The sequence below is a fragment of the Dromiciops gliroides genome, chromosome 1, assembly GCF_019393635.1.
Source record: "Dromiciops gliroides isolate mDroGli1 chromosome 1, mDroGli1.pri, whole genome shotgun sequence".
NCBI classification, from domain to species: Eukaryota; Metazoa; Chordata; class Mammalia; order Microbiotheria; family Microbiotheriidae; genus Dromiciops; species Dromiciops gliroides.
The window spans coordinates 763,878,864-763,943,224 of record NC_057861.1 but is presented as its reverse complement, the minus strand read 5'-3'; the positions used below and the strand labels follow the sequence as shown (position 1 = coordinate 763,943,224).

The window sequence follows — 64,361 nt, the reverse complement described above, 5'->3', positions numbered from 1 at the left end:
TATAGGAGTAATTCCCTCAATGGCTTCTCTAGATAAGGGATATTGTGGAATAGATGGTAGTGGGACACTTTTGGTCTTAATGGTAACAGGCACAGCAGATTTCAAGAGACCTACATCAGAAGAGGAAGAAGCCCACAGAGACTCGGGAATATCAGAAAGGATTTCAAATGTATCCCCCACTGTTTCCTGGGTGTCTTAGATAAAAATTGGCAATAAGTGGACAGTATCCTCTGGCAATTCCAGGGAAATGCCACCATCTGGAGAACAAGATATGGTTGCTCTAAATTTACAAAGGAGGTCACAACCTAATAGGTTTGCAGGAGAGTCCGGCATGAGTAAAAATGAATGTTCTACTCTTAATGAGCTCAGATTCACTATGCCAGGGGCTAATTTTGCAACTGATTTTTTCCTGAAATGCCAACTACATTTAGAGATCCAATAGATGTACATTCAGGGTCAGGTTTGCTCACTAGGACGGATTTTTTTTTAAGTGAGGCAATTGGGGTTAAGTGACTTGCCCAGGGTCACACAGCTAGTAAGTGTTAAGTGTGTGAGGCCGAATTTGAACTCAGGTACTCTTGACTCCAGGGCCAGTGCTCTATCCACTGTGCCACCTAGCTGCCCCAACTAGGACTGATCTTGAGGCTCCTGTATCTAATAAACAATCATAATAAGTATCTCCAATCCTAAGGGTTACATGGGGTTCATTACTTTGGGGAGGTAAATGGACTGGCACAGGAGGGCTAAAAATTTCAGGGTCTGGAAATATAAAGTCTTCAGATTCTACTGGCCTTTCCCCTCCCCTGCACCATCAGTCCTCTATATCTCTTTGATCTGTACCCCTTTGAGAGGGTCCATAACTGTTCTCATTTTGCTCCTCTATATCTCTCTGAAAAGGCCTATAACTGTTTTGACTCCACTTCTCTGTATCCCCCTGAAAAGACCTATGTCTATTTTGATTCTGCCTCTCTGTATTTCTCTGAGAGAAGCTATGTCTATTTAGATTCAGTTCCCTTTGCACAGTACTACAGTACCACAATATGTGCCCCTGTCTATTTCAGTAATAGTAAAATCTAGGGGGTTGATAGTGATACTGGGGTTGATAGTGATTCTCAACTGCCCTGCCTCACTACCTTGTTGTTTCCTGTACTGGAGCTAAAATGCCCTGTCTGTTCCTTTCTTCACTCTCATTTCCTTCATAAATGTATCATGCTATTTCTTTAAGTCTGTCAGGACTTAAGGTATTCCAACATGGACACTCACTGCCTTTCAAAATATTTCCATATTTCTGGTAAGGACTGGTGTATAAAATGAGGATAACATGAGTCTCTCTAGAGTCTAATAGGTCTAAGTCTAGCATATTGCCTGGCATGCTCACACAGTCTGTCATAGAATCTATTAGGTCTTTCATTAGGTTCCTGAACTGTATCTATACATTTTTGCCAGCTATCAGTCTTCCTAACACAGGATTCCATTGCCTTCAACAATGTTTCTCTTGTTTCCTTCAACATGTCAAAATGCTTGGCGATATTGGGGTCCCAGTTAGGGTCTCCTAAAGGCTATTGGATAGCAACTTTTCCTGATGTTTCTAAGGAGTTCGCTGTGGCTATTCTATGAGCTCTTTCCCCTGGGGATAATATCATTTCCATGAGATCAGTAATATCATTCCAAGTGGACTGATATCCTCTGAAAATTGCCCTAAATTGGCTGATAACTGCTGTGGGATCCTCATCAAATTTAGGAATTTCTCATTTCCATAAACTTTAATCTTTGGGGCCAAAAGGTATATAACTCCTGAGCTTCACAACAATGCCCTTTTTATACATGTTGAAATTAATAGTATGAGTTTATTTTCAGAGATTTTTATTCTTTTTAAATTGTGTTTTAAGCCTGTTTGGATTTCATTGTTTTTTATTCTTCCATGTATATTTTGTTCTATCCATCTATCTCTCTACTTTTGAACCAATGAAAGATGGTCTTGATTTCATAATACAATATCAAGTCTGGAAGTATTATTCTCCCATATTCTAAACTGTTGTTTCCAACTGATTATTTGATCAAGTTATATAAAGTATTTCCTTGGTAAATTGATTACCATGACAAGTGTAAATTAATTCTAGAAGTACTATTTTTACTAAACTTCAAAAAGGTTACTATTTGGAATTATTGCATATTGTATCTTATATTCTGAGTCAATGCAAATTCACATTTTTTGTGGTCATCATTATCCTCAATTAAATCCATATGACATTTGGATTTTAGGAATTTGCCATTTAAGACATTGCCTTCATTCTGAGTTACCAGATGCCAGTTGGCCAAGATGTCCCCCAATCACAAGAGGAATACATACAGGAGCAGACATTGAACTGTCACAAAAGGGGAGACACGCATGAAGTCTAGGTAGTGCACTGCCTTGGGAAAGGCTGAGAGAATGGCCATTGGCAAGAGTCAAGGTTGGATTCTCTTGGTTTAATTCCCCGCCCCGCCCCCCCCTACACACACACACACACACACACACACACACACACACACGTAGCACTGGACAGCCGGGCTTTATCATCTCATTCTATGCCTGACTTCAATTCCCTCTCCTATATGCCTGATGTCATGGACATCTCAATCCTATGCATCTGATTAAGCCTGACTCAGTTTCCTCTCAGCATACTGTATCGGCTGTCTGTAGAGCCATGAAGTTTGTCAATGCTCATTTCTCTTATTTTTCTGTTCTTTTATGGTAACCCCCATAATTATCTCAGGTCTCATGATAATTACAATGTTGGATTTGGCCTTGACATCTGCTGCCAGTTATATTAGATCCTTTAATTTCTCATAATGGAATGGGATAATATCACAATTGGCTTCTCAATTTATTCTCCATTTTAAGTTTTAGAGAATGTTTCAATTTTTATTTTTATTATATTTTTCATGTGTAACAACTGGACAATAATTGTAAAATCTCTAAAAGATTCTGAATTTCCTTAGACATATTTTAGAGAAGTCTCGTTGTTTGATTTGGTTATTGGCAAAGCAATTTAAAGTTGTGTTAAGAACAGTTTTGAGGCGGCTAGGTGGCACAGTGGATAGAGCACCAGCCCTGGAGTCAAGAGGACCTGAGTTCAAATCTAGCCTCAGACACTTACTAGCTGTGTGACCCTGGGCAAGTCACTTAACCCCAATTGCCTCACCAAAAAACAAAAGAAAACAAACAAAAAGGAACAATTTTGTAGGAAACTTTCCAGCTGATTACCAGTACCTGAGTACTGGTAATCAAACACCTGAGACTTCATAATCACACTCAAAAATCTATAGCTGAGACTTCTGAGTTGATCATCAGCATCCACACCTGAAAGACATTCCACAACTACACCCAGAGGACATCCCAAGAATCATCTGAGAAAAGAGTTCCAAAGACTTAAATGGACATTTTCCTGTTTTCCTTTTCCCCCATTGCATACACTATTTATTATGTCCACTTACTAAAGGGGAGTGCCCCCTTTAGACTCTGTTAATGCATTGCTCTCTTTTCATTCTCTTTACTTTGTTAGTCATAAGTATCTGTAATGTTATTGCTTCATGTAAGGAAACAATGTTTCTTCATGAAGCACAGGGGGCAGTGTGAGAACCAGGGTGCCACGCCCTGATGACTAGCATCCAGGAAGTTTCCTCTATTCATAGAACTGCCTGTAAGTCATGTCAATCAATGCCACCAGCCATTTAGCTTGGAGCTGTGTGTGAGGACCGCTCCTCTACCAGTCTCACAGGAAGCTTCCACTCGAAAAATGGGGAAACTATCTCTTTGGTTCAGAAAGGAGCTCATGGTGGCAGAAGGAAGGAAGGTAGCCAGGTTTCCTAACTTCCAGAAATTCACTCTCTTGGATAGCTAGGTGAAGGTGGCTTTCTTTCTCTCTCTTTGCAAACCCGTAATATGCTTTAATGAATGCTTAAAAGCCTAAACTGTTGCTGAATTTATAAGAAAACCTTAGCTAATTTTCCCCCCACACTGGGGGGGGCGGGGGTGACGACAGATTTCTAAACATCATAGATTGAAGAATGGTTTCTGCTGTTTCTGCCCCTCTAGAATTTGATTTGAGTAACTATTTAAAATTGTTTGAAGAGGAATTTGGGAGAGTTCAGGTGAGTTTCTGCCTTTACTTTGCCATCTTGACCCCACTTTCTTCCTAACATCATAAATTTAGTCTTTAGTTTATGAAACCATACATTTTGGCAGACTTGGAAATGAGATTTATACCCCTCTCTCATGTCTTGTCTGCCTGCCTAGCTTGACCAGAGTTAGAAAAAAAGGAAGGCTCTTTTTTAAAAAATTATAAGTATTTTATTATTTTCCAGTTACATGTAAACAGTTTTCATAAGAATTTTAGTTCCAATTTTTTTCTCCCTCCCTCCCTCCCTTCCCTCCCTGCGCCCAAGACAGAAAGCAATCTGATATAGGTTATATATGTACAATCACATTAAACATATTTCTGCATTGAGACTATTATCTTTTTAAAGACTTTTAAAGGTCCACAGAAAAGTTTTCATTCTCTTTACACTCTTTTCCCTTTGGCTGATAAGGCTAAAGGTAAAGTTCACTTTGGATTTACCAAAACACAAAATTATCTCCCCTAGGAGTCCCTGAAGGTCTCTTTGACTGTGACAATCAGTCCAGATGCACCTTATATGGAATTTAGTTTTTTTAGGTTCCCCTTCCAGGCTGGAGGAGCAGGAGCAAACATGGGAGGCTGTTTAGATAGAAATCACAGGGCCTCTTACCTGCCTACTAGTGGCTGCTTTTTTCTACAATGGTTCTGCTCTACCCAAGGCCATCATGGGAATCCATTCCTCATCACTGTGATTGGTGAGTCACAAAAATCAAGAGGCAGAAATTTAATGAGAAGTTTCTTGATTGTCACACGCACATAACCTTAATGTAGGCTGATACACATAGGTGACCTGTAGGAGACCACAAAATTCCCCCAAATTCCCCCAATTTTTATACCCTTGGTCAAATAATGCTTATGTCTTCCCTTCACCAAACATTGTTCCCCAGTCAACATGATACTGACAAAAATCCTTTTTCTCATTCTGAAGATATTCTATTTCTGAGAACATCCAGATGCGTTCTTTTCACACAATCCAGCAGTCCATGACTCGATTGCCTCCTTTTTTTTGTTTGTTTCTTTTGCAAACTGGAAGACTGACATGCATTATTTCCTTTTATTTCACCATTCTGTTACGATCAGACAAAAAAACTTAACCTTTACCAACAACCTCAATGTTCCAGGAAAAAGCTTGTCCCCAATGAGCAGATTCATAAGGTTTCTTTCCAGCATGAATCCTCTGATGAGAAGATAAGAGAGGATCTCTGGCTGAAGGCCTTCTCACAGAGTCCATAGATGGCTTATACCCAGAGTGAATTTTCTGCTGTGAAAGAAGCTCTGTACTCCATTGCAAGGCCTTTTCTCATTCATACAAGTTATAATATTCCCATTTCCTATGAATTCTCTGATGAGAAACAAGGGCTGACTTTATATTGAAGGCTTTAGCACAGTTACTACATTCATAAGGTTTTTCTCCAGTGTGGATTCTCTGATGTTTAATAAGATGGAACCTCCATTGGAAAGTCTTTCCACATTGATTACATTTAAAAGATTCTCTCCAGTGTGGATTGTCTTATGCTTAACAAAAAGGGACCTCCATCTGAAAGTCTTTCCACATTGATTACATTCAAAAGGTTTCTCTCCAGTGTGGATTCTTTGATGGTTAACAAGATGGGACCTTGATGTAAAAGCCTTTCCACATTGCTTACATTCAAAAGGTTTCTCTCCAGTGTGGATTCTCTGATGTTTAACGAGGTGGTCCCTTGATGTGAAAGTCTTTCCACATTGATTACATTCAAAAGGTTTCTCTCCAGTGTGGGTTCTCTGATGGTTAACAAGATGGTACTTTGCTGTGAAAGTCTTTCCACATTGCTTACATTCAAAAGGTTTCTCTCCAGTGTGGATTCTCTGATGGTTAACAAGATGGGACCTCCATGTGAAAGTCTTTCCACATTGATTACATTCAAAAGGTTTCTCACCAGTGTGGATTCTCTGATGGTTAACAAGATAAGACTTCCATGTGAAAGTCTTTCCACATTGCTTACATTCAAAAGGTTTATCTCCAGTGTGGATATTCTGATGGTTAACAAGATGGGACCTTGATGTGAAAGTCTTTCCACATTGATTACATTCAAAAGGTTTCTCTCCAGTGTGCATTCTCTGATGTTTACCAAGATGAGACCTCCATCTCAAAGTCTTTCCACATTGTTTACACTCAAAAGGTTTCTCTCCAGTGTGGATTCTCTGATGGTGAACAAGATGGGATCTCCATCTGAAAATCTTTCCACACTGATTACATTTAAAAGGTTTCTCTCCACTGTGGATTCTCTGATGGTTAACAAGATAAGACCTCCATCTGAAAGTCTTTCCACATTGATTACATTCAAAAGGTTTCTCTCCAGTGTGGATTCTCTGATGTTTAACAAGATAAGACCTCCATCTGAAAGTCTTTCCACACTGATTACATTCATAAGGTTTCTCCCCAATGTGGATTCTCTGATGTGTTACAGCACAAATTTCTCTCCTAGCAAAGTCAGAGGGATCATTATTCATGCATCTTTGCTGGTGAGTTTCTTCCACAGAAAGACTTATCTCTGCACAAGTCTCTTTTATTTCAAGTCTGATGTGTCCTAAAAGAAAGAAATATACATAGTTGTGTATATACACATATATAATTATATCCCCTTCCCTCTACTAGCAGAATATAAAATGATTTCCCCCAGGCAAAGAGAAAAGTCTTCAAAATTAAATGGGTAGAATCAACCATTTTAAAATGTCATTAGCTCACATTTGAAGGATGACTTTATTTCATAGTATTTTTTTCTTATTATATATACAGATAGTTTTCAACATTCATTTTTATAATATTTTGAGTTCCAAATTTTTCTCCCTCCCTCTCTTCCCCCCTCCATTAAAGAGCAAGCAATATGGTATAGGTTATACATGAACAATCATGCTAAACAAATTTCCACATTAGTCATGTTGCAAAAGGAGAATCAGAGCAAAAGAGGAAAACTACAGGAAAGAAAAATAAAACAAAAAACAAAAGAAGTGAATAGTATGTTTGGATCTGCAGTCAGATTTCGCAGTTGTTTTTTCTGGATCTGGATAGCATGTTCCATCATGAGTCTTTTGGAACTGTCTTTGATCACTGTATTGCTGGGAATAGAGGACTATTTTATTTACAAAGAGCTTCATATAATTTTTTTTTTTAAAGAGCTTCAAACACAATCACACTGGGTCCTCACAAGAAACCTGTAACACAGGTAGCACTGGCATTCTCATTACATTCACACCTCAGGCCATGAGTTGAAAGTGGTTCAGAATGTCTTGACCCAAATACCAGCAGCTGAGACTAGAACTCAAACCTTATGAATGGGCATGCTCTGTCCATAGTACTAGATAAACTGTCTCCACGTTGAACAATCTTCATAAACGTCATGCCATTTGGTACACTTATCTGTAAGTATAATGTAATTTCCCTGGTGACCAATTTCAATCTTATTTTTTCTGCTGCAGTATCTGAAATCACATGATGAATGCCAATATGGTTTTTTGCATTTACCTGAGGCATGAAAGATTTTGTTCTGGCTGATTACTTTTTTGGGGTTAGCCATTATTTATTTCTTTTTTAATAATTTATCTTTAAATGTCTCTGCTCACTAAAACAAAAATTAATTCCTTATAATAAACACAAATGTATAAAAATATGTATCCTATATATGAATTTGATTCCACCAACCTTTTATAAGGAAATGGACAGAATACTTCACTATTGGTCATGTTGCATCCCTTCTTCACATTTAGTAGTTCACAAACCTCTTGGAGGTTCTAGACAGTGGTCCAACGGATTGCACCAAAAATTTGTAAATGGCACCTGAAGCAGTAAATAATGGCCCAATTTTTGTTGCAAGATGTTTTTCCAGGGAAGCTAGGTGGCACAATGGATAAAGCACTGGCCCTGGATCCAGGAGGACCTGAGTTCAATTCTGACCTCAGATACTTGACACTTACTAGCTGCATGACCGTGGTCAAGTCACTTGACCCTCATTGTCCTGTTTAAAAAAAAAAAGATATTTTTCCTCTGGGACAACAAACATGCACATGTTAACCATAATAGCATTCTTTCTGCAATGATTCCAAACTGTCATGATAAAGCATATAATGCTTTTGGTGATCATTCAGTGATTACATCATACTCTGACTGATTCAAACTAAGTGTAACATACTCTTTCAGTTTCTCAACTTAACATCCAATTGTTTCCAAACTTCCAGGAAGATTGGTTATTCATGTGCAAATTGTCACAAACATGCACAGACTAGACTGTCAATACACCTTAGTAGTTCCCTCATTCCTAGGGTACTTGTAATTGTGTCTCATCAAAGCTCTTACCACCAGATTCAGATATTACACAAGTCTGCATACTTGCTGCAGAGATAACAACCTCTGAAAACCATGATTGCTAGGCATGCACAGTAGAAGCCATAAGGAAACCCTATCCTCCACTTATGTTACTATTTGTCTCCCTGGCAGTTTCTCAAAGGAATTGGTTGGTAAGACAGGTTAATTATTCAATTCAGTTTCAGTAAGAGTGTTGCTGGTTTGCCTTTGGTAGAAAACACAAATTAAGCCCGAAGAAATTTTATCCTTATAAAGGAGGCTATAAAGATAAACATTGTTAAAAACGAAAAACAACAATAACAAAGTAATATGTGCAATTGACCTTCAAATCCATTTATCATTTAATATACTACTTTTCATGAGCCAATAGAAAAACAAATCTTTTATATAGTAACTAGCAATTCATTTTATTGACTGGTTAAGAAGCTAAAAACAAAAAAATGCATTTCCATCCCTCAACAAGAGAGCTTGGCTAACTCTCCCATTTTCCACCCCATGCATATTCGACCTTTTGACAGTATTCTATTTAAAAGTCAAAATACAAGGGGCAGCTAGGTGGAGCAGTGGATAAAGAGCCAGTCCTGGATTCAGGAGGACCTGAGTTCAAATCCAGCCTAAGACACTTGACACTTACTAGCTGTGTGACCCTGAGTAAGTCACTTAACCCTCATTGCCCCTACAAAAAAAAAAAGTCAAAAAACAGCTGGTGGCCCAGTGGATAGAATGCTGGGCCTCAAGTCAGGAAGACAGGAGTTCCAGTCTCACTTCAGAAAATTGTTAGTACTGTGACCCTGGTCTGAGACCTCTCTGTGCCTCAGTTTCTTCATCTGTAAAATGGGTGTAATAATAGCACTAACTCCTAGAGTTATGAGGATCAAATGAGATAATATTTGTATATTGCATGGCATATAGTAGGTGCTTTGTCAAAGCTATCTACTTGCTAGAGAGGGGGACAGAATTTCAGGCCTGAAGTCAGAAAGACTCATCTTCCTGAGGTCAACTCTGCCCTCAGACACCTACTGGCTGTGTGACCACAGGCAAGTCGCTTAACTATTTGCCTCAGTTTATTCATGTGTGAAATGAGGGGGAGAAGGAAAAGGTAGCCACTCCAGGATCTCTGCTAAGAACACCCTAGATGGGGTCACAAAGAGACTGGAAAATGACTGAAGAATAAGTGTGTGATATTATTTTGAACACTATTACTTTGCTTTCTACTCTTTCCTCATTCTGCACTCCTTAAACTGCTATAACACTCACTCTTTGTATTCCCTCATTTCTCAGATGAAATAAATATGTCTATTCCAACACACTCTCTCTTCAAGTAGATCAATCAGCTAAGAGTGAGATGCATGAGCTGGTGCTTCTTCTCAAACCATCTCCATGTGTGCATAGTAGACTGTGAGCTCTGTGATAGCAGGGACTGTCTTTTACCTTCCTTTGTATGCCCAGGGCTTAGCACAGCACCAAAGACAGAAGGTGCTTAACCACCCTTTACTGGTTGCTTGACTGGGCCCAGGGCTGACCCCAGGCTACAGTGCCCACATTCTGGTCTCTCTCCCAGTTGACTTGTCAGATGCATATTCTGGCCTTGTCATATATCATCTCTTTCACACTCATCACCTTTAAGTGTCACCTCTGTCAGGTTCTAATCCTGATGGAATCTGACCAGACCTAAAAGTGAGGATCACAGAGGCTTCTTTCTGGGCTCCTGAAGGGCCTCATACCATGGCACACCTGGGAGTCTCTATCTCCCGGCTCCCCAACCTGAGGGGGTGGTCACCTTCATGAGCCTGACCAAGGATTCTCCAAGAATGGGACAGAGATGGAGCCAGAAAGGGACTTGGGCTGATGATTTAGGCAAAGCTTAGCCTTGGATGACTTCCAAGTAGGGCAGTAACCTTCTCTCATGTTTTGTTGGAGAGAGAGAGAGAGAGAGAGAGAGAAAGAGAATATGAATCTTGAAACCAGGCTTCCTGGGTCTACTACAAATTTAGGGACATCATCTTAGCTGGGCCCCCACCACTGTGGCAAGGCAATGCTTTGCCATCTCCCTAACTGACTCCCTATGCCACTCAACACAGCAGCTTTTCCAAATCTTTTCAATTCTCCCCAAGCCTCCCTTATAGGCTTGCTTTCACCCCTTCCCCCATGTTCTCACCTGAGAATTTAGCCTCATTTCACTGAAAAAACTGGACCTTTATCAAGAGCTATCTCATCCTCCTCATCTCACAGAAATCAGAGGCCTTCTTTTCCTCTTTGACCTCAGTATCAGACAAGAAGATCATCTTTCTGTTCCCTAAAGCCAAGCCCTTTAAATGGTGCAAATGATCTCATTCCATCCTGTCATCCACCTCTTACCATGTCCAAAAGGAAACTCACCCTCTTTCCCCAAACCCTCCTCTCTTCCAACATCCCTAATACTCTCTGAGGCATCTTCCCCAGAGCCCAGGCTCACAAATGAAGTGCCATGCATGCCAGGACTCCCACAGTCACACTCCCTAACCCCACGTTCAATCTCTTCCAAAGTCCTGTGATTCCAGCTGTGTAACATCTCTCCAAGACAGTCCCTTCTCTCCCCAAACTGTCACTGTCTTGGTTCAAGTGCCACTCACCTCACACCTGAGTTATATAAGGGCCTGCTGGTTAGTCAGGCTGCCTCATCTCCCCCCAATCCAGTCATTCCTCCTCCCAGTGGTCAAGCTCATCTTCCTAAAGCTCTCACCTGACCAGGTCACCACCTACTTAACAACCTCCAGTGGCTGCCCAGCAAAAGGATCAAATATAAAACCCACTCTGGGGCTGCTGAAGTACTTCCCCTATCCTTCTGCTACTCCTCCAGGCTTCTTTCACCCTATTTCCCCCAGATATGCTTTATATACTCCAGTGACACAGGCCTCCTATCTGTTCTGTGAACAGGACACTCTACTTCCTGACACCATGGGTTTTCCTCCCTTTCCCTGTTGCCTAGAATGCTCACCCTGGCTTTCCTGAAGCCCTAGCTGGAGCCCCCCTTCCACACTCAGCCTTTCCAAGCCCTCCTTCACTTTAGGGCCTTCCCTCTCTTGACCAGCTCCAATTTATCTGTCCATAGGGGGCTTCTACATTACTGTTGGTATGTTGTTTGCTAAACCAGACTGTGAGTTCCATGGGAGATGGGGATGGCCCTTGCATCTGTTTATGTCCACAGTGCTTAGGGCCTGGCATGTTGACTTGAAGGTCTAAGAAAGAGCTCACATTGAATAGCCTTAGCCCCTTTACACTTTCAGGAGCATTTCATGCCCCCACTTTACAACAGTGACTTCTTATAGGATCATAGATTGATCCCTGGAAAGGAGTTGAAAGGCCATGAAGTCCAGTCCCCTTCCTTGTACAGATGGGAAAACTGAGGCTCAGGGGGGTCAAGGGACTGGCCCTGGAAGCCACTGCCAAAAATTTCTGGCAAAGAATTCCAAGGCAGGTCTCCAAAATCTAGCCCTTGCTTCACCACAACACATAGAAGCCTCTTGTATTCACAAATCTCATATATCTGCTCTCACCTCACTCACCTGGACAGCAGTGCCTCAGGCCTTCTTGCTCCAGCATCCATGGTGTTTCCCCTTGCTCAAAATAAGAGATCACATCTTCTCTGGGAACAGGAAACCCTGGGCAGGGAAAACCAGTTAAGGATGAGCATGGAGAGAAGCTTGGAATTTACTTCTTTTTAGGGAAAGGGGGGTGGATATACAGCTGCTCCATTTTGAGAATGGCTCCATTATATTCAGACATGTGTCTGTACTCACCCCTCAGTGCTTATAAAGCAAGTAACCCAGAACAGGATGTGCCATGTTATCCTCTTGTACAACCTGTTTTGAGAATCAGCCAAACCCTCTGCCCACATTCTCTCATGCTCCATTCTGACAGAAAAGCCTAACCCCAAAACCGGGTAAAAGGCTTATTATTGTGCCAGATCTGCCTTGAGCCCCAGCTACAGGGACCTTGATGAGTCAGCTTTCCCTGTACCCTGCTCCTCACTCCCTGAAACCCATGTAAACTTTGTATGCTATTCATTCAAGGAGCGTTTGCCTCTCCAGGGAAGAGTCTCCTGCTGGCAAATTCCAGAAACCCTACTTGGTCCAAATTCTATTTCTTCTGCAGTCTCTTCTTCCTGCCAATGACAGTGGCATGCAAGAAAGGACCACAGGGTGGTTCCCAGAACGCCTGAAGGATCGTTTCCATAGCATTTATTTTAGGGAGCTTTGGGGAGAGGCTGTGTGCAGGGGAGATCATGGATTTAGTACACCTTCTTCATAGAAGGATGGACTCATTGCAGGGTTTCCCCTCTCTAGAAATTAGAGGCAGCTCATAGAGAAGCAGTGGAGAGAGCCCGGGGCCTGGAGTCAGGAATGTCTGGATTTAAAGCTGCCCTCTGACAGTTCCTACCTTTGTGTCCCTGGTCAAGTCACTTAACCTGTTTGCTTCAATTTCCTCAACTGTCAAATGGGGATAATAAAAATATCACTGAACTTGGAAGATTATTGTGAGGATGAAGTAATTTAATATTGGAAAGAAAGCACCTGGCAAGTAGCAGGTGCATAGAAATGCTTATTCTTTCTTTCCTACCATGTCTACACTGGTCACAAACCAGAGCTGTGAGTGACCAATGTATGGCTGCTGAAGAGAAGAATGCTCCAAAAACTAGACCCTTCCCAAACGGAAGGGGTTTCAAGGAAAAGCGGCCTGAGCAGTTTGCAGAGATTTGGCAGACAAAATTCATGTCCAGGTAGAGGTTAGACTAAATAACCCCTGAGATTAATTCCATGTCTAAAAATCTTCAACACAGAGTAGATCTTTGACTTGAAGCTACCTAGGATTGGTAAGAGCAGCTTCAATAGCAAAGGAAGCCCTCAGGTTCCTATCACACAATGCAAAGACTTTCTATAGGAGAACAAGAAAGCAGAAGGAACCTCTCTTGGACACAGGAGACCAGCACTCTTCTCTCTCTAATAATTCACAGATGTTCTAAAGCCTGCACAGGAGAGAAGAAAGATATGCCCTTTGATTGCAGGGAAAGCATCCTTACCCAGGGAGAGCAGGTTTTGGACATTCTCCAGCAAGACGTCCTTGTACAGTTCCTTCTGAGGAGGGTCCAAGAGGCCCCACTCCTCCTGGGTGAAGTCCACAGCCACATCCTTGAATGTCACTGTCTCCTAAATCATCAGAAGTCAAAGAACAAAGAGCTGAAAGACACTTCAGAACTAGACAGAGGAAACTGAAGCACAGAGAAGGGATTTGCCCAAAGGTCATACCCTTTATGAGAGTCATAATCAATCTTTGAAAGAGCCTGATGCAACTTTAAGGAAAACATTTTATATTATCAGTTGGAATAAAGCTGAGGAACATTTTACTATGAAATATGTCTCCCTTTGGAATCAAGGAGAAAGTTTGTGTACTATCTGTGAGGAAGGTAGACCTGTAGAGGAGAAAGAGGGTGATGTGAAATTTCTTCCTTATCAAAAACTGATAAAAATGATATATCCTAAAGAAAAGTCTGTGAGAAGCGGGCAGGTACAGTGCATTCTGGGAGAAAAACATTTAATATGATCACTAAGAAGAGAATAAAGTTAAAGAAAAGATCTTCCTTAATGGCTTAAATAAAGTCTTATATGGTTAAATGGAGGAATAAAATTCTAAAGAGATATTCATCAAAATTTAGACTGTGTTGAGTGGTATGAGATGGTCTCCAGCAAAGTGAAGAAGATTTATCTGTTATTACATTGAGGACTTGAGGTCACTCTGGATATGCCATGGTCTAGGCAAAACAGTTCACTTAACCCTCACTGCCCCCCCCCCCCGAAAAGGCAGCAAAATTTAATTAACTTGGGTTTTGTTTGAGCTAATCCAGCAGAAAAATGTTGCCAGTTTCTTTGAGAAATACATGATCTAAACACACACCTAGAATTTCGTGTGCTTCCCTTCAAGCAGTGGTCTAAGGGCCTCTGGATAAATGAGTGTGGCTGCCTGGCAACCTAAAGGCATAAAAATCTACCCAGGGGAAATCAGGGTGCTTCAGACAGCACAGATTTCCCAGAATGGCCCACTGCCACACCTTGCTTGGCTAACCAGATGAGCGCCTACATGGAAGTAGGGGAGCTAGAGAACTCTAGTATCCTCACTGAATGTCCTTTTTATGCTACACTTAGATAAACCTCCTTTTGGAATGCCTGATTTTCGCTTAACATCTAAAATGAATATTGGCTTGAGTCGGTCGGTTCCATCCATTATACCCTGCTCAGGTCATCCCAGGACTTACTCTAGCCTATAGCAGCACCAGGATTTACAAAAAACTTTCTGAAGCTCCTTGACACACTAACTGGTCTCTCAATCCTTCCTCTTCTCCTTGTTACTCTTATGGTCTCTGCAGTGCATGGCATTCTGCCCAGGGTAGAACAAATTATACCACCAGGAAGCTGAATTTGTATAGCATTGTGGCATGTGGTTAAGCTAGTCCTGGTGCCTAGGAACAACAGAGGCAGGGATGAGACTACCTGTGGCCTCTTTTGAGGAGTAGAGATGCCTTCCGTCATTCAATCATTGTACCTGGGTAGATCTCAGAAACACAAGAGCAGGGAGATGGTCCCAGAGCTCTCTGTACTAGAAATTTGGGACTTGTATGGCTAGGGCCCTTCTAAAATGCTTACTGACTTGATCCAAGAACTGGTAAAGGAGAAGGAATCAGAGAAACTTTAGAAGGCTTGTGTGACCTGAGGCAGAAGGACATGAGCAGCACCAACACCAAAGGACAAGAGTTGAGAAAGGGGCAGGGGGAGAGCCAAGATGGCAAAGAGAAGCCAGAAAGCTGGTTGAGCTCTCCCCAGTTTCACTCAGAGACAACATTAAATCAAGCCTCTAAACAGATCCTGGAGCTAGAGAACCTACAAAACCACGGAGTGAAACAATCTTCCAACTGAAGGCAACTTAGAAGGACTTCAGGAAAGGTCTGTCTCACTTGGGTAAAAAGGGGAGTGTAGAAGGTTTCTTGCACAGAAGGTTTCTTGGAAAGACAGCAGAAGGCTCTTAGCCACAGCACAGATCAGACGCTGAGGCCCCTCAGTACTGGCTCAGAGGACTAGTGGCACAGCAGGTCAGTTGTGAGGCCTCCAGCCCTAACACAGAAGGCAAACTGATAGCTGGAATATCTCCTATACAACAGGCATGACTAGGCCAGGCCATGTCTGTTTAGTGAGCAAGCCACAAGCCCCTGAGGTCCCAGTGCAGAAAGCCAATGATCAGGCCCCTGGCACCTAGTATAAGAAGCTTGGGACATAGGGGACAGCTAGGTAGCACAGTGAATAAAGCACTGGTGCTGGATTCAGGAGGACCTGAGTTCAAATCCGACCTCAGACACTTGACACTTACTAGCTGTTTAACCCTGGGCAAGTCACTTAACCCTCATTGCCCCGCCAAAAAATGAAGAAGAAGAAGAAGAAGAAGCAGCAGCAGCTTGGGACAGTGCCTCCTGTGCCCCAGGAGTAGAGCTCAAGTTTAAAAGTATGAGAAAATAATTATTAATAGTGGGTTTTTGGGGGGACCCAGGAACCTTCCCCCACTCAGGAACTCTGGCTGGTTTCTCAAAGCCTGCCCAAAGGTGCTTTAGAGACCAGACTAACTTAGTAAAGATTAAAACCACACCCTTTTGAAAGGGCTTTTGTCCTCAGGGGGTCTGTCTTTCACTGGACCCAGACCTCAGCACTGTACATTGTCCCTTCAGTCAATGGAATTGAATGATTCTAGCCAATTAGCTTTGAGCTGTGTGTAAGACCCACCATTAGGGAAGGAGGAACTGGGGTGGACCACAGGAAGCTTTCATTCTCTCCATCTCTTGTGTCTAGAGACTAGAGCTAGGTACATTTCCTCTTTTCTTTTTCCTGGGACTCCATGCTGGGTATGTAATTGATTAGGCCTATAACTAATGGGGAAGTTAATCAGACACGTGGTCAAATTCATAATAAATGCTTACTACCTTAACTGGTGCAATAGCCTTTAATTAATTAATTAATTAATTTTTTTTTTTTTAGTGAGGCAATTGGAGTTAAGTGACTTGCCCAGGGTCACACAGCTAGTTAAGTGTTAAGTGTCTGAGGCCGGATTTGAACTCAGGTACTCCTGACTCCAGGGCCGGTGCTCTATCCACTGCGCCACCTAGCTGCCCCAATAGCCTTTATTTTATAAGTAGCATTATCTCAGAAACTCCAGAATAGCTTCTCAATAGTTTGGGGCAGAAAAGGGCTACTCTGCCCAATATTTCAAATGAAACAAAAGTAACAAAACAGGCTAAAATATGAGTAAGAAACAGAAAAGAACCCTCATCATGCAAATCTACTATGGCAACAGAGAAACCAAAACACAAACTCAGAAGAGGACAACAATGTAAAAATGCCTACATGCAAAGCCTCAAACGGGAAGATGAATTGGTCTTAAGACCAAAAAGCCTTCTTGGAAGAGCTCAAAAAGGATTTTAAAAATCAGAGAGTGGGGGCAGCTAGATGGCGCAGTGGTAAAGCACCGGCCCTGGATTCAGGAGTACCTGAGTTCAAATCCGGCCTCATACACTTGACACTTTACTAGCTATGTGACCCTGGGCAAGTCACTTAACCCTCATTGCCCTGAAAAAAAAAAAATCAGAGAGGTAGAAGAAAAAATTAGAAAAGAGTTATGCAAAAAGAATCGATAGTTTGGAAAGGGAAGCACAAAAATTGACTGAAGAAAACAATTCCTTAAAAAATACTATTGTCCAAATAGGAAAAGAGGTATAAAAGCTGGCTGAAAAAAATAATTCCTTAAAAATTAGAATTGGGGGGCAGCTAGGTGGCAGAGTGGATAAAGCACTGGCCCTGGATTCAGGAGGACCTGAGTTCAAAGCTAGCCTCAGACACATGACACTTACTAGCTGTGTGACCCTGGGCAAGTCACTTAACCCCCATTGCCCCGCCAAAAAAAATTTAGAATTGGGCAGGATGAAGCTAATGACTCCATGAAACATCAGGAATCAAACAGAATCAAAAGAATGAAAAAATAGGAAAAAAAAAAAAAAAGGAAAATGCCTCATCAGAAAAACCACTGACCTGTAAAATAGATAACAGAGAGATAATTCAAGAATTACTGGCATAGGTGTCCTTGGATTGTCAGAGCTGGACAGGACATGCACAGGACACACTGTGAGGGGTTTGTTGGTGTCCCCCTCCTGGACCCTGATCTGAACCTTCAGCTTCAGTAGCAGAAATTCTGCGAATAAAGTAGCAGAAAAACAAAAACTATTCCAGGAAAACAATGACCTCCCAATCTACCTGAAGGGTGGAGGCATAGACAACCTCCTATACAAATTAACAATGGTAGCATGCTTGGGAGGCACTTGTTACTGCTTCTACTGCCTCGGCTGGGCCTCCTTCCCCCACAAGAAGTAAGACTGGACACCAGGAGCGAACAGAGGGGTAAAGGCCTGGCAGAGCCTGGGGCAAGGGTTAGGGCTAGGAGAAAGCTTAAAAAAAATTACTAGCATAAAGGAAAACCATATTTTTTGTTAAAAGAGCTTGGATAGCATATTTCAGGAAATTATCAAGGAGAACTACACCCTGATATCCTAGAACCAGAGGGTAAAATAATCATTAAAAGAATCCACTGATCACCTCCTGAAAGAGATCCCAAAATGAAAACTCCAAGGAATATTGTAGCCAAATTCCAGGATTATCAGTTAAAGGAGAAAATACTACAAGCAGCCAAAAAGAAACAATTTAAATATCATGGAGTCACAATCAGCATTACACAGAACCTGGCAGCTTCAACATTAAAGGATTGGAGGGTTTAGAATATGATATTCTGAAAGGCAAAGGAGCTCAGATTGCAACCAAGAATCAACTACCCAGCAAAACTGAGCATAACCTTAAAAGGGAAAAAGATGGACAGTCATTAAAATAGGGGACTTTCAAACTTTCCTCATGAAAAGACCAGAACTAAACAGAAAATCTAATCTTCAAATATGAAACTCAAGCGAAGAATAAATAGGTAAAGAGGAAGAAAAAAAATGTTATTTTAAAAGGTTAAACTGTTTACACATCCCTACATGGGAGGATAATATTTATAATTCTTTTTTTTTTTTTTTTGCTGGGCAATGGAGGTTAAGTGACTTGCCCAGGGTCACACAGCTAGTAAGTGTCCAGTGTCTGAGACCGGATCCGAACTCAGGTACTCCTGAATCCAGGGCCGGTGCTTTATCTACTGCGCCACCTAGCCGCCCCCTATATTTATAATTCTTAAGAACTGTATATCTATTAGGACGTATAGAAGTATACATAGAGGATATGGGTATAAGTTGACTTTGATGTGATGATATTAAAGAAATTAAGGGGTTAAAAAAAAGGATTGTAGGGTGGCTAATATACCTTTAAATACCTTTAAATAATGCCATAAGACAATTCCTAGAGCAGCAGAACCCACCTTAAGAACAGGGTGAAATCATTTTCCAGCCAAAGACAATTCAGAAGAACAGCAGAAAGGTCTGTTGCACCCAGGTGAGAGTAGAGTGCAGTCCACTGCAGGCCATACCAGTGCAGTTACAGCCAGCACACACCAAGCCCCAGCAAACCAGGAGCAGGTCTTGAGAGTCACTGAATGAGCAGCAGCAGCACTGCTTCTGGAACTCATGGTAAGGGGGTTGAACAACAGACCAGAAGGAGATGACAAGGGTCTCTTTGCTAGTACTAAGGGAGGACTCTATTGCTTTGCCGATCCTTGGATCCAGGTCCCAGCCCTGGGTGGCAGTCCCAGGGAGAGGCTGAGCACTAGGCACACCAGAGCTTGAGGCCACAGTAGAGCAGGGTCTCTCCTCACAGTTGCAAGGCAGAGAGACAGGCTTGTGGTCACTTACAGACCAGAGCACAAGTCAGGAGAGTAGTAAGCACACCTTCCCTCAGATCATACCACCTTGCAAGAACTGAAAACTTACAGATTCCTAGATGTATCTCTGAAAACAGATGCACAAAACCCTTGAAGCTTGGGACAGTGTGCCCCCTGCACCCTGGAAACAGAACCGGTCGTTATTTTTCTTTTAATGATAAACACATTTTGTTAGTTTTGTTTCAAATTCTAGCCTTCCTTCCTTCCCCCTTCCCTGATATGATAAGCAATCAGATATGGGTTATACGTGTATGATTCTGTAAAACATTAGCATATTAGTCATTTTGCATAAGAAACCTTGAATAAAAGAAAAAATGAAAGTGAAAAATACCCTGCTTTTGTAGTGTTCAATCAATATCACTTCCTTCTTTGAAGGTGGATAGTATGATTCTTCAATAGTCCTTTGGTATTGTCTCGGATCATCGTATTGCTAAGAAAAGTTAAATCATTCACAGTTCTTCATCAAACAATATTTCTGTCTCCATATACAATGTTCTCTGGGGGCAGGGAAGGGGGCAGCTAGGTGGGGCAGTGGATAAAGGACTGGCCCTGAATTCAGAATGACCTGAGTTCAAATCCGGCCTCAGACATTTGACACTTACTAGCTGTGTGACCGTGGGCAAGTCACTTAACCCTCATTGTCCCCCCACCCCAAAAAAATGTTCTCTTCACTACACATCAGTTCATACAAATCTTTTCAGGCCTTTCTGAAATCATCTTGCTTGTCATTTCTTATAGTACAATAATATTCCATCACCATCATATACCACACCTTGTTTAGCCATTCCCCAATTAATGGGTGTTCCTTTGATTTCCAATTCTTAGCCACCCCAAAAAGGGCTGCTATAAATATTTTTGTAAAAATAGGTCTTTTTCTCTTTTTGGGCATGTCTTTGGAATGTAAACCTAGCAGTGGTATTGCTGGATCAAAGGGTATGCACAGTTCTATAGCCCTTTGGGCATAGTTCCAAAATTGTAGGGCCCTACTTTAACAAAGAGATAGTAGTCAAGAAATAGGCTGGGAAAATGAGCAAACAGAAAAAATTCTGACCAGTTGTTATGGTGACAAGGAAGATCAAAACACATCCTCAGAAGAAGATAAGTCAAAGCTCCTACATGCAAAGCTTCCACAAAAAATATTCATTGGTCTCAGGCCATGGAAAGACTCAAAAAGGACTTTGAAAATAAAGTAAAAGAGGTAGAAGAAAAAATAGGAGGAGAATGTGATGCAAGAAAATTATGAAAATAAAAGTCAATAGCTTGGTAAAGGAGACACACACACACAAAAATACTAAAGAAAACAACACCTTAAAAAACAGACTAGGCCAAATGGTACAAAAGAGGTACAAAAAGCCAATAAGGAAAAGAATGCCTTGAAAGGCCAAATTAGCCAAATGGGAAAGGAGGTACAAAAGCTCACTCAAGAAAATAACTCCCTAAAAATTAGGACTGTGCAAGTAGAAGCTAAGGACTTTATGAGGAATCAAGAAACAATAAAACAAAACCAAAAGGATGAAAAAATAGAAGGTAATGTGAAATATCTCATTGGAGAAAAACAACTGACATGGAAAATAGATCCAGGAGATAATTTGAAATTTTTTGGACTATCTGAAAGCCATGATCAAAAAAAGAAAAGAGGGGGCGGCTAGGAGGCACAGTGGATAAAGCACCAGCCCTGGATTCAGGAGGACCAGGGTTCAAATCCGGCCTCAGATATTTGACACTTACTAGCTGTGTGACCCTGGGCAAGTCACTTAACCCCCATTGCCCCGCTTAAAAAAAAAAAAAGCCTAGACATCATCTTCCAAGAAATTGTCAACTAGAACCAGGGGCAAATTAGAAATCAAAAGAATCCACCAACCACCTCCTGAAAGAGAACCCCAAATGAAAACTCCTAGGAATAGTATAGCCAAATTCCAGAGCTCCCAAATCAAGGAGAAATCATTGCAAGCAGCCTGAAATTCAAGTACTGTGGAACCACAGTCAGGATAACACAAGATTTAGTAGCTTCTACATTAAAGGATCAGAGGGCTTGGAATACAACATTCCAGAGGGCAAAGGACTGGGATTACAACCAAGAATCATCTACTTAGCAAAACTTAATAAAATCCTTCGGGAGGGGTAGCTAGGTGGCGCAGTGGATAGAGCACCGGCCCTGGAGTCAGGAGTACCTGAGTTCAAATCCGGACTCAGACACTTAACACTTACTAGCTGTGTGACCCTGGGCAAGTCACTTAACCCCCATTGCCTCACTAAGAAAAAATAAAACAAAATAAAATAAAATCCTTCAGGGAGAAAAATAGGCTTTTAATGAAAGAAAGGACTTCCAGGGATTGTTGATGAAAAAACCTGAGCTGAATAGAAAAATCTAACTTTCAAATACAAAACTCAAGAGAAGCATAAAAAGGTAAACAGGAAAAATAAGGGATTTTGAAAGGTTTAACTGTTTACATTGCTACATGGGAAGATGATACTTATAACTCATAAGAACTTTCTCATTATTAGGGCAGTTGGATGGGGCATATATAGACAGAGGGCACAGGTATGGGTTGAATATGAAGAGATCATATCTAAAAATGATAAAATTAATGGGTGAGAGAATAATAAACTGGGAGGGGGAAATGGGAGAGGTGAGAGGGAGTGAGTGAACCTTACTCTCATCAGAATTGGCTCAAAGAAGGAATAATATACACACTCAATTGAGTATAGAAATCTCTTACCCTACAGGAAAGTAGGAAGGGAAGGGTATGGGGGCTGGTGATAAGAGGGTGGGGCAGATTAGGGGAGCGGCTAATCAGAAGCAAAACACTTTTGAGGGACAGAGTAACTGAAAAAAATTTTGAAGCAAGCTTGTCTGATAAAGATCCCATTTTTCAAGCATATAGAGAACTGGATGCAATTTATTAAAATAAGGGTTATTCCCCAATTGAAAAATGATCAAATGATACAAACAGCTTTCAGATGACATAATAAAGCTATCTATAGCCATATAAAAAAACACAAACTCATTGTTAATTGGACAGATGTGAGTCAAAACAATTCTGGGTACTACATCATAGAAAATTGGATTAAATAATAAGACAGCAGAGAAAAATGACAAATATTGTAGGAGATATGGGAAAAAATGAGACTAATGCACTCTTGGTAGAGTTGTAAACTTATTCAATCATTCTGTACAGCAATTTGAAACTATGCTGGCCTCACAATACCACTATTAGGTCTATATCCAAAAAGAGATAAGAAAACAAAAAGAAAAGGACTGATATATGCAAAAAATACTTATAGCAACTCTTTTCTGGTGGCAAAGGATTGGAAACTGAGGGGATGTCCATCAATTGGGGAATAGCTGAACAAACTGTGGTACATGATTATGATGAATAATATTGTGCTATGAGAAATGATGAGATTTGAAAAAATAATCTAAATCGCTATTGATTGAAGAAATGCAAATTAAAACAACTCTGAGGTACCACCTCATACTAATCAGATTGGTTATTATGACAAAAAAAGAAAATAATAAATGTAGGAGATGTGGAAAAATTGGAACACTAATACATTGTTGGTGGAGTTCGAACAATGCCCAAAAAGCCATAAAACTGTGCACACCCTTTGACCCAGCAATACCACAATCAGGTCTATATGCCAAAGAGATCTGAAAAAAGGGAAAAGAACCCACATATACAAAAATATTTATAGCTGCTCTTTTTAAGGTGGCAAAGAATTGGAAATCAAGGGGATGCCTATCAATTGGGGAATGGCTGAACAAGTTGTAGTATACAAATGTAATGGAATACTATTGTGCTGTAAGAAATAATGATCGGGTGGATTTCAGAAAAACCTGGAAAGATTTAAGTGGATTGATGCTGAGTGAAGTAAGCAGAACCAGGAGAACATTGTACACAGTATCAATGACATTGTGTGATGATCAACTGTGATAGACTTGGTTCCTCTCAGCAATACAATGATCCAAGATAATTCCAAAGGACTCATGATGGAAAATGCTCTCCACATCCAGAAAAAAGAACTGTGGAATATGAATGCAAATCGAACCATACTGTTGACACTTTTAGGGGGGTTTTTTGGTTCTTTTTTGAGGTTTTCCCTTTTGTTCCGAGTCTTCTTTTACAACATGACTAACGCAGAAAAATATTTAATGTGATTGTACATATATAACTTATATGAGATTACTTGCTGTCTTGGGGAGGGAGCAGGGAAGGAAGGAAGGGAGAAGAATTTGGAATTAGAAATCTTATAAAAACAGGGGGCAGCTAGGTGGCACAGTGGATAAAGCACAGACCCTGGATTCAGGAGGACCTGACTTCAAATCCGGCCTCAGACACTGGACACTTACTAGCTGTGTGACCCTGGGCAAGTCACTTAACCCCCATTTCCCCCCCAAAAAAATAAAAAAGAAATCTTATAAAAACAAATGTTGAAAACTATCTCTACATGTAACTGGAAAATAAAATAATTTTATGATTTAAAAAAAGAAATGATGAGCAGGAAGCTCTCAGAAAAACCTGGAAAGACTTACATGAGCTGATGCAAAGTGAAATGTACTATGTACAAAGTAATTTCAATATTGTAAGATGATCAGCTGTGAATGACTTGGCTATTCCCAGAAATGCAATGACCCAGGATGATTCTGAAGGACTTATGCTTAAAAATGTTATCTATTCCCAGACAAAGAACTGGTGGTGTCTGAATACAGATTGAAGCTTTTAAAATTTTATTTTAGTTTATTTTTCTTGAGGGCTTTTTCGGGTCTGTTTTCTTTCACAACATGACTAATATGGAAATGTTTTGTATGACTACACATGTATAACATGTTGAATTGCTTGTCTTTTCAAAGGAGAAGTGGGGAAAAGGGGAATTTGGAACAAAAAGTTTTAAAAATGGATATTAAAAATCATTTTTACATGTAATTGGGAGAAAATAAAATGCTAAATAATTTTTAAAATATATATTTGTAGCAACTCTTTTTGTGGTAGCAAAGAATTGGAAGTTGAAGAGATGCCCATCAATTGGGGAATGGCTAAACAAGCTTTGGTATATGATAGTTATGGAATATTATTATGCTATAAGAAATGGCAAATAGGATGATTTCAGGCCTGAAAAGACTTGTATGAACTGATGTATAGTGAAATGAGCAGAACCGAGAACATTGTGCACAGAGACAGCAATACTGTTTGAAGAACTGTGAATGACAACTCTTCTCAGCAATACAATGATCCAAGACGATCCCAAAGGAGTAAAGATGAGGTGTACTATCCACCTCCAAAGAAAGAATGGATATTGATGGGACACAGAGGGAAGCATGCTATTTTTCACTTTCTTCCATTCAAGTTTTCTTATACAAAAGGACTAATATGGTAATGTTTACATAAGTGCACATGTATAGCCCATATCTGATTGCTTACCACCTCATGGAGAAGGGAGGGAAAGAAGGGAAAGAGGGATAAAAATCGGAATCCCAAGCAATAAAAAAAAGTTTATTAATTTTAAAAATAAATAAATCCAAGAAAATTGTTTTTACATATAATTGAGAGAAAATAAAATACTAAAGAAAAAAATTAAAAAAATATATATATATATATCAGCTCTTTTTATGGTGACAAAGAATTTGAAGTTGAGAAGATGCCCATCAATTGGAGAATGGCTAAACAAGTTGTGGTCTATGAATGTAATGGAATACTATTGTGCTATAAGAAATGAGGAGCAGCTTCTCAGCAATACAATGATAAAACACAGTTCCAAAGAACTCATAATGGAAAATATTCTCCACGTCCAGAAAAAAGAACTGTGGAATCTGAATGCAGATTGAACCAGACTGTTCCTATTTGGGGTTTTTGGTTCTTTTTTTAGGTTTTCCCCTTTTGTTCTGATTCTTCTTTCAAAACATGAATAATGAGGAAATGTTTAATGTGATTGTACATATATAACCTATATCAGATTGCTTTCTGTCTTGGGGAGGGGGGAAAGGAGGGAGAAAAATTTGGAACAAAAAAACCTTATAAAAACAAATGTTGAAAACTATCTTTACGTGTAACTAGAAAATTAAAAACTTTTACAGTTAAAAAAAAAAGGAGGAAATGATGAGCAAGCTGATTTCAGAAAAACCTTGAAAGACTTACATGATTCTAATGATGAGTGAAGTGAGCAGAACCAAGAAAACATTGTTCACAGTAACAGCAACATTGTGCAATGATCAACTGTGATAGACTTAGCTTTTCTACAATGATCCAAGACAATTCCAAAAGACTTATGAAGGAAAATGGAGTCTGAATGCAGATCACAGCATACTATTTTGACTTTATTTATTGTTTTGGGGTTTTTCTTTGTTTTTGTTTTTTGAGTTGTTTCCCTTTTATTCTGATTCTTCTTTACAACATGACTAATATGGAAATACATATATAATCTATATCAGATTGCTTACTGTCTTGAGCAGATAGGAGGGAAGGATAAAAATTTGGAACTCAAAATCTTACAAAAGTGAATGTTGGGGCAGCTAGGTGGCGCAGTGGATAAAGCACTGGCTCTGGAGTCAGGAGTACCTGAGTTCAAATCCAGCCTCAGACACATAACACTTACTAGCTGTGTGACCCTGGGCAAGTCACTTAACCGCAATTGCCTCACCAAAAAAAAAAGTGAATGTTGAAAACTATCTTTACGTGTAATTGGAAAAAATAAAATGCTATTAAGAACCCTTTTTAAAAGATCAAAATAAGAACTAGGGAAAAACAGGAGGAACTTTACAAAATGGAGTCACTTTGGTTCCTTTGCTACCTACACAGGACTGAGAGCTAATGGGACAGCTAGGTGGCACAGTGGATAAAGCACTGGCCCTGGACTCAGGAGGACCTTAGTTCAAATCTGACCTCAGACAGACACTTGACACTTACTAGTTGTGTGACCCTGGGCAAAGTCACTTAACCCTCATTGCCCCACAAAAAGAGAGACAGACAGAGAGACAGACAGACACGGAAATAAAGTGGGGGAGAGGGGGGTAAAAATGCTAGGCAGCATTAAGACATGATCCCTACATAATAAAGACTAAGTGAAGTGGTCATGCTTGTTAGTCAGTTGTAAAGAGGAAGAACTTAAAAACAAAACAAAACAACAACAAAAACAAAACCAGGAGAGAGCAGCATAGGGGAGGGGGAGGGGCCTTGCTCAAAAAACCAGGGTGCCAATGAATCAACTTAACAGAAAATGAGAGCAGGACAGTGTGGTTACTAATTTATTCAATTTCATGCCTATTTTAATAATGAAATTGTTACAGGCCTGGGGAATCTCAGAAGTTTTTGGGGAGAAATCAAGGAACCTTCTCCTTGAGATGCTAAACCAAAGAACAGACACACCTAAAGGGACAGGGGCACTGGGTGTAGCTGCCTTTGTGGGGTGAGGGGGAGAGAGATGGCTGACCAGAGCTGCTTCTCGCTGAACTTCTCCCAACCACCACCAGTGGGGGACGGTCCTCCCCCAATAAGGGAACTTTCCACGGTCAGATGAACACCCCATGGGACCACCATCTTTCCTCTATAAATGTATTTGCCCAGTCTGCTGCTCAGAGGACATAGGTATCTCAGAGAACCTCACTTCTGTGCCAAGTCTTCTCCCCATGAGAAGTCCAAGGATTTCTCTCTTGGTTTCCTTTTCCTAGTGACTAAATAAACCATTATTTTATTCTAATTGGATTTGTGTGCAAGAGAGTGTAATTCTTTAAAGAGGAATTCCTAAACTCTCCACCACCACCGATTTCCCCCATAACAGAAAAGATGTAGACAATCTCCTAGGTCTACAGAAATGGCCTGGATTGCTGATGTCGATCATGGCTGTGGGTGGACTGCACTCACCTGGGCTGGGGGTCTGCTGCTCCCAGGGGACATTTTCTCTCAGTCCTGTGTAGGTAGCAAAGGAACCAAAGTGACTCCATTTTGTAAAGTTCCTCCCGCTTTTCCCTAGTTCTTATCTACATCAGAAAGAAACCTGCTTCTCCCACCCTTTATGGCCCCACAAAGGCAGCAAACAGCCAAAGCTCTTACCAACAGATGGAATGTTTGACTTCTATGCCTTTTTAATAACCATGAGACAATAGGGAGCCACCAGGAAAGTCCCTCCCCACTTCTTTGGCTCAGTACAAAAAAAGCTCATCTCCCCCACCCCATCATCTCAATCCCGTGCTGACTGCCTCTGGGCTCATACTCTGGGGGATTGCTCTCTGTTGTACCTTATAATCACACTTCTAATTTCCCTCCCATGTTGGTGTCTGGACTTGAACCCATACCTGCTTGGGGCAGTCCTAGGTCCCAGGCAGACTGAGCTGGGGAGGGAGAAGGATCCCAGAGAGGAAGAGGTCTTTCTTCTCCTTTCCTAGGCAGGAGGCTGAGGTCTCATGGGCATTACAAAGGCCCAGGCCCTGCCTACAGGGGAGATACTCCAGCAGAGGGAAGGCAGGATATGGGAGGGTCAGGCTTGCAAATGAAAATGGTCTGAAAAGGAAGATTACTCCTTTCCCTCTCTTACTCCCCTTCTGCCCCACCCCTCTCCCAGTCCTTCTACAGAGACCCAAGGGGCAGAAGGGGTTCACCCCCAGATGGGATGAGACCAGTCACAGCCTCAGTGGCCCCTGAGTCACAGCTCTCCATCCAACTGGTATTCTGCCCTCCCAGCATCCCCTCTTCCCAGCACACAGGCATTATCTAGACAAAAGACTGCTTGATCTAGGAGGGAGGGAAGCTAGGGAAACTTGATAGGGAGGGCTCTGGAATGGATCTGCCAGGGAATCACCAGAAGTCTGAGCCTGGGAGACAAAACCCAGTCTGGGATTCAGCCCCTTGTAGGGCACCTGAGAGCCCTGAGAGAAGTGGGCACAGGGAAAGAGGAGGGCCAGGGCAGTGGAGCCGAGGGAGGGGCTGGGAGGTACAACTCAGGGAGGTCAGGGACACTGGAGGGACAGAATTGTTCTAGCTGAGCCTGGGAAAGCAAGATGACTGTCCTGAGGTGTAAAATGGAGCCAGGGAAGACTCCTGGGAGCCTCTGGGAGTCCTCAGGTTTGGAATCCCTCAAGGGAGCCAAATGCCTGGGATCTGAGAGGGAAGCAGCCAAAGAGCCACGGATTCAGATAAAGGGAGCCAAGAAAGAGCTTTGGTTCCTGCATCCAAGGCGGGGTCTGGGGACAGGAAGGCGGGACTTGTGGACCCTGACAGGGGCCCGGTCTGAAGGCAGAACAACAGAATCTGTAACCAGGAGGTGGGGGCAGGGAGGAAGGCCACCTGAGTCCTGCTGGGAAGGCTTGAAGCCGGATGCCTGGATCCCTACGGGCAAAGTCTGAAGTTTGGGAGAGCGGGATCCCACGGTAAATCTCAGGAGGGTCAGCCAGGATATTTAGGAAGTGATTGGGAGCCTGGAAAAGATATAGGGGAGCTGGCCCAGGAGCCAGGCCGGGGAGGGAGGCGTGCTTCTGGCAGACCTGGAGGATGAGACCCAATGACAAGGACAGCCAGCAAAAGCCAGGGGGTGGGGGGGGCCCTGGCTCCGACCTACCTGGGATCTGCAAGCGCAGAGAGCGAGAGCGAGCTTCTGAAAGTCAGAGGGATCGCTGCTCAGACTTCCTGCTTCCCGCCAGCCCGCTCCGGAAGGCTCTTCCTAGTCCCAAGAGCACCGCTCTATCCAGGCCCTGAGGCCCTTTCCTCCAATCACACCCAGGGCCAGGCTCAAGGACTCTAACTGCCCCTCCTCCCTAAGCCCTGCCCCCCATCACTTAGAATACCTTCACTGCAATGATGCCTTCTTCCGCCTTAAACTCCGCCCAGGCCTTCAAACTCCACCCCCGTGCTCAAACTCCACCTGGGGCACCGCCCACCAGGCTGGTCATCTCTGAGAGCTCTTTCTCTCCATTGCCTCTCCACCATCTCCCTCCCTCCCAGACTCCGCTCCTCCTTCAGAGCAGAAAGACCGCCAGGATACCATTGCAGCTCCAGACTAACTGAAAGTCATCTCTGCAAGAAAATCAGACCTTGATGCAAAATACACTGACGGGCATATGACTAGGAACGGTAAAAATAAGAAGGAAATGAAATTGGATGAGAGTTACTCTATTCTACCTTGAATGCAATCAGTATAGAGTATCAAGCTGATAGATGGATGAAGTGATTTTTCTATATAAGATAGTTCAGAAATACAGTGAACTGAATTGATGTCATTTGGTAATTTTGTTTTATGTTTTAAATCTATAACATTAATGTTATTATTATGCTTCTCACTTTTCTCCTACTGAAATGTTTATGAAACCATTGTATAAGAAATGCTGTCATTTGAAAAATGATTTCTAGGTGATACAATTGCATGACAAATAATTAATAATTGATATCTTGGGGGGACCCAGTGTTCTCCCCTTCTTTCTTAGTTCTTTCTCCCTGCTTCCCCTACTCCAAAATCAAGTTCTCCTTGAAAGTAAGATTCATTTGGGTCATACCATTACTAGGTCTATATCCAAAGGATTATTTAAAAAAGAAAACAAGAAAAGAGCTTATATGTACAAAAATATTCATAGCAGCTTTTTTCTGGTGGCAAAGAATTCGAAATTGAAAGGATGCCCATCAACTGGGGAATGACAGAACAAATTGTGGTGTGTGGTTATGATGGAAATGATGAGCAGCATGCTCTCAGAAGAACCTTGCATGAGCTGATGCAAGGGGAAATGTACTGTATACAAAGTAACAGCAGTATTTTAAGATGATCAGCTGTGAATGACTTAGCTCTTCTCAGCCAGATGTTATTCATCCCCAGACAAAGAACTGATGGTGTCTGAATACTGATTGAAGCATATTTTTTAACTTTATTTTTCTTGAAGTTTTTTTTTTTGGGGGGGGGACTATGGTGTGCTTTTTTTCATAAAATAAATAATATGAAAATGTTTTGCATTACCACACATGTAAACTATATCAAATTGCTTGCCTTCTCAAAGGGAGAGTGGGAAGGGAGGGGGAGAATTTGAAAATCAAAATTTTAAAAACAAATCTTAAAAATTGTTTTTACATGTAATTGGGGGAAATTTTACTAAATAAATTTTTTAAATTAAAAAGAGAAAGATTCATCTGGGTGAAACCCAACCCAAATTTACAAAAAATCCCGGGTGAAGACAGATCCCTTTATTGAGATAACTGAAGGACTGATGAGATTTAGCCTTCACCAAATCACACCTAGGTGGAAACTATTGTGCTCCAATCAGCTTAGGTGGGAGTCTACATTCTTTCTCTGATGTCATTTCGACCAAGATTTGAGTGAGTTAAATCAAATATCCTCAGACTTCATTTTAATATAATGCACCTGGGGGCAGCTAGGTGGAGCAGTGGATAAAGCACCAGCCCTGGATTTCAGGAGGATCTGAGCTCAAATCTGGTATCAGACACTTGATACTTACATCATGTTAGACTCTGGGTAAGTCATTTTTAACCCTCATTGCCCTGCAAAAAAAAAAAATAATAATAACATAATACACCTCCAATCATGTCAACCAATTGGATGTCATTGTTATTAACCCTAATTAGAGTTGATTGGACCTCCTACAGTTAGAGTAAATTGTGATTCCTTGGCACTTGGGAGTCTTTGGTCTAAGAGATGACCATTGATCATCCTTTTATTAATAACCTGCTGGTCTATTAATAAAATGATTAAATTACACAGAAACTATGTCTCTCATATTTTTAATTATCACACACCCTCTTTTCATTGCTTACATGTCCCTGTCATAGGCAGAAATAACAGACTGGCCAAGAATCATTCAGACCTACTAAATTTTGGTAAGTTTGCAAGCAGGAGTCTTACCCAAAGAGGCAAACGCTCCCTGAATCAACAGACCACAAGGTTTATATAGGTTTCAGTGAATGAGGAGCTAGGTAGGGGGACAGAGCCAAAGCTGATTCATTAAAGTCCCTCAAGCTGGAGCTTGAGGCTGATCTAAGGCAATAATCCTTTTTTACCCAGTTTTGGGGTAAGGAGTTTCTGCAGAATGGAACATGACAGAATAGGGGCAGAGGGTTTGGCTGTTTCTCAGAACAGGTTGCACAACAGGATAAAGTGGCATATCCTATTTTGGGTTACTCATTTTATAAGCACTGAGGGGTGAGTACAGACACATATGTCTAAACATAATGGGGTAATTCTTCAAATGGAGCAGCTCTGTATCCTCCCCCCTTTCCCTAAAGAGAATTAAATTTCTCTCCATCTTTGTCTCTGATTCCCCATGCCCAGGGCTTCCAGTTTCCAGAGAAGATGTGATCTCTTATTCTGAGCAAAGGGAAACACCATGGATACTGGAACAAGAAGGCCTGAGGCGCTGCTGTCCAGGTAAGTGAGGTGAAAGCAGGTATATGAATTACAAAAAGCTTCTATGTGTTGTAGTGAAGCAAGGGCTAGATTTGGGGGCAGGAAAACCTACCTTGGAATTGCACATATATAACCCATATCTGATTGCCTACTGTCTCAGGGAAGGTGGAGGGGAGGGAGGGAAGAAAGGATAAAATTTGGAATTCAACATTAAAAATAAAAATGCTTATTTTTTTTAAGTGAAAATAGTCTGCTTTAATTTTCATTCAGACTCCATAGTTCTTTTTCTGGATGTGGAAAGCATTTTCTACCATGAGTCTTTTGGCATTGTCTTGGATCATTGTATTGCTAAAAAGAGCTAAGTCTATCACAGTTAGAAAAATATGAATTGCCTAGATGAGCAGGAGAGGAAGCACATCTAAATAGACCTGTTTTAGAAAAAGGAATTGAACAGGTCATAAATGAGCTTCCTTAGATGAACAGAACCAGATGGATTTACAAGTTAATTCTATCAAACATTTAAAGATCAACTATTTCCAATATTAAATAAGTTATTTGGAATAGTAGGTAAAGGGATCCTACTGTAAAATATTTTGATAACTAGGGCTAATTTTGGGAGGCTAAACTATGGATGACTAAACTGGGGACTTTTGACTATTTGACTATTTGACTATTAATTTAATGTATAAAGTTCCACCACACTGCTCCACTCCCAAATTTATAAGCAAAATATTAAGAAGCCTCTTAACTAAATAATCCAAGCAGAGTTTATTTATGAGATACTATTTAAAATTAAGAATACAGGGAAATAAGGGGCGGCTAGGTGGCGCAGTGGATAAAGCACTGGCCCTGGAGTCGGGAGTTACCTGAGTTCAAATCCAGCCTCAGACACTTAACACTTACTAGCTGTGTGACCCTGGGCAAGTCACTTAACCCCAATTGCCTCACTAAAAAAAAAAAAAAAAAAAAAGAATACAGGGAAATAAAGTACAACCTGACTGCTTTCCTGCAGTCTCTTTCCTACCTGCTGCCCTTCGAACTTCTTGAATACAATAAGGGTCTTAGATGCCTCCTGCCTCAGGGCACATTACACTTTCCCTGCTTTGTAATGAGGCCTGTAACCTTGTCAGCCCTCCTAGTCCTGCGTTGCTGTTCATCTTGACCATCCGCCGCTCCTCCCCCTTTCTAATCTTGTCAGCCGCTATCTAGTCCATCCCGAGTCTAACTCCTGTCTCACTCCCAGGTCTATATATACCTTTTCTTCTCTCCACTCAAATCTTGGGGCTTCCTTCCGCCCCCACAGACCAAGTTAATCCGCCAGCCACAGCTGTGCTGGTTGGGGGGGGGGGGTGCACTCCCGCTTCATGTGCCTCAGCACAGGCTATCCGGGATCTTTCGGATAGCTCCGCTCAGGTCGGAGGGAGCTGGGGCTTTTTCTCCCCAGCTGTCTGACCTGGTCTTGTATAGCACAAGGGGCTTTTTCGCTCAGCTGAAGCTGAGGAGGAGGGGGAGAGACTCTGAGGGCCTATGGCTTTCTAATCTCAGCCTAAAGGTAGGGTCCCCAAATCAAAATAAATTTCCACACTACCAAATTCCTTTTATGAAACAAATGATACTGATGCCTCAACCAGGAAGATTAAAAACAGAAAAATTATACACAAATTTCATTCATAAGTTCATCACTCATTTTTATTTTGTTTTGTTTTTGCTGGGCAATTGGGGTTAAATGACTAGGCCAGGGTCATACAGCTAGTAAGTGTTAAGTGTCTGAGGTCAAATTTGAACTCAGGTACTCCTGAATCCAGGGCCGGTGCTCTATCCACTGCGCCACCTAGCTGCCCCACTCATTTTTATTAAAAACACTTGAAAGTACAGTACTGGAATAAATGGAATTTTCCTTAAATTGATTTTTAAAAAGTGTTTATCTAAAAGAATCAGTAAGCATTATTTGTAATGGGGATAAACTAGGGGACCTCAGTAAGATCAGGTACAAAACAAGGGTCCCTATTGTCATCAATATTATATTGGAAATCCTAGCAATAACAGGCTAAGAAAAAGTAATTGAAGGCATTAGAAAGGAGGAATGAGGTCATAAAACTATCTTTTTGCACATGTTATGATGATACACTTGGAAAATCCCAAAGACTCAACTGAAAGTAAAAAGTTAGTTGAAACAATCATTTTAGTAAACCTAACCCTGGAGATGCTCATTCTCCCCATCACCTTTCCCATTCACAGCCGCTCTTCACCATCCCATTCCCCTGTTCATGAGACTTAACCTATCTCTGTATCCCTCCCCTTTTCACTGCTTGTTTGCCTTATTAAAATGTGATTGTTGCCCCATTTCTCGCTGCCATTTGTGATATTTCCAAGTGAGTACCCAAAGAACCAAACGTGCTTGCCCCCATGTCATGTATTATTAATTCACAGAGGACCTAGGATGAAGGCAGGAAAACAAAATCTTTTCAAAAAGAAGCTGGGGCTCCTATAGGCTCCTAAAGGAGCTGGGTCCCTATAGAGGAACTCTGAAGGTTGAAAAAGTGACCCAATGGTAAAGTTGGGGGCAGTGCCCTGAGGCATTTGGGATGTGACTGATGGTCTAGATACAACTCAGGAGCAGAAAACACAAGTGGCTAGGCTGAGAAGGGAGGCATATTCATAACAGACACAGAGGATTGTCCCACAGGAGGTAAGATGGGGAAAATGAAGTCAAAGGGAAGAGGAGCCAGCAGGATCCTGGCCCAGACCTACCTGGGACCTGCACCTAAAGCGCTGGCTTCCAGAAGGCTGTAATGATTGGAATGATGCCACCTACTGGAGACTTGCTGTGGGAAAGCTCCACCATGAGGAAATGCCTCAGAGGCATTGTGGCTTTTCCTTGGCGTCAGGAAATGACGTTTGCTTATGGGTGCTGTCTATCAAGGCTACCAGCCAATCAACTTGAGGAGCCTCCTATTTTCTGGGAGGAGACAGGAAGGAGAAGAGGGAGCGTGCGCGGAGAGCTCTTGCGCTTTTGGGTTCCTGACTTGGTGGTGGTGGTGGCAGAGGACTTCACAGGAAATTTGAGGAAAGATAGGAGTGCCAGGCTGTTGGAATTCTGTTCTCAATCTTTTTCTTTCTATTTTCCAATAAACCCTTAAAAACCTAAACTCGTTTTATCAGTGATTTTAGTCAGTTTCCCCCCAAACTGGGGGAACAGATTAGAATCCACATTTAGAATCTTAAATTACACAAGGCATTCATCTCAGCTCCTAGTGCTCCTGCTTATCACCAGCTCACTCTGGATGAGTCCTCCAAGCCTTAAAAGCTCCACCCTGCCCGGCCCCTGAGGTGCCAGGACTGGCCTCTTCTTCTATAGGACCTCAGGCTCCAGCCTGCCTCTCCTCCCCAAGCCCGGCCCTTCCTCACAGGGAATCCCTCACCCTCTTTCTAGGGTTTTCATTCCCCTCCACTTCCTCTCTGACCCATGCTTGACCAAGCCCCTCTCTGTGCCTTTCCAGGGGTCATCTCTGATACCTGAAATGTTCTCCCTCATCATCCTTGGCCTCCTGGCTTCAGTCTTTTCAGCCAACATCTCACCTCCTGGGGGGGAAAACCTTTTCCTGGTCCTTAAAACTACTAGAGCTTCCCCTCTGTGAGCCAGGACCTTTTCTTCCTCCATAGACTCCTCCCAGGTCTCCAAAATCTGCCCCAGGGCTTGACTTCATTTGGGCCATTCCCTACCAATCTGGTCACTATCCCTCCTCCACCTCTTTCCTTCCACCAGCCTGGTCTAGGACTCAGATCGTCCCCCTCCTCCTGAGCAGAAAGACAGCCATAAGAGAATTTGGGCAACAAACTGAATGAAAGTAGTGGGTCCTATAATTTGAAGTGCTAACAGCAAAGGGCCCTGGGGAAATGTGAGGTTCTCTATGGTACAACTTATAACTAACTCCAAATTTGATGAGACTGGGTTTGGTCTGAGCGAAAGTATCATGTCACATCATTTTAAGTCATATGTTTTTATATTAGTATAATTGGGTAGGTGGATTGGACCTTAATACAAAAGAAATTAAAAATTTATTATAAAGGTGATACTTTTAGCATTTCTAAGAAATAAAAGTGTAATTGGAACAAAATGCTACACTGGGAGGGGCAGAACCAAGATGGTAGAGGAAAGGCAGTGACTTGCCTGAGCTTTCCCCAAGACCCCTCCAAATACCTTCAAATAATGCCATAAGACAATTCCTGGAGCACCAGAACCCACAAAAAGACAGGGTGAAATAATTTTTCAGCCAAAGACAACTCAGAAGTTAGGCACTAAAAGTCTGTTGTACTGTGGTGAGAGTGGAGCTTGGCACAGCAGCCTCAGAGAGGGTTTTATATTTGATCCTTTTGCTGGAAAAAGTGGAAAAAGAAATTTAGGGCAAAACAGATCAATGGCATCTGGGTGTCTCCGGAAGGTAAGCCATTTCTTCCCCATAAATTCTACCACCAGGTATGCCTCTCTGTTCACAGAAAAGGCCATTTTGGTACACAAGGCATTGTAGACTCTATTAAGAGAACCTGGATAGCACCAGATGTGACTAATACAGCATCTCGAATCTGCTCGGGCTGCTCCACATGTCAGTCTTATAATCAGTATGCTTTTAAGGCCAAAGCTTATGGAGGGCGTCCTCTAGCATATACACCTTTTGAGCACTTACAAATTGATTATATTACTATGCCAAAAGCAGGACATTATAAATTTTGCCTTGTTATAGTTGATCAGCTCACTCGGTGGGTGGAGGCCTTTCCCAACCCCCCCCCCAGCCACAGCTGCCTTTGTTGCCAAAATTCTTCTTAAAGAGATATTACCTCGTTTTGGCCCACCAGCCCGCATCGATTCTGACAAAGGCACACATTTCACTGATTCGATTTTATCCCAAATCTACTCTTTCTTGAGAATGACTCCAAAATTCCACATGCCCTACCATCCACAAAGTTCAGGCCAAGTTGAACGTATGAATAAAGAGCTTAAGAGTATGATTGGCAAATTATGTACTGAAACCCATTTGAAATGGCCTGATGTTCTACCATTGGCATTATTCTATCTACGAAGTAGACCAAGAGGAGGACTTCATATATCTCCTTATGAAATGCTTTTTGGTCACCCTCCTATCCAAGCTAAAACTCTTTCCCCAGTGTACACATCACTGGTGGGAGGTGATACTTCTGTTGCCTCCTATATACAGGAATTACAGACCAGGCTACGTGAACTCCATGAGGCAGGAGCTGTGGTCCAGGCAGGCCCATTAGACTTTTCATTGCATAACTTCAACCCAGGAGATAAAATATATGTAAAGAATTTTCAGAGAACCAGTGGAACCCAACCTGCCTGGGAAGGACCTTTTCAGGTCTTATTGACAACTCCTACTGCCATTAAAATTGGTGAAAAAGACTGATGGATTCATTGCTCTCATGTAAAGCCTGCACCATTCATAGGTGAAGAGATTTCAGATAGACCTGAGGTAGATGCTAAAGAGCTAAAAACCCTAACAATAGCAACTGTTAAAGAGCAAAGAGAGTTCAGAGGAAATAGGCAGTTCCCATTTGATAATCCCACTGATCAGTTAAATGCTTTGGGACTCAGTCTTTGTAAAGTATCAGGAGATGGAAATTGCCTTTTTAGGCCTTTAGCAGACCAGCTAGAAGGTCACTGTAGAAATCATCTCAGACATAGACAAGAAGCTGCTTCTTACATGATTAACCATAGACAAGAGTATGAGTCTTTTAGAGTAAATGACTCCCCTTTTGAAGAATATGTTGACGAATTAAAGAAATTTGGAAAGTGGGGAGGAAATGATACGATTGTAGCATTTGCTAAGCAGCATCAGCTGAATGTGGTGGTTCATCAGTTAAATCAGCCTTTATTAAAAATCAGTGGCACAGACAAAACTGATGCTAGAGAACTCCACATTTTCTACCACAAAGAACATTATGACAGCATTAGAAAGATCAATGACAATTCAGAAACCCCTGCCACTTTGGCATGCAGAGAATTGGGGAACCAGTTAAAACAATGTGGCATACCCCAAACTCTAGCAGCTTAAATACCTTATAATTTAACAAGCATTTCCTTCTACAGGCAAAACACTAAAGCACATGGCCTAGTTTTCTGGCCCACCTCAACTATTTTTTTTTTAATTCTTTTTGTTTTTTTGTTTTGACTTTTGAAAGGCACTGAAAAGACCTGGAATTCACCACACCTTTAAGTTCTTTAAGAGCACAAAAGGGTGCTTAGCGAATCTTTTGCTTTTTACTTTTGGTTTTTTGTTTTGCTTTGTTTTTTGACTTTTGCTTCTTTTGCTTTTCTTTAAAACTAAATTTTGTAAACTAAGTGATTATTCAAAGACATTTAAGTATATGCTGTGGGTGAGGCCATCGGGCCTCAGAAGCTACCAGAATTCTTCTTTTTTTACTCTTTCTTTTTGAGAGAGGGTTATTGAACCCTATTGCTTGATAACTCACTGAAAACATTGAATATTGAATCTTGCTAATTGAAGTCTTACTTCTTTTTGATAAATTAATCACCACTTTAAGTATCTGCTACTGTTATGCTAGAGAATTCATGTATAAGATGATGTGGTTCACTTGCTAAAAGAAGATTATGTAATAATGTTTAATATAATCAGTTATTTATATTCGTTTATTATTTATATGTCATTATACTCTGGGTATGGTTTGGAATTATTGTATATATCACTAATATATTCTCAGTTATGCGGCATAGCACGCATTTTTACCATCATACTGTCTTTGGTGAAATTAATGAGATTTTGGAAACTTATCATTTCAGAGACTAACTTGCTGTGAACTCTGATGCAGGCCCTGGAGAGAATATATGTGCAACAAAAGGAGAGACAGGTATACGTAAGTCCATGGTTTGCTTATGATGGTGACTATATAGAGCACAATTACTAGGCACAGTCCAGTATTCATCCTCTCTCCCTCCTAATTTAACCTAATTTAACTGAACTTATTTATCTTTTTATCTCACTCAGTTGACCTCACCTGTGGCCTAGCACAATCACTGGCTGTCTCAGAACCATGAGATATGGTATGATAACCTTTCCATAACATTTTCAGGTGTCATGAACACATACTAAATTTGGCTTTGATCCAGACACATGGTGGTAAAAAGTGTTACAGATTGCATAACTACCTCAACCCTCTATTAGAAGTCTAAGGATATAAAGGAGGGAATGTAATGGAATTTATTAATTTGATCATTGACAATGCTATGCTAAGGTTTAGTAAAAAATACAGCAATTCAAACAGTTAAAGAAGATAATCCAGCTTTCCAGACCAGAGTCCAGAATCCAGTTTTCCAGACCGGAATCCAGTTTCCTCCCGATGACATCTTACCACTTCAAGAAGACAAGAGAACTCAGAGACTTTATATGAACTGTTTTGCTTTATTAGTTTTTACTATCTCCTTTCTGTTATAATATATACTATCTGTAACATGTACTCTCTGCAGAGGCTCTCCCTTTGCAAGACTAATGTCAAAGCGTCGGTTCATGAGGACAAAAAAAAAATCGCCCCTCTGGACAAAACTTTCCTCTCTTCCTTTTCTATATTGTTGTTCACATATTATTAGTTAGCAATAGTTATTATATTCTTTTTACTGTTCCATCAAGGAAACATTCTGTTTCTTGGGGAAGCAAAGGGGGGAAATGTGGTAAAAAAATATGAAAGTTTTTTAGCAGTCGGTTAGGATAACTGAAAGACGCCAGTTTTTGAAGGACCACCCTTTTGGGGAGGAAACCAACGGCATGAGCTACGCACGCCAGTCCGCCTGCTGCGCACGTCAGACTGCCTGCTACGTACTTGACTTCCAGGGTGCAAGCTTAAAAGACAAGGAGAGAACGGAAGTGGGGCTTTTTCCTGCTCTGCTGGTCTCCTGACTGCGCTGCACAGATGGTCTCTCTCTCTCTTCAAAGGTGGCCTTCGGTTTTGGTGAGTTTTTATAAGGAATATAGACCAAGCTTAGACTTAAGATGATTTGTATTGTGTTTCTACTTTCCTATACTTCTAATCAACATCACCTTGTGACTACCATAACAATAAAAGGTCTATCTAGAAAACCAAAAGCTTCTTCCATTTACTAGTCTGGGAGATAAATTAAGGGAAAGGTTAAGTAGGGGAGATTTATGATCTAATATCCAATTTTAAATCTCACAGTAGTAACTAGCATTTAGGAAGCATCTATTGTGTGCTGTGTACTTTAAATATTTTTCTCATTTTATCCTCATAAGAAACCTATTGCTATTAGCATGCTCATTTTACAGATGAGAAAAGCGAGGCAGACAAAGGTTCTGTGACTTGCCTAGGGTCACAGGACTAGCAAATTTATGAAGTGGGATTAGAACTCAGGTATTCCTGACTCAAGGCCCAGCATTATGTCCATAGCACCACCAGTTGTCTTCTGAGTTTTAAACAGAATACTGTGAAAATGCTCATACATGTGTAAGGTGGAAAATGGAAGGAGTATTGGATAAGCTCTCTTGCTGAGGGATGGAAATTCATTTGTTTTTGCTCTCTAGCCAGTCAAATTGATTTCTAGTTACTGTTAAAAATATTTATTTTTCTATGGGCTCATGATAAGCAGTGCATTAAATGATTAACGTACTTGAAAGTCAACTGCACATATTACTAGGTTTTTCTAAACAATGTTTATTTTTAGAACCACCTTTGTAAGAATATAATTTCCTAGGAAATAACTTTCCTTTTTCTACCACTGGCAAACTGGCTGTACTCTCACTGAAACACTACTGAACAACTAACCCTTATTGCTGACCATTTCCTTTGAGAAGCTGCCAGATAGAAGAGGAGTATCATAAGGAAAGAACAGATTTACATCAGAAAACCTGACTTCAGCAATGAGGACAATTTAGGGTTGGCTTATTAGAGTGGTTGTATTGGTCCAAGTTGGTTTTATGAGGGCCACACCACATATCTAGACATCATTGTTCACAAGGAGTTAGTGATTCCTGGTGAAAGAATGAAACCCCAAGTGATATCCTGATCTGGTGATTACACTTTTGATGCAACTCAATTACAAGGTAACCCAGGAATGAGAGAACTGCTCCGATGCAGTCACAGACAGCCAGTGAGGATCTGTACATTCTTCTGACTATTTGCACACAGAGATCCAACCCTCCTGGAAATTTGGAAACAATTGGATGTCACGTTGAGAAATTGAAAGAATAGGTAGCTCTTAGAAGCAATCAGAGTTTGATGTAATCACTGCATGATACCCAAAGCAATATGTACCTGATCATTGATGGTTTGGAATCTACAGAAAGCAATATGTTATGGCTGAAACATACACAGGCTTATTGTCCCAGAGGATAAATATCTGTGTAGCCAAATTGGGCCATTACTTACTGCTTAAGGTGCCAGTGACAGATTTTTAGCTCAAATCCTTTAGACCAATTCTTCAAGGGGTTTGTGAACTTCTCTATATGGGAAGGGCTACAAGAGGACCAATAGTGAAGCATGCTTTCCACTTCCTTACAAAAGGATGTTGAACTCAAATTCTTCTATGAGATACATTTTAAAATTTCTTTGTTATGAAGGACTTTGATTTTATTTTAGTGACCAGAGGCATTTAAAGATAACTTTTCAAAAAAGAATTAAGAAATGGCTCTCCTAAAAAAAGGTAATGGACCAGAATAAAATCTCTTATGCCTCAGGTAAATACAAAAACCAGTGTTGGTCTTCTTCATGTGACTTCAGATGCTACAGCAGAAAATTGAGAGGGATCAGCATTGAAATTACATTATGCTTACAAGTAGGATAGATCATTAAATAATTTGAATAGGTAGTATATGTGCACCAAAAGGCACAATATCTATGAAGAAAAGATAGAAACTGCAAACAATGAAAGGGAAAGAGAAATGGAAAGATTGAAAGTGTAAACAATCTGCTAGTACTGTGGACAGAGCATGCCTCAGTCACAGGGTTAGTGTTCTAGTCTCAACTGCTGGGATTTGGTTGAAGTCACTCAGCCTGAGTTAAGTCACTCATGGCCTGAGTTGTGAATATAATGAGAATGCTGGCCCTACATGTGAAACAAGTTTGTTGTGAGAATCCAGTGTGAATGTGTGTAAAGTTCTTTGTAAGTTAAATCATCCTTGGGATGTGAGCTAATGACATTTTAAAAACATTAGTTCTCCCTATGTTTTTGAAGATTTTTTTTCTTTTCCTGGGGAAATAGAATGTAAATGAGATTTGGTTCTGGCAATGGAGAGAAGGGTATATAAACGTGTGTGTGTGTGTGTGTGTGTGTGTGTGTGTGTGTGTGTGTAGTGTCAGTATATATTTCTTTTGTCATTTGTTTCTTTCAGAAGGAGATATTCGACTTGAAATGAAAGAAAATAAGGCAGAGGTAAGCCTTTCTGTGGAAGAAACTCACAAGCATAGTTTCAAGACCAATGGTCCCTGTGACTTCACTTGTAGAGAAATATGTGCTACACATCAAAGAAACCTCACTGGAGAGAAACTGTATGATTGTAATCAGTGTGGAAAGGCTTTCACATCCATCTTCAGTCTTGCTGTCCATCAGAAGATCCATACTGGAGAGGAATCTTATGAATGTAATCAATGTGGCAAGGCTTTTGCACTGAGGTCTAACCTTAATGTACATCAGAGAATCCACACTGTAGAGAAACAATATGAATGTAATCAATGTGGGAAGACTTTTATGCAGAGAAATTATCTTACCCAACATTGGAGAATCCACACTGGAGAAAAACATTATTAATATAATCAGTATGGAAAGGCTTTCACACAGATGTTTAACCTTAATGTACATCAGAGAATCCACACTGGAGATAAGCCTTATGAATGTATGACTATAATCAAGGTAGAATGGCTTTCAGATCCAGCCATCATCTTGCTGTATATTAGAGAATTCACACTGGAGAGAAACCTTATAAGTTGTTCCTCAAGAAACAAAATATTTCTTTGACGGAACCTTAAAACTAACCGACTGTTAAAACTTTTTACCACAAAGTATAATCAATGTGGAAAGGCTTTTACATGAAGATAGTCTTGCTCTACATCAGAGAATCCATCAGAGCAATTATGCACGAAGAATTGTTAAATGGCCCATACCCTTTGACCCTGAAATATCACTATTAGGTCTATTTCCAAACATGATTTGATAAAAAGGAAAAGAACCTACGTTCTAAAATATTTATAGCAGCACTCTGTGCTGGTAAAGAACTGGAAAATAGGGATACCATCAACTAGTGAATGGCTGAACAAGTTGTAATACATGATTGTAATGGAATACTACTGTGATATAAGAAATGATGAGCTCATTGAGTCTGGAAAAAATATATTTTTGTAAAATAATGAGCAAAATGAACAGAATTAAGAGAATGTTGTATACATGAACAGCAATATTGTTTTTGGCAGTAAGCATTTTTTATTCATTAATTTTATATATTAATAAAGTATTGACCATGTGTCTCCCTGACTTCCCCATTAGTCACAGGCTTACAGGCCTAAACAATTACATACCTAGTACATTTGGCCAAGAAGGAGAGGAGAAGGGTGCCTATTGAGCTCAAGAGAGTCCCAAGAAAAAGACAGTAAGCTTCTTGCAATCCAGTTTCCTTCCTTCTTCAATAGAAGCAGCTCCTTACCCATTGATCAAAGCCAATGGGTCAATATCATTCAATTCCATTGATTGATGTGACTTGAGGATGGTCTATATTAAAATGAGCTCTAATGTGATGACATCAAGGTCTAGTAGGAGAAACCCTCTGAGGGCAAAGGCACATTCAGCTAGGTGTAGTTTCTATCTACATTTCTATGAATCCACCCATGGGTTCCTGAACTGGTCCCAAAAAGGGATCAGTTCAAGTTTCTAAGAACTATGCTTTCTGAAATTGGAGGTGAAGAGAGAAGCCTAAGACTGGCTTCCTGTGTCCCCCAAGAAATCCATTATTAATAATTCTTTTCTCACAGTCCCCCATCTGCTTTGTTAAAAAAACTATTGTTTCAGGGCAGGTAGGTGGCACAATGGATAGAGGCACCAGCTACGGATTCAGGAGAACCTGAGTTCAAATCCAGCCTCAGACACTTGACACTACCTGTGTGACCCTGGGCAAGTCACTTAACGCTCATTGCCCTGCAAAAAAACAAAAACAAAAACAAAACAAAACAAACAAAAAACCCCTATTGTTTCCTTAAGGAAGCAATAACTAATATTACAAATACTTTACAAAGGGTTCTTAACTATGGGGCTTATGATAACAATGTGAAGGGGAATAAAAGAAAAAAAATGAGTGATGCATTGACAAAACTAAAGGGGACAGTCCCCTTTAGGAGGTAGATATTACAAATATTGTGTTCAACAGGGACAAGGGAAACAAAAAGGGAAATGTCTATTTACGTCTCTGGAAGTCTCATCTCCTACAGATGATTCTTGTGTCATCCATCTTAATGTAGCTCTGTATTCCAGGCATGGTCTCAGGTGTATTTGCAGAGAAGTCTTTCCCAGGTTCTTTAGATGTTCTTCCTCAGCTGGAAAATCTACAAAACTGATCTTGACACAACTTTAAATAACTTTGCCAATAACCAACTCAAATAATGGAAGTTAGCTCAAAAACAGTTTTCTAATGGAATTCAGAGTCTTTTAGAGATTTTACAATGATATATTGTCCAGTTGTTACATACTCAGATGCGATCAAAATAAAAAATTAAAACCCAATATTATTGTTATTATTATTATTTTATACTTAAAATTATTTCAATCCCCCATCTGGAGGATAAGATTCCCACTAAGGAATGTCAGACTCCTAATTTATAAGATGTACTCCAATACAAAATCACAATAATATAAAAGTTGTCAGATTAATTTCAATTATAATAACCTCTAATAAAAGTGGATATCTCTTTAAGGCATTGGCAAAAGAGTCTACAAGTTATACTGATATACCCTTCTTTAATACAGGACTGAAACAATTACGATATTAACCAAGAAAAGAATTGGTATCTTGGTTTCATCACTCTGCATCATTTACCTAATTATCTCCATGCCATTGTGAGAAATTAAAGAATCTAATATATCTGGTAACAGATGTCGAGGTCACATCCATTATTGTATTCATCATATGACATCTGAGATGATTACAGGGAGTTACCAAAAAAGAATACAGAAGTAAACTACAGTAAGGGCAGATAAATCATTCCCAAACATCATGACAGTTCCAGGCAAAAAGTTCTGCAGACAGCCAAGTGTATTGAGTCAGGCTCAAAGTCAGCTAGGTGGGATGTGCTTCCATTCCATGTGTCATAATGGAGAAACTAAGTCAGGAGAATCCTACTTCAGCCCTTGCCAAAGTTGTTCTCCCAGCCTTTTCCACAACAGTTTACCACCTGTTACTCATGCATGTCAAACCTCTCAGGGTCAAGGCACCAAAACTCAGTGGCTCAGGAGTATGATCATACCTGGTAGTCAGGACTCAGATAATATCAATGTCTCAATAGTGAGTTCCAATAATCATAGCCTCATGTGGATTTCACTATTGAGGATAATGATGATAGCAAAGAAAGTGAATTTGCCTCTTGACACATGATATAGTTACAATATACAATCCCAAACAATATAACAAACATATAATTACATACCACCTAGAAAGTAAACGACTAACATTATTCATTATTACATAATTTTCATCAAGTGTATTAATAATTAAAATCACATTACCTCAGGAATCAATATAATCTGTCCATGAATCCCTTTTTCATAAGCTAAGTATACAATCACCAACATATTCTTTATCTGTAGTGCAAACTGCCAAAATATTTCCCTCAGTGCATTTGGCCAACAGGGAGAAGAGAGGGCATATGGTGAGCTTAAGAGAGTCCCGGGGGAAAAAGCAGCAATATTGTTTCAAGAACAAGTTTGAGTCACTAAGTCAAAAGTATATCTGAAAAAAAAAAAAGACAAATATGAGGATGTATGCGTTAAAATTAGCCTCAGTCCTCTCTGAGCAGAGCAGCCCCTTCCCCCTCCATTTCAGGCTGCGGGGGCCTCTGGCCAGGCTAAGCAGCAGGGATGAAAACCCCGGCCCCAGGCATTGGCGCAACACGGCCTATGGTGCCCAGCAGGGAGGCACATGGGAGGCCCAAGGGACACTAGAGCTTGCTTCACCCAGCCCCCAGACCCAGCATACCCTCAGAGGCAAGAGATTTGAGGCAAGAGAGAAAGTTTAAAAAGGGTTTCAAAGTCCTATATTTGCATTTCTTTACCCTTATCTCTTATATTTTTTCTCATAAATAAACCCTTTTGGCTTTAACTGAAAGAGGCTGTTTCTTGTGGTCTAATTGAGGAGCAGAGGGGGGAATTTTCAAAGGGCCCTTGGCAAACTGCTTAAGCAGCTATAGCCAGCTATAGCTTTAACCAGCTAAAAGCAGTCAGATAGCCAGCCAGGAGTTCACAGATTAGGCCCGCCGACAAGTTAAGTTTAAATAATTTTACGAGGAGATCAAGATTCAGCCTGGCTAAACTCATGGAGGAAGTACAGTACCTGTACTGAGTTTGCTCAGGCAGCAAGCATAAAAAGGCAATTGATGACTTGGGAAGAGATCTAAAATGTGCCACAGAGGAGCATCTCTGCATACATATTGGACTAAACTCTGATCGACCTGAATGACATATAGGAAATCCCTTTTTCCTCATCCCCACACTATCACTACTCCTATTGACTGAATCACTAGAGGCAAGGCTGCCTGAAGCTACCTGAGGCCTGATTTTAACACAAAAGGTTGCTTTCTTCCTCGTGTTCTTTTGACCATCACCTTCCAAATACCCCTCAACTTCACATGTCAATTTCATTAAACTGTGTATAAAGTTCCTCCCTATAGACCCAGCAGGACTAAGGGCTGAGCCTTTGGAAACAACACTTGAAGGGATGTGAGAATAATGCAATAGCCTTTTTTCTAGTTTCTTTTTCTACATCCTTATTTTTTATTTAGACTATTTCTTTTTTCCCAGATTATATATAAAAACAATGTTTAACATCGATTTTTAGAACTTTGTGTTCCAGATTCTCTTCCTCCCTCCCTTCCCCAACCCCCCCCAAGTAATGCAAGCATTTCAAAATAAATTATACATGTTAGTCATACAAAACATTTCCACATTAGTCAGACTGTGAAAGAAACAGACAAAAAACCTTAAGAAATAGGAAATTTAAAAATTATGCTTCAATCTGTATCAGATACCATCCGTTTTTTTGGAGATGGATTGCTTTTTCATAAATCCTTCAGACTTGTCTTGATCATTATATTGCTGAAACTAAGTCATTCACAGATGATCATCTTAAAATATTTCTGGTTACTTTGTATACAGTACATTTCATTTGCATAGCTCATGTAAATCTTTCAGTTTTTCTGATAGCATCCTGCTCATCATTTTTTATAAGACAAAGTGTTCCATCATAATCTCATCCGCAATTGTTTAGTCATTCCCCAATTGATGGGCATCTTCTCTACTTCAAATTCAACTTTTTGGTTTTTTTATCTCCTTTTGTATAGCAACCTAGTAATGGTATTACTAGGTCAAAGAGTATGCATGGTTTTATAGCCCTTTGCCCATACTTCCCAAAATTGCTCTACAGAATATTTGAATCAGTTTAACCACTTCGCTAAGAGTGCATTTAATGTCTCATTTTTCCCCATGTCCCCTACAATATTAATCATTTCCCTCTGCTATACTATTAATCCAATCCATATATATGAGGTAGTACTCCAGAATTGTTTTGACTTGCATCTCTCCAATCAGTAGTGAGTTAAACATTTTTTTTCCCCAAATGGCTATAGTAACTTTGATTATTTCATCTGAAAACTTCATAATTTTGATCATCTATCATTAGGGGAATGACACTTATTTGATTAAATTTGACTTAGCTCTCGCTCAAGCAAACCACGTCACTTTCTGATGCCAAAAGAAAAGCTGCATGGCCTTGCCCTCAGAGACCTTCTCCTCACAGTGGAGCTTTCCTACAGTAAGTCTCCAGCTGGTGGCATCATTACAATCATACAGTCCCCATTTGTTTCTTCAAGAAACACGGGGTGTTTCCTTTGATGAAATAGTCAAAAATAACAGAATATAATACCCTATGCTAACAAACAATAGAAGAAAAGGGAGAAAGAAAAGTTCTGTCCAGAGGGGCAGTCCCTTATGAACTGCCGCTTTGATACTAGCCTGCAGAGGGAGGGCCTCTACAGAGAATACATATTACAAATGGTGTACATAACAATAGAAAGGAATAAAAATCAACAAAAACTGTTCATTTAAAGTCATTGAAAGATTTTTCTCAGATGGTTCTTTGGATGTCCTCTGGGTGTAATAATGGAATGGAAGTCTTTTCAGGGGTTGATATGTGGATGCTGGTAATCAGACAGGAAAATTTCCTACAAAATTGAACTTAACACAACTTTAAAATAGCTTTGTCCATAATCAAATCAAACAATGAGAGTTCTCAACAACATGTCTAAGGGAATTCAGATTCTTAGTTGTTATACATGAAACATATAATAAAACCATTATGAGAAATTAAAGAATCTAATATAATTGGTAACAGGTGTCAAGGGCCAAATCCAACACTTTATTTATCATGACACCTGAGATAATTATGGGAGTTACCATAAAAAAAACAGAGAAATGATGGGGATATGACCATTCTAACACTTGAGCAATATATACTGCCCATGCAGTATGCCAGGCTTAAAATAGGTGGATGGGATATACGTCCATGCCACCGAACATATTGGAGGAAACTGAGTCAGACTTAATCAGATGCATGGGATTGAGATGTCCATGGCATCAGGCATATAGGAGGGGGCATAGAAGCCAGGTGTAGAATGAGATGGGTGGGATGAAAACTTCCAGCCATCTGTACAATATTGTAGGAAAAAAATTAAACCAAGAGAAACCAACCTCAATATTTGTCAAAAGCCATTCCATCGGCCATACCTTGACTTTATGCATGTCTCCCCTCATGTGACAGTTCAATATCTGCTCTTACATGTATTCCTCTTGTGATCAGATGGCATCTTGACTAACTGGCATCTGATAACTCAAAATGAAGGCAATTAATGTCTTAAGTGATAAATTCCCATGATCCAAGTCTCATATGGATTTAAAAATTGAGGATAATATGATTGCAAAAAATGTGAATGTACCTTGACTCAGAATATAACATACAATTATGCGATAATTTCAAATAATACCATTTTTACTAAGTATACAATTACTTTCATAAAAAATCAGAACATATTTTAAATACAAGTTAAAACACAACAATCCTTAAAGAAAAACTTTTTTGAAAAAAGAAAACCTTTTACAAATGTTCCCCTCTCTTTTTTTAATAAGCTCATCAAAAAGAATACTTCTAGAATCAATTTACATTTGCCATGGCAACCAATTTGCCAGGGAAATGCTTTATAGAGTATATATAATGATATTCTCTCTCTCTCTCTCTCTCTATATATATTTATATATATGCTTTATTAGAGTATATATAATGATTGTAAATGCAATATTATTGTTATAAGAAAGGACAAGGAGAATGATTTCAGGAAAACCTGGAAAGACTTACATGAACTTATGTATATAAAAGTGACCAGAACCGGAGAACAATGTACACAGTAATGGCAGTATTTTTTGATTGAACTGTGAACGACAGCTATTCTCAGCAATATAATGATCCAAGATAATAAAGAAGCATACTATCCACCTCCAAAAAAAGAATTGGTATTGATGGAAAACAGACTGAAGCATGCTGTTTTCACTTTCTTCAGTTTTTCTTTTGTTTGAGGTCATACAAAATCGACTAATATGGAAATGTTTATATGATTGTGAATATATAACCTATATCTGATTTCTTACTGCTTTAGGGAGAGTGAGGGGGAGGGAAGGAGTAATGACTAGAATTTGGAACTCAAAACCTTTAAAAATAAAAATGTTGATTAAAAGGAAAAAAGAAGAGATAGGAAAAAAAAAGAAACCACCCCATTTAAAATAACTTTAGATTTATAAAATACCTGGGAGTATATCTCCCACAGCCAACGCAGGAACTCTAAAAACAAAATTATTTTAAAATACCTTTTCTACAAATAAAATCAGATTTAAATAATTGGAGAAATATTAATTTTTCATGATTAGGCAAGGCCAGTATAATAAAGGACAATTTTACTCAAACTAATTTATACATTCAGTACCATCCCAATTAAAGTACCAAAAAACCAATTACTGAATTAGAAAAAATAATAACAAAATTTATTTGGACAAACAAGAAGTCAAGAATATCAAAGGAAATAATAAAAAATGTAAAGGAAGTAGGTTTAGCAGTCCTAGATCTTAAACTATATTATAAGACTGTAATTATCAAAGTTACTTGGTATTGGCTAAGAAATAAAAAGGTAAATCAATGGAATACAGTAGATATAAGATTTGCAGCAGCAAATAAACATAATAACCTTGTATTCGACAAGTGTAAAGACTTAAAATTTGGGGAGAATTCATTATTTGGTAAAAATCGGTGGGAAAAATGGAAAGATGTCTGGCAGAAACTGGGCATAGACCAATATCTTACACGATTTACCATGATAAGGTCAAAATAGATATATCACCTAGATATAAAGAGAGACTGTATAAGAAAATTAGAACACCAAAGATATTGCTTATCAGATTTATGGATAGTTGAACAATTTATGATAAAACAAGTGATAGAGAGAAAGTTAACTGTAAAATGGATAATTTCAATTACATTAAATTAAAAATGTCTGGTACAAATACAGCGAAAGTAACTAAGATCAGAAGGAAAACAGAAAATTGTCTGGGAAATTTTATAGAAAGTGTATGGTGGGGCAGCTAGGTGGTGCAGTGGATAAAGTACTGGCCCTGAATTCAGGAGGACCTGAGTTCAAATCCTGCCTCAGACACTTGACACTAGCTGTGTCAAGTCACTTAATCCTCATTGCCCTGCCCCCCAAATCATTATCGATTAAAGAAATGCAAATTAATACAACTTTAAGGTATTCTTTTACACCTACTAGATTGGCTGAAATGATAGATGAAGAAAGTGACAGATGTTGGAGGGGATGTGGAAAAACTGGGGCACTGATTCATTGTTGGTAGAATTGTGAACTGATCTAACCATTTTAGAGAGCAATCTGGATCTATCCCCAAAGAGTTATTGATACTCTGACCCAGCAATACCATTACTTTGTCTGTTCCCAAAGATAATTAGGGAAAAAGGAAAAGAACCTATGTTTTAAAATATTTATAGCAGCTCTCTTTGTGATGGCTAATAACTGGAAATTGCAGGGATGACCATCAATTGGGGAGTGGCTAAACAAGTTGTGGTATATGGTTACTGTGCTCTAAGAAATGATGAGCTCAATGATTTTAGAAAAAACATGGAAAGACTTGCACAACAAAATGAAGACCAAAATGAGCAGAACCAAGAGAAAACTGTATGCTGTAACAGCAATATTATTTCAAGAATGACTTTGAATGAATAAGTTATTTTGACTATTATAAATACCCAAATTAACTATAAAGGACATATGAAGAAAGGCTGTCTGCATCCAGAGAAAGAACTGATAAATAGTAGCCATCTCTGAGGGGCGGGGGAGGGGGGGGAGAAATATACATGATAATTTTGTTATATATTTGAAAGGAAAAGCAAGTTGTGCAAAGTAGATTTGCGGTTTCTTGTGCAATCATCTTTTTATTGTAGTTATTGAATTGCTTGTTTTATTCTATAAATTAAGAAGAAAATTTAATAATGATTCAAAAGAAAATAGAATATTTTCAGAGTAAGGAAAAGGACTTGTGTCAATATTGTGTCAACTGGGAAACAATGGTGAAGGGAAGAAATTAGAGTTGTTTGACAAGCAGCACCTAGATGGTTTCTCCTGATTCAGCACATATTATTAGGATATGAATTTTAGCTTATATATGAACAATTTGGAAATTATGCTCCTTTGATTTTGGGGATGATTTGCATATGACTTGCAGGTTCACCTTTGCAATCCTATTTCCTGCTAAAACTCACTTACTGACTAGAAGGGGAAGGGGTTCCCAGGGGGACCAGAACAAGATACAATTTTAGCGCAGTCCACCCCTGGTCCCCTGACCACCATCTGACACCACCAGGTCTGCAGCTCAATCTAAACCAAATCACAGGAAGAACAATAATCATAATAACCTCAAAGGATCCTTGCAGGAATCCTGCTCATTTGCCTGGAAAAATCCAGGAGAAAAGATCAGTGTTAACACTGGTAGGTCCTAGTAAAAGTTGGTTCAGTTGCCCACTGTTCCGAACCCTGATTTTCCTTCAGTGTTGGCGGAGACCCTAGTGAAGAGACCACATCAGCAGCTTTTGCATTTCCTGCTCTTAGACGGTCGGATTCTTGCTACCTCGGGAGGAATAGAGATGTAAGGACACGACCTCTTCTGCTGCGTTGACCTGTCTGAATTGTCTCAAAGTGACCTACAAAAGCTGCCCCCGCCCCAAGCCATGCTGATCTCCAGTGATCATCCCATTAACCTACTGCTACCTTGACCTACTGAGAATAAAATCCTTTTAATTCTCTTTGCCTTGAGTCTTGCCCCCTTAACCAGGGTGAAAAACCTAAATGAAGCCTTCTCCTTTCAACTCTGGTGAGATGTTTTTGATGTCTTTACCTGGCCTCTCCTACAATCCCTTCGTGAAGGCTATTTCTCCCAATGGGACAATGCACAGGCAACCAGACTTTACAAACTACCCCGCCCCGATCCCCGGGCCGCCCGGCCACGCCCACCTCGCCTTTCGTGGGGGGAGGAGGAGATTATTTTTTTGTCTCCAAAACCGTTTGGGCCAAAAAAAAGCTTGGAACCCACCCCAGCCCTTTCTCTTTTACCCACGAGGCAGAGGCACAGACAGGAGCCCTTCGGACCAACAATTCCTTCCTGGCTCCCGGGTGGGGGGCGGGTAGAAGGGCCCAGGGACTCACGAGGAGGGGGCGGGCCCTGGGCTGAGCGAAGGAGGAGGGTCAGCCCGGAGTGTGGAGTCGGAGGGGGAGGGTAGCAGTGTCCAGCCCCGAGACAGCAGACGGGACTGAGGCTTCTGGGAAATAGGAAGACACGAGTCGGCGCGGTCTACACCTCTCTCTTCCATTGCCAAGAGTTTGACCCGCTTGGTTCCGATGCGGCCCCTGGCCGCTCTGCCCCCCCCTCCCTGCCCCCGGACCCGCCTGCTCCCAGCGCTAAGTGAATGGCTATTTCATTTATGCAAATCATGGAATGGGGGAGGCGGGAAGGGGGTGGCAATCACGCTATAAAGGAAGCTGGGGGACAAGCTGAGAAAAGTGGGGAGGGAGAGAGGGCGCGGCTCCACGGAGAGTACTGGGATGGTGTAGGGAAGGGTGGGGAAGGGACAAGGGCAGAGAGCTTCCTCCCTTCCCCCGGGTTAGAGCGGGGAGCTCGGGGACAGCTTGGACCCTGGCTGGGTGGGGGACTTTGAGGCCCCTTTTATAGGGTTTTGGGGGAGAGACCAGCTCCTTTCTGGGGCGCCGCGGACCTGGATTATGGACCTCCCCAAGTGAGGAGCCCGGCTGGGTTTCCTGCAGGTCTGCATGGGCTCTGGCCACCCAGCCCAGCAGCGCCTGCAGGCACATATTGCTAGGATGGGAAATGGGGCTCATGCCTGATACAGTGTGTAAGTCCCGCACCTCTGATCTTTGGGACGGTTTGGCAGGACTGCCAGGGCCTCCTGTGTGACCACTAGTCATAGATTAATAAGACCGGTAGCTTAGTAATGAAAGGATGGTCATTGGGCAGGCTGTCCTGGACCAAAACCTTGTCCTGGCCCTGGGGGGTCATAGTGTATATGCTCTTCGAAGAGGAGGTGTTCCCGAGGGGTGGCTGAGTTAACACCAGGTGTGGGCTCTATTAAAATGAATCACTCAAATCTTGGTCAAAGAGACATCAATTTCCATGTCACTTTGATGTAGGGTGGGAAATTGATCAGATTGATCGAGGCGTCCCAAAGAATTACAACACTCAGTGACTCAGTTTCCCAAGTTTTATTGTAATACTTTGAGTGACCACAGGGAGAGCACCGTGGAGGTGTCTCTCGAATAGGGGGAGAAAAGAGAGTTATATTTATAGTATGGATAAATTGATTACTAGTCTCATTATAATAATCTCCACCTTAGGGAGGTACAGGGGAGGGCTTATCCTCATTTGGAGTTCTCAGGTCTTGAACCAACCCCTGAGGCAGGTACCTTTTTCCATGGAGGTGTGTTTTGGGGGTTTCCGCATCATAAGGTGAATCTGAGGACAAATTTGGCCTTTTCTGTGCATGTCACCTCTTCATTCCCATGTCTGGTTTCAAAATATTTTCATTTATCAGTTAGAATTTCTATACCTTGTCTGTGTATCATTGTTATAGATAAGGTCTTTATGACCTGCCTCTTTATGTTCTTGTTATGAGTGGTGATTAATGGGGATAATTAATAGGAGCCAGATCTCCAGGTACCAGTTAACAAGAACCTAGGCCCTGACTTGTATTGATGAAGGCCCAAGTCTTAAGTTATTCAGAACTGGGGTCTGTAAGTTATAGCCCCTCTTGGACTTCAGATCTAAATTAGGGCTTTGGTCTTAAGTTTTTCTGTTAACCCCTTTTTTACCTCCTCCATCAACCTGTCTTGAAAATAGGGAGAATCAGCCTTTCCCAAAGCCAGTCTAAGCAAACACAATGAGCAGAACTGCATTGACCATTAGCCTAAACTTAGAATTTCTTTTACTGTCTGATTAGATTTTGGCCTGGGGAAATTTCTCCTACTGGTTTCTGGATGAGAAAGTAGAAAAGAGGAAAAATCTTGGTCCTAATTTAATAATATAATAGTTATTAAATGTAAGAGTGAAATATTCATTTCTTCCTGACTAGAAGGGGAGGGAGTAAATCAGGAGGACCAGAACAAGATGCAATTTTAACACACTCTGTAAGGATCCAGGAGTCCTGCTTGCCTGCCCTAGGACTCACCTAGGTCCAAGGCACCAAAGCCTCTGCTCCCCTGTCTTCTCTTTCACAGCCCCCAGGACCCTACCAGGCAGCAGCATCCCAAATAGGATTCTGTCTCTCAGCTTCAGGCTTGCCATGGTCCTTCCTGGCAACCTCATCCCAGAGCCCTCCCCAGCCCCAGCCTCCCTCCTAGATCAAGCAGTCTATGGTCCAGATTCTATGTGGGGGGAATGCAGGGAAGGCAGAGTACCAGTTGAAGGGAGAGCTCTGCCTCAGGAGCCATTGAGGCTCAGATGGGAGAGTGGAGGAGGGCAGAAGAGAAGGAGTAAGAGAGAGTGGGACCATCCTTATTTCCAAGCCTGACCCTAACTACTACTTCCTCCTTCCCTCTGTAGGTTGGAGTCTGCCCTGAGGACAGGGCCAAGGCCTTTGTAACTCCTGTGGGGCCTCACCCTCTGTACATCCCTGTAGGCCAGCCACCTAGGAGGAAGAAGAAAAGACCTTTCCATCCTGGGATCCTTCTGCTTCCCCTCCTCAGCCCTCAGAAGACCAAGACTTGGCTCAAGCAGGGAGCTTGGAGTCAGAGGGAATGGCCCCTGGGAGCTACAGACCCTCAGCCCAGGTGAGTGTAGTCCAGCCACAGACCTGACCAATATCAGCATTTGAGGCCATTTCCATAGACATAGAGGATTGTCTATGAAGTTGGCAATACCTTACTTGTGGATGTTTCTTTAAAAAAAATAGGCATGAAATTGAATACATTAGTAACCACATTGCCTTTCTCTCTTCTGTGTTTTAAACTGATTCACTGACACCTTGGTATCCTGGGCAGTAAATGCCTCCCTTGTCCCTACACCAAATTACTGCCTTCCCTTTGTTTTTAAGTTTTTAAGTGATCTTAGAAGAACAACTACTTCACTCATTAGTTTCTATTCTGTAGGGATCTTGTCTTTGCTCATTTTGTGCCTGCCTCGCACTCCCTCCACCTACACACAACTTCATCCTCTCCTCTGTTTCCTTTGGCCAAGCTTTTCCTTGTAGCAACTGAAGGACCAGAAAACCCCTTCCCACTGAGTCTTGTCTGGACAGGCCTGGAGCAGGATCCTGAAGGCTTCCTCAGCACTTGTCCTTTGCAGTATTGTCATCAGAGCAGAAATTGGCCTCCTGGCACTGCCCGTGTCCTGCTTCAGGTCACACAAGCCTTCCCAGGTCTCTCTGAATCCCTCTCCTTTACCAGTTCTTAGGTCAACCTACAAGCAATTAGAAAAGTTCTACTTTGTGTGAACTGATCCAGACATTCTGGAGAACAGTTTGGAACCATGCCCAAAGGGCTATGGGGCTGTGCCTACCCTTTGCCTGCCTCTACTACTAGGTCTATATCCCAAAGAGATCATAGAAAAGGGAAAAGGACCCACACGTACAAACATATTTATGGCAGCTCTCTTTGTGGTGGCAAAGAACTGGAAATCGAGGGGATGCCATCCATTAGGGAACGGCTGAACAAGTTGTGGTCTATGAATGTCATGGAATACTATTGTGCTGTAAGAAATGATGAGCAGGCAGATTTCAGAAAAACCTGGAGAGACTGAAGTGGACTGATGCTGAGTGATGTGAGCAGAACCAAGAGAACATTGTACACAGTAACAGTTACACTGTGTGATGATCAACTGTGACAGACTTAGCTCTTCTCAGAGTGCAATGATCCAGGGCAATTCCAAAGGACTCATGATGGAAAATATTCTCCATATCCAGAAAAAAAGAACTGTGGAGTCTGAATGCAGATGGAAACATACTACTTCTAGTTTTTTGTGGTGTTTTTTTTTCTTTTTTAAGGTTTTTCCCTTTTGTTCTGATTCTTCTTTCACAATGTGACTAATGCAAAAATATGTTTAATGTGATTGTATATGTAACCTATATCAATTTGCTTTTCTATCTTGGGGAAGGGGGAGGGAGGGAGCAAAATTTGAAACTAGAAATCTTATAAAAACAAATGTTGAAAACTGTTTCTACATGTAATTTGAAAATAAAAAAATACTTTTGTGATAAAAATAAATAAAATCACAAAAAAAAGAAAGGAAGGAAGAAAGAAAGAAAGAACAAAAGAAAGAAAGAAAGAGCAGAAAGACTTCAGAGAAACTCATGATAGAAAATGTTCTCTACATCCAGAAAAAAGAACTATGGATTCTGAATGCAGATTGAACCATACTGTTTCTACTTTTTGGCTGTTTTTTCCCCCTCTTTTTTGAGGTTTTTCCCTTGTGTTCTGCTTCTTCTTTCACAGTATGACTAATGCAGAAATATGTTTAATGTGATTTTACATATATAACCTATATCAGATTACTTTCCATCTTGGGGGAGGGGGAAGGGAAGAGAAGGTGGGAAAAAAATCCGGAACTAAAAATCCTATGAAAATAAATGTTGGAAACTACCTTTACATGTAACTGGAAAATAATAAAATACTTTTATGATTAAAGAAAAGTAATAGAATAAAGGAAAATTTTTTTAAAATTTAATAGATTTTATTTTTTCCCTAATGATATGTTAAAACAATATTAAAACATTTTTCTAAGTTTTGAGTTCCAAATTCTAACCCTGTCTCCATCCCTACCCTCCCCCCTTCCTTGGACTTAAGCAATCAGATATAAGTTGGGCAATCAGGTAAAACATTTCCATTTTAGTCATTTTGTACAAAAAGACTCAAAGAAAAAAAAAGGAAAGAAAGAAAGTGAAAAATAGCCTGCTTCAGTCTGTCTTCAAGCTATCAGTTATTATGCTTCATCATGAGTCCTTTGGGATGATCTTGGATTATTGTATTGCTTGGATAATTCGATTATTGTATAACTGAGCCATTCACAGTTCTTTATCCTACAGTATTGCTTTTACTGTGTACAACATTTCCCTGGTTCTGTTCACTTTACTTTGCATTATTTCATGTAAGTATTTCCAGGTTTTTCAGATTTTTTTAAAGAAGAAATTACAGTGATGAATAATGAAAGGGTAATTTTATGTGTAGGATGCAGAACGGTTCCCAAACATCAGAATCTCTGATGAAGTTAATCAAATCCTTATGATCAAGATAAAAGACCATCAAATGCTAAGGGCATTGGAAGACACATGTTTTACATGTAGTAGGTGGGAACTATAAATGGGTGTTTTTGATCTGGCTTATATCTCCTGCATATAGCCCATCAGTAGGCCTTTAACTCATTCTCTTGACTCTTCTAAGTTTTTTTTTTTTTAATTAATTAATTAATTAATTTTTTTTTTTTTTTTTTTGCGGGGCAGTGGGGGTTAAGTGACTTGCCCAGGGTCACACAGCCAGTAAGTGTTAAGTGTCTGAGGCCGGGTCCGAACTCAGGTACTCCTGAATCCAGGGCCGGTGCTTTAACCACTGTGCCATCTAGCTGCCCCGACTCTTCTAAGTTTGAAGAGTTCTAGGGGTATGTTTAAAATGAGATCATTTATTTGTCACAAAGAATATGGTGAATTAGCTCAAACAAAACCCAAGGTAATTAAATACTGCTTTTATAATTAATGAAGGAACCCTCCTTTCTCCATCACAGTTCCTCTTGTTTCTCCATAACCAAATATTATAATTAAGGAGTATATGCTGGAGACAAATGAAAGTAATCATAAAACAAAGGTATATGCTGTTTTGACTATGACACAATCATTCCCAGAGTGAACTTAAGCCCTCAACAATAGATAAATCTTCACTTGGCTGAAAACCATCTCATAGCAGCTAGTGCAATCTAAATTCTGATGAATAATATCTGGTTAGAAAATTCTTCATGTTTTTATCCAGATAAGATCTTATTTCAGCCATTCAGGAAGCAAACTAGATCTTTTCTTTAACTTTGTTCTCTTTTGTAATCACATAAAATTTTCCCCCCTAGAATATACTATACTTGCCAACCTCACAAAACAGAATCTTTAGAACACATCACTTATATCAGGTCTCATAAGAGAGAAATTTCACCTCACCCTCTCTCTTGCTGCTACCCCACAGATCCACCGACTTCACAAATAGAACACATACTTTCTCCCTGATTCCATATGGCGATATTTCTCGTCTTTTTTTCAACTGATCATTAGGCTCTTAATGACTATTATTTCAAGGGTTGACTCTGACTCATAAAGGGTATGGTCTTTGGGCAAATCCCTCCCTGTGCTTCTGTTTCCTCCTGTAAATTGAAGAGAGTTGGACCATTTAATTCTGAAGTGTCTTTCAGCTCTTTGTCCTATGACTTTTGATTATTTAGGAGTTGGTGACATTCAGGGATGTGGCTGTGAATTTCACCCAGGAGGAATGGGGCCTTTTGGACCATGCTCAGAAGGAGTTGTACAAGGAGGTCATAATGGAGAATGCCCAGAATCTGCTCTCTCTGGGTAAGGACACTTCTTTTTTTTTTTTTTTGTGGGGAAATGAGGGTTAGGTGACATGCCCAGGGTCACACAACTAGTAAGTGTCAAGTGTCTGAGGCCAGATTTGAACTCAGGTCCTCCTGAATCCAGGGCCGGTACTTTATCCACTGTGCCACCTAGCTGCCCCTGTGAGGACACTTCTATTGGTAACTCTAAGTCTTTATTCCCTAGGCTTTGGAGCATTTATCATTACTTAGAAAGAGGAAAATGCTCGTCTCCTGGATCCAAGAGACAGGGTCCTCCTGCTGCCTGATTTTCCTATAAAAAATGTCTTTGCACAGTGTGATAAGAACTTGAGGGTCTCCTTTGTTGCTCCAGAAGCTGTTTCTTACCAGTTTTAAGTAGCTTCAGGTCATAGATCCAATCCATGTGGAAGCATCTCAGATGTGGAACTAAGAGGTTATTTAGTCTAATGCCTACTTACTTGCATTATAAGCACTAAGGGATGAGTACAAACACAAGGTGTGAACATAATGGAGCGATTCTCAAAATGGAGCAGCTGTGTATCCGCCCCCTTCCCTAGAGAGAAGTAAATCCCAAGCTTCTCTCCATGCTCATCCCCAACTGGTTTTCCCTGCCCAGGGCTTCCTGTTCCCAGAGAAGATGTGATCTCTTATTTTGAGCAAAGGGAAGCACCATGGATGCTGGAGCAAGAAGGCCTGAGGCACCGCTGTCCAGGTGAGTGAGGTGACAGCAGGTATAGGAGACTTGTGATTGCAAGAGGCTTCAATGTGTTGTGGTGAAGCAAGGGCTCAATTTGGGAGACCTGCCTTGGAATTCTTTGGTAAAAATTTTTAACAGTAGCTTCCTGAGCCAGTCCCTTGAACCCCCAAGCCTCAGTTTTCCCATCTGTAAAATGAGGGGGCTGGGCTTCATGGCTATTGAACTCCCTTCCAGGGATCAAGCTTTGATCCTATAAGAAGTCAATGTTTGGAATTTGGCCCAGTAAATTCTCTTGAAAGTGTAAAAGGGCTAAAGCCATTCAATATGAGCTCTTTTTTAGACCTTTAAGTCACGAAACACTGAAGTGCCTACTACATGCCAGGCCCTAAGCACTGTGGACATAAACAGATGCAAGGGCCATCCCCATCTCCCATGGAACTCACAGTCTGGTTTAGCAAACAACACACCAACAGTAATGTAGAAGCCCCCTATGGACAGATAAATTGGAGCTGGTCAAGAGAGGGAAGGCCCTAAAGTGAAGGAGGGCTTGGAAAGGCTGAGTGTGGAAGGGGGGCTCCAGCTAGGGCTTCAGGAAAGCCAGGGTGAGCATTCTAGGCAACAGGGAAAGGGAGGAAAACCCATGGTGTCAGGAAGTAGAGTGTCCTGTTCACAGAACAGATAGGAGGCCTGTGTCACTGGAGTATATAAAGCATATCTGGGGGAAATAGGGTGAAAGAAGCCTGGAGTAGCAGAAGGATAGGGGAAATACTTCAGCAGCCCCAGAGTGGGTTTTATATTTGATCTTTTTGCTGGGCAGCCACTGGAGGTTGTTAAGTAGGTGGTGACCTGGTCAGGTGAGAGCTTTAGGAAGATGAGCTTGACCACTGGGAGGAGGAATGATTGGATTGGGGGGAGATGAGACAGCCTGACTAACCAGCAGGCCCTTACATAACTCAGGTGTGAGGTGAGTGGCACTTGAACCAAGACAGTGACAGTTTGGGGAGAGAAGGGACTGTCTTGGAGAGATGTTACACAGCTGGAATCATAGGACTTTGGAAGAGATTGAACATGGGGTTAGGGAGTGTGACTGTGGGAGTCCTGGCATGCATGGCACTTCATTTGTGAGCCTGGGTTCTGCGGAGGATGCTTCAGAGAGCCTTAGGAACATTGGAAGAAAGGATGGTTGGGGGGGAAAGAGGGTGAGTTTCCTTTTGGACGTGGTAAAAGGAGAACCGGAAAGATGGATGACAGGATGGAATGAGATTATTTGCACATGTAAAGGGATTGGCTTTAGGGAGCAGAAAGATGATCTTCTTGTCTCATACTGAGGTCAAGAAGGCCTCTGATTTATGTGAGATGAGGAGGATGAGATAGCTCTTGATAAAGGTCCAGTTTTTTCAGTGAAATAAGAGGCCAAATTCTCAGGTGAGAAGATGGGGGAAGGGGTGGAAGCACGCCTATAAGGGAGGCTTGGGGAGGATTGAAAAGATTTGGAAAAGCTGCTGTGTTGAGTGGCATAGGGAGTCAGTTAGGGAGATGGCAAAGCATTGCCTTGCCACAGTGGTGGGGGCCCAGCTAAGATGATGTCCCTAAATTTGTAGTGGACCCAGGAAGCCTGGTTTCATGATTTTTTTCCTCTCTCTCCAACAACACGAGAGAAGGCTACTGCCTTACTTGGAAGTCATCCAAGGCTAAGCTTTGCCTAAATCATCAGCCCAAGTCCCTTTCTGGCTCCATCTCTGTCCCATTCCTGGAGAATCCTTGGTCAGGCTCATGAAGGTGACCACCCCCTCAGGTTGGGGAGCCGGGAGATAGAGACTCCCAGGTGTGCCATGGTATGAGACCCTTCAGGAGCCCAGAAAGAAGCCTCTGTGATCTTCACTTTTAGGTCTGGTCAGATTCCATCAGGGTTAGAACCTGACAGAGGTGACACTTAAAGGTGATGAGTGTGAAAGAGATGATGTATGACAAGGCCAGAATATGCATCTGACAAGTCAACGGGGAGAGAGACCAGAATGTGGGCACTGTGGCCAGGGCTCAGCCCTGGGCCGAGTCAGGCCACCAGTAAACGTTGGTTAAGCACCTTCTGTTTTTGGTGCTGTGCTAAGCCCCGAGCATACAAAGGAAGGTAAAAGATAGTTCCTGCTATCACAGAGCTCACAGTCTACTATGCACACATGGAGATGGTTTGAGAAGAAGCACCAGCTCATGCACCTCACTCTTAGCTGATCTACTTGAAGAGAGTGTTGGGATGGACAAACATTTAATTCAACAGGGAAATAAGGCATGCGAGATTTAAAATTGGATATAAGAGCATTAAACTCCCCCTTTAACTTTTCCCTTATATATCTCCCAGACCACTAAGAAAAAGAAGCCTCTGAGCTTTAATCAGTGAGGGATTAGCTTTTATTGTTTGGGAATTAATTAGACAACAAACAGGTGATACCAATTAGGGAAAATAGGAAAGTAGAGATACAAATGAATAATCTTAGATCTAAGCTTAGTCTATATTCTTTTATAAAACTCACCGAATCCCAAACTGCCTGCCAGGCCAAGAACCAGAGCCAATCACCAAAGCGTGCGCCGTCACCGATAAACTGAGAAGCCAGAGTGTGGGAGACAGAGAGCTAACTTCCGTTCCCACTCTCAGTTTTAAGTTGTCATCCCGGAAGTACGTGCTTGGCCACGCTCTCCGGGCAGCAGCAGGCACAGGGCCATTCGTAGAGGTCTCCTCCCCAAAAAGGGCAGTCCTTCAAAAACCGATTCAGTAGCATGCGCTCAACTCTCAAATGATTCAGCTAAAACTTCCATTTTTTACCACAGGCAATACAAAGAATGAGTATAATAATGCTTTCAGAAGGGGAGTGAAATTGGGTAGGAAAGAGTAGAAATCAAAATAACTCCGATTAAAAAATTATAGCGTGCATTTTGTTATTTTTCAGTCACAGTACTAACAAGTTTCTTAGGTGGGATTGGAACTCAGGTTTTCCTGACTTGAGGCCCAGCATTCTGTCCACTGGACCGCCAGCTATATTTTGACTTTTAAATAGAATACTGTAAAAAGGTTCACTCATGCATGGGGTGGAAAATGAGAGAATTGGACAAGCTCTCTTGCTGAGGGATGGAAATACATTTTTTGTTTTTGGCTCCCTAACCAGTCAATAAAATGAAATGCTGGTTACTAAATAAAAGATTTCTTTTTCTACTGGCTATGACAAGTAGTATATTAAATTGTAAATGGACTTGAAGGTCAATTACACATATTACTATGTTACTTAATTTATTTAGTGTTTTATTTTTCCCCAATTACATGTAAAAATAATATTTAACATTTATTTTTCAAACTTTGAGTTTCGGGGCAGCTAGATGGCACAGTGGATAGAACACCGGCCCTGGATTCAGGAGGACCTGGGTTCAAATGCGGCCTCAGACACTTGACACTTACTAGCTGTGTGACCCTGGGCAAGTCACTTAACCCCAGTTGCCTCACCAAAAAAAAAAAAGAAAAAAGAAAAAAAACTTTGAGTTTCAAATTCTCTCCCTCCCCACCCCACCCTTATAGAGAAGGCAAGCAATTTGATATAGGTTATACATGTGTAGTCATGCAAAAAATTTCCACATTTGTCATGTTGTAGAAGAAAACAAACCAAAAAAAAAAACCCTCAAAAAAAAGTTTTTAAAAAATATGCTTCAATCTGTATTCAGACACCATCAGTTCTTTCTTTGGACATCATTTTCCCTTATAAGTCCTTAAGAGTTGCCTTGAATCAGTGGATAGCTGAGAATAGCTATGTCATTCATAGCCGACCATCTTATAATATTGCTGTTATTTATACCCAGTACATTTCACTTGGCATCACTGAGAGCATCCTGCTCATTATTTCTTATAGCACAACAATATTCTCTCGTAATCACATACCACAATTTGTTGAGCTATTCCCCAATTGATAGGCATACCTTCAATTGTTTGCCATCAGAAAAAAGCTGCTTTAAATATTTTTGTACTTATAGGTCCTTTTCCTTTTTGTTTTTTATCTCTTTTTGGATACAAACCTAGAAATATTATTGGTAGGTCAAAGGGTATACATGGTTTTATAGCTCTTCACACATAATTCCAAATTCCTATACAGAATGGTTGAATCAGTTTAAAACTCCACCAACAGTGCATTAATGTCTCATTTCCCCCACATCCCCTCCAATACTTGTCATTGTCCTCTTCTGTCCTATTAGCCAATCTAATTGATATGAGATAGTACCTTCAGAATTGCTTGGATTGCATCTCTCCATACAGCTATAGATAGCTTTGATTACTCCATCTAAAAGCTGCTCACATCTTTTGATCGTATATCAATTGGAGAATGGCTCTTTTTATAAATTTGACTCAGTTCTCTATATGTTTGAGAAATGAGGTCTTTATCAGAGAAACTTGCTTCAAATTTTTTTTTTCAGTTACTGTGT

At 40.8% G+C, this 64,361-nt stretch overlaps 1 protein-coding gene, 2 long non-coding RNA genes and 1 pseudogene across 7 annotated transcripts in view; 3 read left to right on the top strand and 1 right to left on the bottom strand.

The window, feature by feature from the left end:
* Window positions 1-4,422: 4,422 nt before the first annotated feature.
* Window positions 4,423-29,257, bottom strand: LOC122736798 (zinc finger protein 883-like). 5 transcript variants are annotated; one of them, XM_043979190.1, is made up of 5 exons: window positions 28,975-29,257; window positions 27,285-27,329; window positions 13,559-13,685; window positions 12,045-12,140; window positions 4,423-6,727 (listed from the first exon to the last, which is right to left on the bottom strand). In XM_043979190.1, exons 2-5 carry the CDS (start codon window positions 27,315-27,317, stop codon window positions 5,526-5,528), a joined length of 1,458 nt encoding a protein of 485 aa, XP_043835125.1. In that variant the 5' UTR covers window positions 27,318-27,329; window positions 28,975-29,257; the 3' UTR covers window positions 4,423-5,525. The 5 variants fall into 5 exon arrangements, with proteins under 5 accessions (XP_043835125.1, XP_043835126.1, XP_043835128.1 ...); XM_043979191.1 differs by lacking the exon at window positions 28,975-29,257 and adding an exon at window positions 27,716-28,394; XM_043979193.1 differs by lacking the exon at window positions 13,559-13,685.
* Window positions 16,414-17,939, top strand: LOC122746745 (annotated as a pseudogene).
* Window positions 29,258-52,926: 23,669 nt separating the features above from the next.
* Window positions 52,927-56,153, top strand: LOC122738635. Its single transcript, XR_006354647.1, has 3 exons — window positions 52,927-53,059; window positions 55,211-55,437; window positions 55,844-56,153. It is a non-coding gene; the product is annotated as an uncharacterized LOC122738635 (long non-coding RNA).
* A 2,922-nt stretch (window positions 56,154-59,075) lies between these two features.
* LOC122737335 overlaps window positions 59,076-64,361 on the top strand; it is a 9,087-nt gene continuing 3,801 nt past the window's right edge. Inside the window, exons 1-2 of the long non-coding RNA XR_006354244.1 lie at window positions 59,076-59,204; window positions 59,823-59,918. This is a non-coding gene — a long non-coding RNA (uncharacterized LOC122737335). The remainder of the gene's footprint in view (window positions 59,205-59,822; window positions 59,919-64,361) is intronic.

What these genes read in the sequence shown, in the direction of transcription:
- LOC122736798 (XM_043979190.1), bottom strand. Translation starts at nt 27,317, where the DNA reads ATGTCCCCTGGGAGCAGCAGACCCCCAGCCCAG. An exon ending in GCAGCAGACCCCCAGCCCAG is followed by an intron (nt 13,686 to 27,284) that starts GTGAGTGCAGTC and finishes CTGATGATTTAG; the next exon opens with GAGACAGTGACATTCAAGGA. An exon ending in CCAAAACCTGCTCTCCCTGG is followed by an intron (nt 12,141 to 13,558) that starts GTAAGGATGCTT and finishes TTCCCTGCCCAG; the next exon opens with GGTTTCCTGTTCCCAGAGAA.